Source organism: Hordeum vulgare, chromosome 1H, assembly GCF_904849725.1.
Source record: "Hordeum vulgare subsp. vulgare chromosome 1H, MorexV3_pseudomolecules_assembly, whole genome shotgun sequence".
Classification (NCBI taxonomy): Eukaryota; Viridiplantae; Streptophyta; class Magnoliopsida; order Poales; family Poaceae; genus Hordeum; species Hordeum vulgare.
The window spans coordinates 371,597,820-371,669,756 of NC_058518.1; the positions used below are offsets into that span (position 1 = coordinate 371,597,820).

Genomic DNA, 71,937 nt, shown 5'->3' on the forward strand with positions numbered 1-71,937 from the left:
TCGAGTTAAGGCAGAACATCAAAGGCCTGCTGGCACCCTTCAACCTTTAGCTATTCCTGAATGGAAATGGGATAAAGTCAGTATGGATTTCATCACTGGATTTCGCAAGACCAAGAAAGGAAATAATGCTATCTTTGTGTTCATTGACCGTCTTTCCAAAGTATCTCATTTTCTTCCAGTTCGTGAGAGTATAATAGCTAGCCAGCTAGCAGAGTTATATATCTCTCGAATAGTGTCTCTTCATGGTGTTCCTCTGGAGATTAACTCAGACCGTGGAAGTATCTTTAGTTCTCGCTTCTGGAAAGTTTTTAGAATGCCATGGGGACTCACTTATCTTTTAGCACTGCTTTCCATCCTCAATCAAATGGTCAAGTAGAAAGAGTGAATCAAATCCTAGAAGATATGCTCCGAGCTGTTGTTATATCGTTCGGTATGAATTGGGAGAAGTGCCTTTCATTCGCCGAATTTGCTTATAACAATAGTTATCAATCAAGCTTGGGCAAAGCTCCTTTTGAAGTTCTCTATGGACGAAGATGTCGAACACCTCTTAATTGGTCAGTAACCGGAGAGAGGCAACTCTTTGGTCCGGATATGATCCAGGATGCAGAAGAGCAAGTTCGCATTATTCGTGAGAAGTTGAAAACAGCTCAGTCTCGTCAAAAGAGCCAATATGATTGTCATCATAAAGCTGTGACCTTTGAAGTTGACGAGAAGGCTTACCTTCGGGTTACACCTCTGAAGGGTACCCATCGTTTCGGTATCAAGGGCAAGTTGGCCCCTCGTTACATCGGTCCTTTTCGCATTCTTGCCAAACGAGGAGAAGTTGCCTACCAATTGGAACTTCCTCCACATCTTTCCAAGGTTCATGATGTATTCCACGTCTCGCAACTCAGGCGTTGCTTTTCGGATCCTATCCGTGAAGTGGACCACGAAACGCTTGATCTCCAAGATAATCTTTCATACCGAGAGTACACTGTTCGTATTCTTGATCAAGCTAAGCGTACCACTCGACGTCGAAACCTCAAATTTCTTAAAGTTCAATGGTCAAATCATTCTGAAAAATAGGCAACATGGGAAAGAGAGGATCGTCTTCGACTTGAGTACCCCGCGCTATTCCCGACGACTTCCAAATCTCGGGATGAGATTCTTTTGAGTGGGAGTGAGTTGTCACATCCCTGATCCCTATTAGAGTATAGCAAGTTTGTGCTCATGTCTTCTTCATTGCATCCAAGAAAATGAAATGAAATCAAAATCAAAGCAAAGAAAACCAAAGCAAACCCTAGCAACTCTATATTCAAAAGCTTTTCAATTTTGGTGGCAAATTAAAAATTCCAAAATGGCCATTAGAAAAGTTCATCATTTCTGATAAATGTTGAAAACAAAATATCAGGGGTAAGATATATTTTCAAAGTGCTTTTGGCATTTTAAATTAAAGGTAAAAGCTATTGAAATCAACTATATAATTGATTTCAAATATTTCAAAGTTTTCAAAAATGCTGAAACTTTTATATATATTTGGAAATATTCCAAATAACATTTCAGCATGTTTCAAACTATTTTAGGAATAGTTTGGAGCCAAAAATAAAAAGAAACCATATCAGAAATGTTTTAACAGAAACATAAAAGAGGAAAAAATGGAAAAAGGGTTATTAGACGCTTACTTGGCCCAGGCCCATCTCATCCCCTTCTGTCGTCTTCCTCCTTCGCCAGCCGGAGCAGGAGGTGGCCACCGCTCCCTCCGGCGCGGCCACGCACCTGTGAGCGTGCCTGGCTCGCCCGGATGAGCTGGAGAGGTAGGATAAGCCTCCCCGAGCTCGTTTCCATCCTCTCCCCTTCCTCATTCGCCCGTGTGCCTCTTCCCCTCTCGGCCGCAATTGGAGCGAGCTCGAGCTTGAGCTCCCCGTCGCTCTAGTCCCCCTCCGACTTGTCTGAGCCTCGCAGAAGAACCGCCTCGACCCCCTGAAGCTTCCCAGTGAGCCACGCAAGCCCTCGAGCCCTGCATCGAGTTGTCGCCGTCGTCTTCCTCCTCAGATCCCCGGAGCTTGCCGCCGTCGTCCTCCCTCCTCAGACCATAACCGAGCATGCTCTTGTCGCCTCTGCACTCCCTGTGAGCTCAGGGTGCTTTCCACCTCATTTTCCCCTTCGATCTCGAGCTCTAGGCCCCTATTCCACCGGAGCCCGACAAGATCCGCCGCGGGACCTCGTCGCCGGTAGCCCTCCGGTGATCCGCTGGTCATTTTGAGACCATCGTTAGCTTCAGTGCATCGTGTAGGTGTTGTACGAGCCCAGCCCCGTGCGTGATAGGCCCCGTAGCTGTGATCCCGATGGTGCCCGAACTCCGGCAGCCGCTGGGCTCGTCGCCGGCGTCATCTCCGGTGGTTTCAACCCGTTTTCTTTGCAAAAATGGAGCTACGATCGAGTGGCCAATCGTCTGGTGCCCTCCGCGAAGCGTTTGGTCACCGGAATAGCAAACTCGAGGCCCTCCGCCATTCTGGTGGTAGCCGCAGCCTTGCCGCCGGAGGATTTGACCCCATCGCCGGTGGGGTTGACTCCCCTGAGCCTCTGGCAAGTGGGGCCAACCCACAGACTAATTAAGTTTTGTCAAAATGAAATAATAAATATATTAACAGTTAAATAGTCACTGACATGTGGGTCCAGCTCTGTTAATTAGCTATTTAAGTTTAAACTTAATCTAACACTGGCCAGAGTCACTGACCAGTGGGTCCCACTGGTCAGGTTTGACTTTCAACGGCCAGCTGACTTGCTGATGTCATGCTGATGCAATAAATCTAATTCTGATTTTAATATAATTCTAGAATAATTGCAAAACTTTGGAAATTCATAGAAAATTGAATATAACTCCAAATCAGACAAATAATATATGCAAATTGATCAGAAAAATCCAATGAACACAATGGTGCTACTTTCATGCATGAAAAACAAAGTTATGAAACAGCATCAGGTCAAATCAATTAAATAATTAAGATGAATATGCCATTTCAAATAATATTTGAATTTGGATTTCAAACGAGATGCAAACTAAGGTTTCACCAAGCATATTGAGTCTTATCACCTTTCTTTTCATGCCATGTTCTTGCACCATGATTGTTGCATATGATTGTTAATATTTGTATGTTGTTATTCGGTAGGCCCCGCACCTTCGGATACGACTAATTATCCAACTGACGGATATCACCCCTCTACTGAGCAACAAGGCAAGCAACCAGTTTGATCATCCCGATAAATCCCATGTTCTCGCTCCTGCTCTTACTTATTGCATTAGGTCAAAATGCTTTCAATGCTTTTACCACGTTAGTTGAACCCACTCCCTTTGCATGACCTGTCCTTGTCACAGTAATTAGCTGAACCTTGCAACCTAGCATACCTGGTAGATGCTTGAGCCATGATGTGCCTTATCCTGCTATGCATGCTATGCTTAGAGTTGTCTATGGTCTGTCATCTGGGTGATGAACATGATCGTGAGAATGTGTTCATTTAATAAAGGTTGTGTGTTGAACCTGATTTGGTAAAGGTACCGGTGAAAGGCTATGTAGGAGTACATGGTGGGTTGTTTCATTGGAACCGTCCTTAGGAACTGAGTTTCGTGTATGTAATCCAACACTAGATACTACCACACGTTGCGATACTTAATTGACCCTCTCGACTTATTAATCGCTTAGTACTGGTCCAGGAGTTGCAAGTAGTTTCTGGTGTTTATAGTCATGCTGGAAGCCGTGCATAGAGCTGACCTTAGAGGTGGGCTATGATGCGGTAGGCAGTGGCACGGTGTACCAAGTGGCACCCGGATGGTGGGCTTGGGAACCCTGCGCACATCGTTTGGGGCCGTGGCAGAAACCTCGGCCGGACTTCCGTGCGGGTTACCCTCAGATAGGCGATAAACCTGGACTGGGTATTAGCGTGGTTAACGGTCGTGACCGACTCCCTCGCTGGGATTCCGCTTGAAGGTTGCTGAGGTGCATGGCGTGCACATAGCGATAAGTGGCGAGAGCATGAGTGAAGAAGTACACCCCTGCAGGGTTACGATCTATTCGAATAGCCGTGTCCGCGGATATGGACTACTTGGAGACATATGTTGTTCATAGACAACTATAATGGGTACTCATAAAAATGTCAAGATAAGTGTGAGTGTCGTGGATGGCATTTCCGTAGGGTGACTGAATGATTCCATGATGGAGTATTTATGTGGAGTTAGTGGACTCGTGTGCGAGAAAACAAAGTTGTTGAAACTATTTAAAAATGTAGCTTTGTCTAGCCAAGAGTAAAATGATGGCTTTCTGCATGAAACCCCACAACTCCTTGTTGATATATTGCATGAGTAGATAGATTATTCTAAAGTCTTGGTGAGTACTTTTGTACTCACGTTTGCTTAATAAATTGTTGCAGAGGTTGTTAATGACCCTAATTGTGGGTTCTATCTAGACGTTGATGACGACGAGTAGCTGGTGTCCCAGCTACGATCTGGCCCTAGGTTGGGTCTGTAGATAGTCAGGCCATGTGCCTTTTACCTTTCCATCTGTTTGTACTCAGAAAGTTTTAAATCTTCCGCTGGCTTGTAAGACTTGTTTGAATGTCTTATCATGATGGGTCGTGAGACCCCTATCTGTGTAATTCTATGTGTGAGGCTCTTCCAAGCCCTCTAAACAAAGTTTGTATGTTTATGGTGATGTTGTGATGCCATCGACGTATCTATGCATATCGGGTATGCCATGCGTATGTGTGTTGTACTTGATATGTATGGGGTTCGAACACCTAGTCGTATGCCTTAGTAGCACTCCTTATAGGGAAATGCCCCTTTGTGTTTCCATCGAGCCATGGTAGTTCGCTACTGCTCCGGACACATTGGTGGACCGGCATGTGTCCTTCTTAGCTGATGTGTCTGTCCCTTTGGGGAAATGTCACGCGATGTAATGGAGTCCTTGTAGCTTGCTACGACTCATCTACACTCGCTGATGACCGACACCTGCTTCGTTGGGTCATGTATGCATGTCCCTGTACGAAACTGCCACTTAAGTTTATGGCTAGACATGTTGACCCAGGTTCTTTGACATCGGAATGCTAGCGACACAATTGCATACGCGAGTCAAAAGGCACAAACGGTCATGGCTAAGGTAAGGCTGCAGCCGTGGGGTTAACAGTGCGTGAGATCGCAAAGAGATGTGATGTGTTACAGGCTAGATTTCTATGGCTTAGGATCGGGGTCCCGACATCTACCCTCAAAACTTGTTGCGATCCCCTTTACTTGTGGGTTATCAAGACTATTTTTTGGCGCCGTTGCCGAGGAGGCATAGCTCTATTCTCTGAGTCACTTGGGATTTACATCTGCTCATCACTATGAGGAATCCGAGAGATCCAAGAACTAAAGATTTTCCCTCAACTACGAGGACAGGTAAGGAACTGCCATCTAGCTCTGCACTTGATTCACCTTCAGTTATGAGTAAGTTTGCGACACCACCTCCTGCTAGAAATTTTGATGTGTCGCCTCTGCTTGATGATGCTACTTCTGCTATCCCTGATGCTTGTGATGATGTTTTGCTTGATACTGTTTGGCCACTAGGTGCATTCCTTGATGCACAAATTGCTAGAGTTGCGGATGAATGTGATGATACTTCTGAAACTGTTGAGATATTGAAGTAGAACCTGCTATTTCACGTGTTAGAACTAGCTCTCCTAGATATGAATTGCGTGATATGCCTGAGGGTTATGTTATGGAGGGATAGATAGTTGAGGACTTTCTTGCTTGTAAGGATAGCTATGATCTTGAGAAATTACTGCGCAAGTGGAAAGAAAAATCTTTGAACGCTAGGATGAAATACGACCCAAAGTTTGCTACTTCGCCTATCTTTGTGACCGATAAGGATTATGAATTCTCTATCGACCCTGAGTCAATCACTTTGGTCGAATCTGATCCTTTTCATGGTTATGAGTCTGAAACGGTTGTAGCACATCTTACTAAGCTGCACGATATAGCCACCCTATTCACGAGTGAGGAAAAGATCCGCCACTACTATATCCTCAAGATGTTTCCTTTCTCACTAAAGGATGATGCTAAGACTTAGTTCACTTCTCTTGCTCCTGGTTGTGTGCATAGTCCATAGGATATGATCTACTACTTATCTAAGAAATATTTTCCTGCCCATAAGAAGCAAGCTACCCTGCAGCAAATATATAAATTTGTGCAAGTTGAACAAGAGAGTCTCCCACAAGCTTGGGGAAGGCTTGTCCAGCTATTGAATGCTTTGCCTGATCACCCTCTTGAGAAGAATGAAATACTTGATATCTTCTATAATGGACTAATCGATGCTTCTAGGGACCACCTAGATAGTTGTGTGATGACCCACAAGTATAGAGGATCAATCGTAGTCCTTTCGATAAGTAAGAGTGTCGAACCCAACGAGGAGCAGAAGGATCTCACAAGTGGTTTTCAACAAGGTAAATTCTGCAAGCACTGAAATTATCGGTAACAAGTGATTGTGTGGTGAGATGATTCGTAGCAAGCAACAAGTAACAAAAGTAGCAACGGTGCAGCAAAGTGGCCCAATCCCTTTTGTGGCAAGGGACACGCCTAGACAAAGTCTTATAGGAGGAAAAACGCTCCCGAGGACACACGGGAATTTCTGTCATGCTAGTTTTCATCATGTTCATATGATTCGTGTTCGTTACTTTGATAGTTTGATATGTGGGTGGACCGGTGCTTGGGTACTACCCTTACTTGGACAAGCATCCCACTTATGATTAACCCCTCTCGCAAGCATTCGCAACTACGAAAGAAGAATTAAGACAAAGTCTAACCATAGCATTAAACTAGTGGATCCAAATCAGCCCCTTACGAAGCAACGCATAAATTAGGGTTTAAGCTTCTGTCACTCTAGCAACCAATCATCTACTTACTACTTCCCAATGCCTTACTCTAGGCCTAAATAATGGTGATGTGTTATGTAGTCGACGTTCACATAACACCACTAGAGGAAAAACAACATACAACACATCAAATTACCGAACGAATACCAAATTCACATGACTACTATTAGCATGACTTATCCCATGTCCTCAAGAACCAAAGTAACTACTCACAAAGCATAATTATAATAATGACCAGAGAGGTAATGAGTAGCATCAAGGATCTGAACATAAACTCTTCCACCAAGTAATCCAACTAGCATCAACTACAAAGAGTAATCAACACTACTAGCAACCTTGTGGCGCCCTGGCAGCCCCCCTCTGGTACTTATTTCCCCCAGTATTTTTTATATAATCCCAAAAAATTCCGCGTAACTTTTCAGGGCATTTGGAGATGTGCAGAATAGTGGACTAAAATTTGCTCCCTTTCCAGTCCAGAATTCCTGCTGCCTGAATTCTCCCTCTTCAAATAAACCTTGCAAAATAAGAGAGAAAAGGCATAAATATGGTACCACAAAGTAATATAACATCCCGTAAAGCAATAAATATCAGCATGAAAGCATGATGCAAAATGGACGTATCAACTCCCCCAAGCTTAGACCTCGCTTGTCCTCAAGCGAAAACCAAGTTCCATAAACATGTCCACATGTTGAGGGATGAAGGTGTCGATAAAACATAATACGGACATGAGGGCATCATGATCACACATAGGACAGCAATACATCATAAAGATTATTATGGAAAAGTAACAATTTCTTCACAAAGCAAAGCATGAACCAAAAACCTTACCGAGAAGTAACCAACAACAGTCCAAAGTCATTGAAGCAATTGCAATTTATCACAACATCAGAAAGAGTCAAATAAGAGCTTGTAAGGCAAACCCACATAGTCAATCATCTCTTTTGTTTTCCACAATTGTTAAAACTCACGTGGTACTCATGGTATCAAAGTTTCAGCTGGACACACAGGAAGATAGGAGCTTATAGTTTTGCCTCCCAACGATTTACCTCAAGGGTAAAGTCAACAATAATAAAGCATAAGTACTCAACTCCAAGTTGATATATGAATATAGATCTTTCCCAAGCATGTGACGGTAGCCAAGTCAAAGGCAAAAATAGGGAATTGGTGAAGATCACCATGACTCTTACAAGGGCAAAAAGTAAAGGTACAAGATAGGCCCTTCGCAGAGGGAAGCAGAGGTTGTCATGCGCTTTTGAGGTTTGAATGTGTGTCCTCTTAGTGCGGAGGAACGACACTTTATATTGTCTCCTGTGATAAAGAACTTTATTATGCAGTCTGTCGCTTTTATGTCTTCCTCATCACAGGTTCGTACAAAGCTTATTTTCCACACTTGAAGGATCTTATTCAATCCATAGGTAGGTATGGTGGACTCTCATGGCAAAACTGGGTTGAAGGTTTATGGATGCACAAGTAGTATCTCTACTTGGTGCGGGAGTTTTGGCTAATATGAGGTGGAAGCAATCGTCACATGCTAAGGGATCTCTAATCATATAACATTGTTTGGAACCAAGCAAACACAATTCATTATGTTGTCTTCCTTGTCCAACATCTACTCCTAAGCATGTAATAGTTTGGTGAGTGCTCACAATTGTAACAAGTGTCTAAAATGATATATTTATATGTGAACCTCTCTTTCCTTATTACTTCCCTTGCAACGGCACGAGAAGAATGCTCCGAGCACTCTCCGGTAATCGAAACTAGAAGAATGTTGTTGACGGCCCACCAGCGCGTGGGATCGTAGCAGCTTTCGAGGGTAGAGTATTCGACCCAAATTTGTCGATACGCCTATAGGAGGTGAGAGGATACTCTCAAGTATTAGCAGCTGAATATGTCAGATTCAACCACACCTAAAAGATTAGTATCTGCAAGCAAAGTATCAGTAGAAAAGTAGTATGATAACAACGGTGTCAGAAACGGTCTGTTGACGGCAGACTATTCCTAATGATTGTATTAATGGCGCCAAGTTGCCTCGTTGACAGAAATTGTCAGTTCCCGTCAACGACAAGCGTACCAAGATTGTAGCAGGTAGCACAGTGTAACAAGTAATAGCAGTGGCAAGGAACAGCAGTAGTGACAGCAGTAGCAAGTAGCAACTGTAGCAAGCGACAGTAGTAGCGACAGTAGCAGCAGAGCAAGACAAGTAACAGCAGCAGAGCAAGACAAGTAACAGCAGTAGAGCAAGACAAGTAACAGCAGCAGTAGGACAAACTCGTAGGCAATTGGTCGGTGATTTGTTTGGATGATATTCATCATGCAACAGTTATAACACGGAGAGATATGTGGCTAGCTCCCGTTCGTCAATGTGATGTAGGCATGCATTCCGTGTGTCGTCATACGTGCTTAGGGAAAAGAACTTGCATGACATCTATTGTCCATCCCTCCCGTGACAGCGGGGTCCAAAAGGAAACTATGGGATATTAAGGTTCTCCTTCTAATAAAGAACCGGACCAACGCATTAGCACTTGGTGAACACATGAACTCCTCAAACTATGGTCATCACCGGGAGTGGTTTCGGTTATTGTCACTCCAGAGTTGCCGGATCATAACACATAGTAGGTAACTACAACTTGCAAGATCGAATCTAAAACACACATATATTGGTGAGAACATAATAATTTCAGATCTGAAATCATGGCACTCGGGCCCTAGTGACAAGCATTAAGCATGGCAAAGTAGTAGCAACATCAATCTCAGAACATATTGGATACTAGGGATCAATCCCCATCAAAACTAACTTGATTACATGATAGATCTCATCCTACTCATCACCGCACAGCGAGCCTACGAATAGATTACTCACGAACGACGAAGAGCTTCATGGAATTGGAGAGGGAAGAAGGTTGATGATGACGATGGCGACGATTTCCCCTCTCCGGAGCCCAAGACGGACTCCAGATCTGCCCTCCAGATGAAGAACAGGTTGTGGCGGTGCCTCCGTATCGCAAACGCGACGAAATCTTCTCTTTTTTATTTTTTCTGGGATGAAAGGAAACTTATAGAGCTGAGATTGGGGGCGACAGAGCCGTGTGGGCCCCACAAACTTGCCCACCGCCACCAGGGGGTGGCGGAGGCAGGGCTTGTGGCCCACTGGTCCACCCCCTCAGGTGGATCTTCGCGCAGGTATTTTTCATATTTTCCAAAAATGATCTCCGAAATTTTCAGGACGTTTGGAGAACTTTGATTTCTGCACAAAAATAACTGCTGAAAACAGCGTTAGTCCAGGTTAGTTCCATTCAAATCATGCAAATTAGAGTCCAAAACAAGGGCGAAAGAGTTAGGAAAAGTATATACGATGGAGACGTATCAACTCCCCCAAGCTTAAAACCTTGCTTGTCCTCAAGCAACTCAGTTGACAAACTGAGAGAGAAAGAAAAACTTTGACAAACTCTGTTTGATATTGTTGTTGCAACTATGTCTAACTCATAACCAGAATTTCAGCAAGATCACAAGTTAACCATATAAGCAAGTGACACAAAGGTCTCACGGTAAAATAATATCAATGGCATAATCAGCTAACAAGCAAATAATAATGATTTTCAAATACCAACACTTCAATCAAAACAAGCATGAAGGAATACAAATAGGTGATATCTCGCTAGCTCTTTCTGAGACCGCAAAACATAAATGCAGAGCACTTTCAAAGATCAAGGGCTGACTAAACATTGTAATTCATAGCAACGAAGATCCAGTCATAGTCATACTCAATATCAATCAAAAGTAAAGCATAAAAATGACAGAGGTGCTCTCTAATTGGTGCTTATGAAAGAAGAGGATGACTCGATAGGAAAATAAATAGACAGGCCCTTCGTAGAGGGAAGCATTGATTTGCAGAGGTGCCAGAGCTCAAGCTTTGAAAACGGAGATAATAATTTTGGGTGGCATGCTTTCATTATCAACGCAATGACCAAGAGTTCTCAATATCTTCCATGCTACTCATGCTATAGGCGGTTCCCAAACAGAAAAGTAAAGTTTTAACTCCCCCACCACCAATCAATCACACTCCACGGCTAGCCGAATCCTCGGGTACCGTCCATACTAACATCAATCTAGGGGGAGTCTTGTTTTACAGTTATGTTTTTGATTTAAGCGTGTAACTAGGCATTCCAATTACCGGCCCCTTTCTCGTGAATGACAGTGAATAAACACATGTCGAGGATAACACTCCTAGCATGGAAGATACCAATAGCCCCTTGTCACCACATGAGCGGTTCGGGCATGCAAAACAGATTATTTCTTGAAGGTTTAGAGAGTGGCACATGCAAATTTACTTGGAACGACAGGTAGATACCGCAAATAGGTAGGTATGGTGGACTCTCATGGAAAAACTTTTGGGTTTATAGAAGTGGATGCACAAGCAGTATTCCGCTTAGTACAAGTGAAGCTTGTTGGGCCCTTGATTCCGAAGTACCAGTACCGAAGGCAGACTTGAATGCATTAGGTTGGGAAGCGGCCTAGAAGGTGCTTAAAGATAGGTGACAGTTGTGAAAACCAAGTTTAGTCGACTTGTCGGCGGCAACTGACCTTTCTTTCATCAAAAGTAGGAATGAAAGCTGGCAGGAGAGAGCACTCATCTTGGGGTGGGCTTACTACTTATATGCTTTCAGCAGTTATCCTCTCCGCACTTGGCTACCCAGCGTTTACCGTAGGCACGATAACTGGTACACCAGAGGTGCGTCCTTCCCGGTCCTCTCGTACTAGGGAAAGGTCCTCTCAATTCTCTAACGCCCACACCGGATATGGACCGAACTATCTCACGACGTTCTGAACCCAGCTCACGTACCGCATTAATGGGCGAACAGCCCAACCCTTGGAACCACCTACAGCTCCAGGTGGCGAAGAGCCGGCTAGAAAAAGACTGGGAAGCGACCAACTAGAGAGCGACAACAGTCATCAAGATGCAATGAGTTTGACTAACATTGAATGCAAGCATGAACGGGATATAAATCATCATGAACACAAACATCATAGAGGCTATGTTGATTTTGTTTCAACTACATGCATGAACATGCGCCAAGTCAAGCCACTTCAAACATTCAAAGGAGAATAGCATCCTATCATACTACATCATAGTCATTTCAAAATCTATGTTGGCATTCAAGACAAACCATTATAAACCCTCAGCTAAATAAGCATGGCATCAGAAACTATGATCTCTAAGTTGTTATTGCAAACATGGTTCTCTCACAACAAAGCTAAATCCGGGTTGACAAGCTAGTCATATTTACAAAAACAAAATAGATAGAGTTCATACCAACTTTTCAGTCTCAGTCACTTCAGCATATATCATCATTATTGTCTTTCACTTGCACGATCGAACGATGTGAACAATAATAAGAGTGCTCGTGCATTGGACTAAGCTGAATCTGCAGGCAAATACAAAGGAGAAGATAAAGTAATATGGCTCTTTGAAAGCTAAACAGGTAAGCATGCAAGAACCACTAAACATTGAAACCAATATTTTCTACCTTGACCCAAGGGAAAAGAAAACTATTTACACTGGAAAGCTCCCAACAAGCAAAAGAAGAAAGAAAAATCTTTTTGGGTTTTCTCAAAAGGACACACAAAACAGGAAAACAAGAAAATGAAAGTAAACTAGCATGGATAATACAGTGGCAAAGTGTAAACACCGGCTAACAAAGTGAAAGCATAAGCATGAATGTAAAGTCCGTGAGAACACGTACTCCCCCAAGCTTAGGCTTTTGGCCTAGCTTGGTCTACTCCCATGGGTGGTCCTGGCGAAACCCAAAATCATAATGGGTGTTATACGGGAGTGCTGCAGCCACTGCCTGAATAGCTGCCTCACGAAGTCGAGCAGCCGTCGCCTCCCTCTCATACTCCTCTGCCTCTCCTATGGTTATGTAGTATCTTCGTTTTTCCTGAAAGTCAAAGAAAGCAGGAGCAGGAAGGGTAATATGGAAAACACGCTGCCGTTTAAATATCAAGCGGTATAGGAGGGATCCATGATCTCTCTCAAGGAACTGGTAGCGTGTTAGAGCGACACGATCAAGGTAGGCTGTACGGAGAGGAGGGTCTTCTGGACGGATGGATACTCCAAGAGAATTTGCTAAGCGTGTAGCATAAACTCCACCAAAGAAATCCCCCTCACTGGCATTTTTATTCAACCTCCTTGCTATTATAGCTCCCATATTGAAGCTCCTGTCACCTGTTACTGCGCTCTTAAGGATACTAAGGTCAGAAGCGCATAGGTGACAATGTGCACCCTTGTCGTTAATGCACCTACGTATGAAGAGGGCAAAGTAGTGCAAGGCAGGGAAATGGATGCTTCCTATGGTGGCTTGTGTGATATCTCTGGTTTCTCCAACAGTTATACTGGAGACAAAGTCTCTGACCGAAGACTTAGAAGGATCATTAATACTACCCCCATCGGGTATCTTACAAATCCTATTGAAATCCTCCAAATCCACGGTATAGGATTTATCATACATATCAAACAGTATGGATGAGTCACGGCCAACTGAAAATTTAAATCTGCGCACGAAAGAGGCAGTGAGCATAGCATACAGTTCACATTTATCTGAGAGGAACTCTTCTAACCCGGCATTGCGGACAAGTGTATTAAACTCATCCTTCAAACATGCTTCGATCATGAACTCATCGGAAGGCCATTCACATGGTTGTACCGGTGCGTCCCTTAGTTGAAAAGCTTCGGGCTACCGAAAAGAAAGACGAGGACCCTTCTTACTTGAGGAACCACCATGAAACTTCCTCCCGAACATAATTTCCTTTTGCTGAAATTTTTGAAGTTCAAGAGAAAAATGAATGAAGACCAACCATACCTTGTAGCAACTACTCCTACTAGTGCCTAGAGACCGTATCACGCGCTAAAACTACTTGGGACCAGCTAAAATCAACCTTTCTAGCTCAAGAACAGGGTCACCAAGGTAGCAAGAATACGCAAAAGATAAAGCACTAAAGCAAAAACTAATTGGACCAATGGGGGAGTCACTTACCAAGGAGTAATTTCCCCAAAACGGTTCGGAGAATGGTGCTTTGAGCAAGGAGATCGAAAATCACAGCCAAATGAGCAAGAACAGGGGTTTGAGCTGCGAAACATTTTTTCTGGAGGTGGAAGAAGAGGCTGGGAGCTGGAATGAGTGGAGGGGGTCCCTGTGGGCCCCACAAGCTTGCTCTCCGCCACCAGGGGGTGGCGGTGGCAGGGCTTGTGGCCCACTGGCCTGGCCCCTAGGCCATCTCTCAGGCCCAGTAATTTTCAAAAAATCCAGAAAAAATCATACTAAATTTTCAGGACCATCGAAGAACTTTTATTTTCGAGGTATTTTTCTCCGGGACACTAAAACAGAAAATAGGAAAAACTAAACTAAGTCCATCATTTTTCTTCTAAGCAACAGAAAATGAAAGCTCAAAACAGAGGTATGTGACTCTTTGATTCATCCATTTCATGGTCATCGAAAGAAATCCGTCAATGGGGTTGATCAAGTCCTCATGAAAAAACCTTCTCAAATCGCAAGAGAGAACGAAGAATTTTCGAATAGCCACTAAGTCACCTCAATGGGGATATGTATCTCCCCAACAAGCAAATCATACTTCATCTTGACACGAGGAATAGGGCATTCAAAGCTCCCAATAAGAATCGATGAAGTGTTTTCGATAACATTGATGCAATGTACTTGATATCGTTTCTTTGGAAAGTGCACTGTGTGCTCATTACCGTTGACATGGAAAGTGACATTGCCTTTGTTGCAATCTATAACAGCCCCTACAGTGTTTAAAAAGGGTCTTCCGAGGATGAGAGCCATGGCATCGTCCTCGGGAATATCCAAGATAACAAAGTCTGTTAAGATAGTGGTGTTAGCAACCACAACAGGCACATCCTCGCAAATGCCGATAGGGAAAGCAGTTGATTTGTCGGCCATTTGCAGAGAAATTTCAGTGGGTGTCAACTTATCCAATTCAAGTCTATGATAAAGAGAGAGCGGCATAACACTAACACCGGCTCCAAGGTCACATAAGGCAGTTCTTACGTAGTTTCCTTTAATAGAGCAAGGTATAGTGGGCACTCCGGGATCACCAAGTTTCTTAGGAGTTCCACCTTTGAAAGTGTAGTTGGCAAGCATGGTGGAGATCTCAAGATCCGGTATCTTCCGTTTATTAGTCACGATATCTTTCATGTACTTGGCATACGGAGACATTTTGAGCATATCAGTTAACCGCATCTGCAGAAAGATGGGTCTTATAATCTCAACGAAGCGCTCAAAATCCTCATCATCCTTTTTCTTGGATGGCTTAGGAGGAAAGGGCGTAGATCTCTGAACCCATGGCTCCCTTTCTTTACCATGCTTCCTAGCAGTAAAGTCATTCTTATCGTATTTCTTAGGTTGCGGGTTATCATGATTAACCGAAGGTTCAATCTCCACATCCTCATCATTGTTGGTTGAGAATTATTATGAACATCACTGTCCATATTGTCACCAGGTTCATGTTCATCACCAGATTGTGTTTCTGCATCAGACGCAGAAATATCATTAGGTTCTTCAGGTGTGACCGTATTTGGTGAACTGGCGTGTAGGTTTCTATCATCCTTCTTCTTCTTCTTAGGATGACTGGGTGTATCAGCATTGGTTCCTTGAGAATCTTGATCAATTCTCTTAGGATGACCTTCAGGATACAAAGGTTCCTGAGTCATTTTGCCTCCTCTAGTAATGACTCTGACAGAGTTGTCATTTAATTCATTGAGCAAGTCATTCTGAGCTTTAAGTACTTGTTCTACCTTAGTAGTAATCATAGAGGCATGTTTACTCAGAAGCTTCAGATCATTGACATTTCTGTCTACACAAGCACTTAAATGGCTAAGCATACGAGTACTTTGTTCCAAATGTCTGCTAACATAATCATTGAAACTCTGTTGTTTGGCAACAAAGTTGTCAAATTCATCAAAGCATAGGCTAGCAGGTTTGTCAAAAGGAATATCACTCTCATCAAACCTACGCAGAGAATTCACTTCTACTACCTGTATCGGGTTATCGAGACCATGGATCTCTTCGATAGGTGGTAGATTTTGGACATCTTCAGATAAAATGCCTTTCTATTGCATAGATTTCTTGGCTTCTTGCATATCTTCGGGACTGAGGAATAGAATACCTATTTTCTTCAGAGTTGGCTTAGGAGGTGTTTCGGGAATAGTCCAAGCATTATCGTTGATCAAGATGTTATTCGGTAGGGTCTCAGCTTGTTCTACAGTTCTTTCCCTAAAAACACAACCGACACAACTATCTAGGTGGTCTCTAGAAGCATCGGTAAGTCCATTATAGAGGATATCAAGTATCTCGTTCTTCTTAAGAGGGTGATCAGGCAAAGCATTCTGTAGCTGGACAAGCCTCCCCCAAGCTAGTGGGAGACTCTCTTCTTGGAGTTGAGCAAAGTTGTATATTTCCTGCAAGGCAGCTTGCTTTTTATGGGCAGGGAAATATTTCTCACAGAAGTAATAGACCATATCCTGGGGACTACTCACACATCCAGGAGCAAGAGAGGTGAACTAGGCTTTAGCGTCATCCTTTAGAGAGGAAGGAAACAGCTTAAGGATATAGTAGTGGCGGATCTTCTCCTCATTAGTGAAAAGGGTGGCTATATCGTGTAGTTTGGCAAGATGGGCTACGACCGTCTCAGACTCATAACCATGAAAAGGATCAGATTCGACTAGAGAGATTATCTCAGGATCGACAGAGAATTCATAATCCTTATCGGTGATAAAGATAGGTGAAGTGGAAAACTTCGGGTCATATTTCATCCTAGCTTTCATAGGATTTTCCTTCCACTTGAGAAGTAATTTCTCAGCGTCATAGGCATCCTTACACGCAAGAAAATCCTCAGCTATCTCTCCCTCCATAACGTAACCCTCAGGTATATCAGGCAATTCATATCTAGGAGAGCTAGATCTAACAGGAGCAAAAGCAGGTTCTATCTCAATAGTATTGGCAGTTTCAGAAGCATCACGAGCATTGGCAGTAACTCTAGCAATATGAGCATCAAGGAATACCCCTAGTGGAACATCAGGCAAAGTAGTATCTCTAGTAGTATCAAGCATAGCATCATCAGGCAAAATAGCATCTCTAGCATCATCAGGCATAGCATCTCTAGCAGTATCAGGCATAGTATCAAGCATAGTATCATCAGGCATAGTATCAAGCATAGCATCTCTAGCAGTAGCATCATAAGCATCATCAAGCACAGGTGACATATAAAGATTCCTAGTAGGAGGTGATGTCACAAACTTACTCATAACTGAAGGTGAATCAAGTGCAGAGCTAGATGGCAATTCCTTACCTCCCCTCGTAGTTGAGGGCAAGACTTTGGTCTTCAGATCCTTCAGATTCTTCATAGTGATCAGCAGATATAAATTCCAAGTGACTCAGAGAATATAGCAATACCTCCCCGACAACGGCGCTAGAAAAATGTTGACTCCGTAATAGCAGACCTTCCCTTGCAACGGCACCAGAAGAATGTTGCGAGCACTCACTGGCAATCGAAACTAGAAGAATGTTGTTGACGGCCCACCAGCGCGTGGGATCGTAGCAGTTTTCGGGGGTAGAGTATTCGACCCAAATTTGTTGATATGCCTATAGGAGGTGAGAGGATACTCTCAAGTATTAGCAGCTAAATATGTCAGATTCAACCACACCTGAAAGATTAGTATCTGCAAGCAAAGTATCAGTAGCAAAGTAGTATGATAACAACGGTGTCAGAAATGATCCGTTGACGGCAGAATATTCCTAATGATTGTATCAATGGCGCCAAGTTGCCTCATTGACGGAAATTGTCAGTTCCCGTCAACGACCAGCGTACCAAGATTGTAGCAGGTAGCACAGTGTAACGAGTAATAGCAGTGGCAAGGAACAGCAGTAGTGACAGCAGTAGCAAGTAGCAACAGTAGCAAGCGACAATAGTAGCAACAGTAGCAGCAGAGAAAGACAATTAACAGCAGCAGAGCAAGACAAGTAACAGCAGCAATAGGACAAACTCGTTGGCAATGAGTCGGTGATTTGTTTGGATGATATTCATCATGCAACAGTTATAACACAGAGATATGTGGCTAGTTCCCGTTCGTCAATGTGATGTAGGCATGCATTCCGTGTGTCGTCATACGTGCTTAGGGAAAAGAACTTGCATGACATCTACTGTCCATCCCTCCCGTGGCAGCGGGGTCCAAAAGGAAACTATGGGATATTAAGGTTCTCCTTTTAATAAAGAACCGGACCAACGCATTAGCACTTGGTGAACACATGAACTCGTCAAACTATGGTCATCACCGGGAGTGGTTCCGTTATTGTCACTCCGGGGTTGCCGAATCATAACACATAGTAGGTAACTACAACTTGCAAGATCGGATCTAAAACACACATATATTGGTGACAACATAATAATTTCAGATCTGAAATCATGTGACTCGAGCCCTAGTGACAAGCATTAAGCATGGCAAAGTAGTAGCAACATCAATCTCAGAACATAGTGGATACTAGGGATCAATCTCCATCAAAACTAACTCGATTACATGATAGATCTCATCCTACTCATCACCGCCCAGCGAGCCTACGAATAGATTAATCACGAACGACGAAGAGCTTCATGGAATTGGAGAGGGAAGAAGGTTGATGATGACGATGGCGACGATTTCCCCACTCCGGAGCCCAAGACGGACTCCAGATCTTCCCTCCAGATGAAGAACAGGTTGTGGCCGCGCCTCCGTATCGCAAACGCGACGAAATCTTCTCTTTTTTATTTTTTCTGGGACGAAAGGGAACTTATAGAGCTGAGATTGGGTGCGGCAGAGCCGTGTGGGCCCCACAAGCTTGCCCACCGCCACCAGGGGGTGGCGGAGGCAGGGCTTGTGGCCCACTGGCCCACCCCCTCTGGTGGATCTTCGCGCATGTATTTTTCATATTTTCCAAAAATGATCTCCGTAAATTTTCAGGACGTTTGGAGAACTTTGATTTCTGCACAAAAATAACACCAAGGCAATTCTGTTGAAAACAGCGTCAGTCCAGGTTAGTTCCATTCAAATCATGCAAATTAGAGTTCAAAACAAGATCAAAAGAGTTTGGAAAAGTAGATACGATGGAGACGTATCAGTAGGTTAGTCCAAATATGTGTAAAAAGGTATGAAAGTGTAGCAAAACATATAACAATGTCACCCAAAAGAGCATGGAACAAACAGAAATTATAGATACGTTTGGGATGTATCACCCCCCCTCTAGACATACTTCGAACCCTACACATGTACGATCAGATCCTACATTTTGTAGACGTTGAGCTACAACACCAGAACCAAGGAGACATGACACTGTACATGTCCCTATAGCATGCATCAGCTAGTCCATGTACTCCCTCGATACCTAGTTCTCCCTAACTATAATATTTAAGTACAGAGGGAGTATCATGCATCACCTAGGCTTGTTGTCAGCTAGGTACTGTAGGTACACATGCGAGTGCAGCGCAACAACATAAGAAATGAACTACACACATGCATGGGTGTTGACACTCAGTACTGACTCCTACCGCCACGGACTCTGGCGATAAGGTTTAATGACCTACCGCCAGGGACCTTGGCGGTAGGGTATTTTTCACGCTATAAGAGCAGCTCTAGTCGTTCTGGCCCCCCAATGGCCTGAAATAGCGTCGCTTGGGGGCGAACCGACGCTAAAATTGGTTTGGGGGGCTCAGGTTCCCAGCCGCCCCCAAGGTCGCCCCACACTTCGTTTTCCAAATTAAATTTGGATCAAATTTGAAGAAACTGACTCGATTTTGGACGAAATTTAGGCAATTTTATTCAAATTTGTACAAACTTAAAGAAGTACATAAAAACATAAAAAAAAACTACTACGCCGTCGTCGCCGTCGTGTTGCCCTAGCCTAGTTCATGCCGAGGAGCTGGTAGAAGGCGGTGTAGTCGTCTCCGTCATCGTCGCCGCCGTTGTCATCGCCGTCCTGCGCGTCGCGGCGTACTTCTTCGGCGGCATGGCGGGGGAGAAGATGGAGAGAATGGCGGGAATGGTGGGGTGTGGATGATGAGGAGGGAAAGGGAGGGAAAAGGAAGAAACGACGGGAAAATCGACCAGTGTCGCCGACAGTGCGGCTCCACGCGACTTTTCGCTTCAGTCGGCGCCCCCCGAGCTGGGTTCATCCTGGGTCCGACGGCGCCAATTTCGACCCAAACCGGCGAAAAACGAGGTCTTGGGACGCGAGTGGGCGATTTGTTAGCGCCAATCATAAAAAAGGGGCCTGGAAGGACCCGTTGGGGATGCGGATGGAGATGTTCTAACGTCTCGACGGTGCAATTAATTCCTACCATCCCGGGCCTTAGCTGTAGTAACAAGGTGAGATCCCATTCTTTTTCAAAACAAGGTCAGTTCTCGATTTACTTTGATAAAAAAGGGTTAAAACACAAAACTTAGCCACATTAGTCCATGCCAAGGGTCCTCACTGGAGCCTCGACTTCAATGCACTTGAGAAAGTACGAGGACACCTCTCGCATGGGAGGTATTGGCAAAATACTTGACAGTTGCGACTATTCATGACAGATTTCTCTTTTTTGTTTCTCGATGTATGTTTCAAATTTTGATATGTATTTTTTAGAGATTATCTTAATATGTGTTGTAAACATGCATGATTTTTTTTAGATTTTTTCGTAAGATTTAAATTTAAATTTAGGCCGCAAGGCACACAGTGACATGCAAACGTGCATGTCACCTGATCTCTGTCCATTTGGAAGTTTCGTTGTGCTGTCCATGGTGACTCGCGCGCTATCAGGTCGTGTATTCCTTCACAGAAATGTAAGATCGATGATCCACGTTGAAGTGGACCATTGCAGGGCCGGCCCCACAGTGGTTCCATATGTGCGGCCTGCATAGGCCTAAAATTCTGAGTAGCCCAAAATTTTCTATGCAGGTCTAATATCAAAAAAATACATAAGTGTTACTGGGCCGACTGGTACTTTTGTTGGGCTAGAATCGAGGCGAACTGGCGACGTCGCGAGGAGGCCCTGCCGCCATCGAGCGCACTCCTCGACTCCTCGTGAGTCGTGCCTCGTCAGATCCGATCGCTACAATCCCTTAGAAAGAAAAAAAGATCTGATCCGAGCGTCGGGCCGGTCGCTACAAGGAGCGCCGAGCGGATCGGAATTACTCCCTCGTTCCCTCATCGCTCGTGGCCTCGTGCCCTCGTCTCGTCGCTCGTCCGCCTCATCTGGTCGCCGCTCACCAAGGCAGGCCCTCCTGTTGCGCCCTCCCTCACGTCGTGGCCGCAACTAAATCTGAAAATGGTTTTATGGTTGAACCATATCCGTACATTATCTTTTAAAATCATATTTGTATCATACCCATTTAATGTCATTATAAGCTCAATCAAAACTTAACCAATTATTGTTTTCATCCAAACCAATTTAAACCCAATACATAATCGTGGGTTTAAGCCCACTACATAATTATGGGTTTGCTTCAATTTATATATGATAGGCAAAAAAAATGCCCACAACTGAAAAGCTCACTGCCAAGTGTATTAAAACCAAATTGCTTAGCCAAAACACAAGCAAACACTTTCAATTTTTATGTGGTGTTTCCTCATAATACATAATTACATAGTGCATTACAGTATGCATGCGGATCGAAGATATTCGTTCTTGGTCGTCATTGGTTATTGCACATAGCCAATGCCTAAAAATCGGTTTGAACCATAGTTTATAACCGTTAATAATTAAACTGTTTAAACCCATAACCAACTATCCCAAACTGGTTTCTCCATATACCCAAACCAAACTAAAAAAATCTCAGTCCAATAAAACCTAAACCAAACAAACCTAAAGTAAGAACCGAACCGTTACATCCGATTTTTTAATAACCATTCTCAGGTTTAACCGCAACATAGAGTACGTTCCTCCCTGCCTCCGCTGCTCTTCGACGTCTCGTCCGGTCATCCCTGGTGATTAACTTCGGTTCCTTCTTTTCAATTATGATAAACTTGGGTTCCTATTACTCATTACTATTTTTAATTAATTATTGGCCGGTATCATTATGTTGTTAGAGGTTGGTTCTTGCCTTCTTAATTAAAAATTATAGTGTAGCAGTTTTACTGGAAAAGAGCCGAAATTAGGTGAATCAGACGGTTCGTCTAATTTTCAAATATTGACGCATGGTCTTCAATTAATATACATGTTGGGAGAGTCGTCTTAAAAGTGTTTAAACTATTAGATTTAAACTATAACAAAATTCTGTAATAGTTCTTTTTTTTGTGAGATAGGGTTTCATTTTTTATTTTCGCACAGCGTCCCGGTTTTGCCGGCCCGCCCTATACCATTGTTTCCTACCACACTTCCGGTGGCGCTGCCGGATAAGAGCAACTCTAACAGACCCTATAAAATCTCGACCCGCAAAACGCGTTTGCGGGTCGAAAACATGCGCGGCCGAACAGAAACCGTAGATGAAACTGCATAATTTGAAAATATAGTTTTGTAGGAAGTTCATACTACATATACATATATTTTACATGATCAAGCACTTCAAACACTAGTTCATACTACATACTACATCAGTACTAGTACTAGGGGGTTGGGATCTCACGGCGGCAAGCTCGCGGCCATGGATGACGCCTTCGAGGAACTCAATCCTCCTCGTCGGAGCTGCAGAGATCGATGTACATCGCCCTCTGCTCCTCGCGGATGCGCCGCCACTCGTCGTCCTTCGCCTTGGCGGCGAGGTTGGCCTCGACCGCCTACTGTCACTGGAGGTCTTCGATCTTCTCGTCGTGGCGCCGGCGCTCCGACTCCTCGTGCACGCTACGCTTGGCAATGGCGACCGCAACCGCGTCCACGTCGGCGACGAAGTCCTCCGGACCGACGACTCCGCGGCGGCCAAGCTACTTGGGCTCCTCCTTGACGGGGACGAACTCGACGTCCTCCGGCTCCTCCGACCACTGCCTCTTCACCGCGCCGGAAGAGGAGGAGCTCCCGGCATAGATAAGCTCTCGCCGCCGAGGACGAGCCTGCGACCGAGGACGGCGTACGGCCATGCCGATGGTCGTACTCCTCCGTCTCCCGGACGAGGAAGCTCGGCGCTGGCGAGAGGCCGCGGTTGGTCCATCTCTTCGCCCCGCGCTTCCTCGTGGCGTCGGAGCGGACGCGTCGCTCGTGCTCGGGGTCGTTGCCGCCACCGGATCTGCTGCCGGAGCCGCGTCCGGAGCTCCACATGCGGCCCCACATGGCGGTTGGAGGCGGAAGGTAGTCGCCGGCGGCGAGAAATGTGGAGACGGGGGGTGGGGAATTGCATGGCTCGGGCGGCGGCGGGGATAGGGTCTCGACCAGCAAACACACCGCGGAACCGTAGATATAGTGGTCGGGGCATGCGGTTTGCTGGCCGCGGCAAATTCTTTTACGGACCGAACGAGTATGCGGGCTCTGTTCTATCAGGAAAAATGGGCCGAACCCGCATACTCAGCCGAAATTTTATGAATTTACCTCTTTTACGGGGTCTGCTAGAAGTTGCTCTAAGAAGCATAGGTAGGTTATCGAAGTGCATAAACAGATGAGAACTGTAAAGATTGTTGCATTCTGATTGGACAAACTACATGCATTTATTCCGTGTTAGCAAAGGATCCATCAAGACGGTTGGTTCAAGACTTCTAGACCAAAAATAATACCAAGAGAAATTGATAATTACAACTGACAGTAGCCATGCTCCTGTCTTGCTCTGAAGTAACTGAATGTAGAAGTAGCAGAAATTAGAGTGTACACGGAACAATCTATTTATCTGAAACCGGCATATCAAGAAGACACTACCTGCAAGCTGAAGTTCCACAGCTTCTTGGCCAACTCTGCATCTACAGCTTGCGAGCTTGGGTTTGCTATATTACAATTGCCGAAGTATTTACCAGTTATCCCCTGGACTTGAGGGTGCATCGCCACATAACATGTTGTTGCAGCACCCTGAATGAACGTAGCATGATGTTCTCTTCAGCCATTGAAATGCATAATATGTTCTACCAAGAAGGCAAAAACAACAGTGAATTATGAAACCGTGAGAGTATGTTCACCTGTTCGATGCTCCTGCTTATGATTCTTCCAACAGTATTCATCAGAGCTGCAATGGCATACATGCAGTAAGGTTATACTCCCTCCGTCCCAGAATAATAAGTGTCGCAAAATTTGTACTAAGTTAGTACAAATTTTATACTAGACCAACGACACTTATTTTGGGACGGAGGGAGTATATATCAGTTCAAGATGGTCGGCTCTGGATTTCTCGGAAGACCAAAAAATTCCAGTGATCTGAGAGTTACCGCTCACAATAGTCCTGTTCCTGAAAAGGCTTGTGGCGATGATCCCGGGATGTACCGTGTTCGCTGAAATGTTCACCCCTTCATCCTGTACACGAAATTATTTTGAATTTCTTCTCTTCAAGCATTCATTCAGGTGGCAAAGAATCAACGTTGTACCTTGAGAATCCGAGACAGCTCATTTGTGTGCAGAATGTTTGCAAGCTTCGACTGACCATAAGCAATGAAACTGTTGAAGCTGTAAGCATTGCAAACCTGTTACTTCCCCAATTTTGTGAGGGCTGGAGATGGTTCATTCATTCGGCTTTGTCTAGCTGACAACAGATTACCCTGAAGGATCAAGCACTTTGTCGAAGCATATCCCTTCGGCGTACGTCATGATATGCCCCGCCGATGATACGTTGACGATCCTTCCTTCGACGCCGCTGTCCCGGCACGTGATCTTCATGTTCTCCAGCAACAGGTTCGTCAGAAGGAAATGCCCTGCCATTGGAGTCAACAAGCTGCTCCACTGTGAGCATCAACCACATAACCCACAGACTGCTCGAACTGACACAAACGTCTAAGAACTAACCCTGAACTTTGAAACCGTCTAAATACAACCCTGAAATGCCAAAACCGGTTAAATTTCAACCCTGCCCTCGCCTCAAACCTGCTAAATACGAATTCCGGTCGAATGTTTTTGTCTGTTTGGCAAAAGGTTTAGAACTCTCCTAGATTGATCACCATGGTAGCGTTGATTTTACAGGTTTTCTTATTTATTTTCTGGACACTTACAATTTTCTTATCAAATTTTGACCAAACAATGGGCTGAATATGTATTTTGCTTGTATTTTCTAATTGGAAGGTTCCATATTACAACGCTGGAATGTCTCTAAAATTCTTAGACATTTGTAGACAGTTCAGGGTTGAAATATAAAAAACTTCTCCGAGGGAACAAATGCACACGAGTATCGAGTGGACAGCTCGAGCTGATTGTGAGTACCGATGTGGTTCGTCGCAAAGTGCAGCTCCAGGCCGTCGCAGGAACGGGTGCAGTCCCTCGCCATGACTCCAGCGTTGTTGCTGTCGAGAAGATGCAAGAAATTGAAATTAAGCTCCCGGTACGTGCAACCATTGGCGAGTTCTCTGTTCTAGAGCATTCTTGATGCAAATGGCAGAGGCGGATTGGATGGGATGTTGTTGTGGAGGATGTGTTCTTGGTTCTTACATTAGGATGTTGAGGGGCAGGTTCAGGGAGGCGAACTCTGCGGCGAATCTCCTCACGGAGGCCATGGAGCTAAGGTCCAGCTGCAGCACGTCCAGCTCCGCGCCGCCGCGGATCTCGGCCTGGATGGCCTCCTTGGCCCTGACCCCCGCGGAGACGTCGCGGACGGCCATGACGACGCGCACGCCCCGCAGCGCCAGCACGCGCGCCGTCTCCCGCCCGATGCCTCTCGACGCACCTGCGCCGAGAGCGACCTCGCCGGTGTCAGCTCACGAGGCTGCCATGGCTGCAGCCGCTTCCAAGATTCGACGAGGACAGCATGCTGACAGCTCACCGTGTAAGCGGAAAGTGGAAGGAGGTACCTGTGATGACGGCGACTAGGCCGCGGCCGTCGATGCCGGCGGTCACCTCCTCGGCCGTGGAGGCGCCGGCGAAGCCCGAGGGGCCCTTGCGGTAGAACCACCACATCAGTCGGTCAGCAGTCAGCACTCAGCAGGCAGCAGCAGCTCAACAGGTTCGGGATGGGCTAAAATGATTCGATTCCGACGTTGTAATGTTGTATGGACATGAAGACGAAATGCATGTGAGTTCAGTCAGCAGTGTCGAATTCTTTTTTTTTCTGGCAGAGGTACCCAACACAATGATGGGTTCGGAACTCTCTACTCGAATTTGGAAGTTTTCAGATGAACATTCAAATTCAAGATTTGCATGCAGTACAGGCTACAGGGTACCAGTTTCATTCGCTGACATCTAGTGAGAAATTTTACATTACATGGCCAAAATATTCGGGCAAGGGAGAAAAGCAACAAACTACTGGAGTAAAACAAGCAACGCGGCGTACGCAGCCATCACAGGAACGCGCTGTGAGACGGCATGTCATCTATCTACGAATCCTTCTTATCTTCACTGCCGTCGCCGTCGTGGTGGGTGCGCGCCGTGCGGTCGACGCCGTCGTCGCAGTAGTACCTCTGGAGCGCCCTGGGCAGGTAGAAGGGCAGCAGGAAGGCGAAGAGGTTGGCGCCCCAGAAGGCCATGTTGGCCAACGCGAGCACCCTCCCGGCCACCACGCGCCGCTGCGCCACGCCGGGGCCGCCGCGCTTCTCCTCCATCTCCTGCCGGAGCCACTCCCCGGCGGCGAACATCCTGCGCACGCTGTACATGACCGGGACAGCGGCCCTGACGGGGAGCGAGAACCGCCACGGGAAGGCGGCGGCGAGGCCCTCGGTGAAGACCTGCGCGGAGAGCAGGAACGCGTGCGGGGCGGCGGCGGCGATGCCCGTGGTGTCCCCCGACCGGAGGCCGTCGAGGATGTAGAGCGCCGGGAGCGCGGCGCCGACGAGGAAGCCGCCGACGGTGTGCGCGGCGAGGAGGAGGCGCGCGGGGCCGAGGAAGACGGGCGCGGACGGGTCGGGCTTCCCGGGGCGCTGCGGGAAGGCGAGGGACGCGAGGAGGAGGAGGTAGGGGAGGAGCAGGACGGCGAAGGCGACCTCCGAGAGCGGCACGGTGGTGGAGAAGGCCAGCACGGCGGCCGCGCCCAGCGTGTTGAGCTGCTTGATGGAGAAGAGGTAGTAGTGGTGGTGCGGGCGCGCCGTCGGCGAGGTGGGCGTAGGGTGCAGCGGCGGCGGCGGCTGCCCCATCGACGGCAGCGCGATGCCGCCCCCCGCCGTCGGGCCCACGCCGCCGGACATCGATCGGCGGTGACCGGAGAGCTGTCGCGGCGTTGGCCTGTCGGTCGGTCTGTTGCGGTACGAGGTGGCGGGCGGCAGCGTTGGCGGGTGAGAGAGTGAGGTGTCCCCGGTGCAGTGCGCGGGGGGAAAGGTTAAGGCGACGGGTGGATGGGGTGCGTGGCGCGCTCTGGTGCTCGGCTCGCCATGGCGCGCCGCGTGTGGAGGCTCTTCGGATTATCTTACTGGCCTCGGAGCCTGCGAGGAACAGCGCGGCTCGGGTCGGGCTACGTGTTCCCGGCGTGTCCTTCACGGACTTGCGCTCTCCACCGAAAAGTGCGTGCTCGGCGCAAGGAACTTTCTCGAAACAGGGTGATTCGAGGTTTAGAACCAAGTAGGCACTCCACTTGTACCGGAGCAGATGATAAACGATCCCGAAAGCAGAAAGAAGAGTAGATTACCCCACTGATGCATGCAGTATGCTGCTTGAGCTGGGATAAGAAGACTCTGACGCTTCTTTTTTTCTTTCCTTGCATGCAGTCTCAACTCCCAGCTCCTACCACTAGAGGGAAATGTTAGAAAGAAACTATGTTTACAACAACAAATACACTTCGCCAGAGCACCTCATGGGCTCATAGCAAAGAGGTCTACACGACACAAATTACGCTACAACTCCGTTAAACTGATTCTGCTACGTCCGTCTCAGCTACAAGACCGAGGCTACACGTACACAAGCTGCAGCAAGGCCTTCCAGTACCGGGAGCACGACGGGTTCTGGTGTATCGCCCTCAGAAGCCACGCCCCGGGACTCTGCATCGTCTCCACCAACTGCTGCTGCTTCTTCTGCTGAGGACCTGCCACCGCTGCAGTCGACTGGCTCGCCAGAAGATGCATTTGGAAGTAGAGCTCGGCAGGCCGCAGTTCTGCGCGAATCGAAACCAGGAAACGATCAGATAAAAATGAAATGAACGTTTTATCTGAGCAGTGCTCTTTGAAGCTCTGAGCTTCAGTTTCGGTTAAGACCTGGGGGCCAAGAGAACCACTCGAGGCGAAGGTTCTTCTCCCACTTGGCTTTGGAGCCGAGGCTGCCTTCTGCTTGGGCCAGCAGGAGTGACACGATGGGTACGGCAGCTTGAGACTTCTGCTGCGCCTTTCTGAGGCTCGAAGCTGCGCGGGTTATATACTGAGGAGCCGCATACCTCCGGGCAATCTCCATATGCATAGCTCCTGCCAGGGTGATTTTTGATTCAGTATACGGTGGGAACATAGAAAGAAGCAAACTCATCTAACTAATGTTAGTCTCACTTGCTATCACCCCTTTAGATGTAAAAAACGGCATAAAATTTGCAGGCGGTGAACAGAGGTAAAAAACTGAATGGTTGAACAGGATGTGCAGATTCTACCTCCTGGACTAACTAGCAAAGAAATGTGATACCTAAGCATCTACTCCCTCCGTCCCATAATATAAGAGTGGCTCTTATATTATGGGACAGAGGGAGTACTTGGTTACTGTAGCACATAGATGTGAAGAAGCAGAACCCATCAGCTGGTGTTATGTTATGGACAATGTTAAGCTAGGGCCGCAATGCTACTGTGAATGATCATGATCAGGAAACCAGGTGATAAACAAGTCACCCGCAGTGTTACTGTGAATGCTCACTGCCAGCAAACCAGGTGATAAGCAAGTAACTCACACAAGAAGATTCTTCTTTCTAAGTTTCTTAAGCGGATTGCAGGATACTGTGATCATGATGTCTACTGGAGTTTGGAGGTAACAGAACAATCGAGCACAGAATTCAACTCCATATAAGAAGTAACCAAAAAAGTTTCAGGGAAAACTGACAATTAAATAAGCTAACCAAAAAACAGAGAAAAACAACAAACTGGCTTACCATTCAGGAATAAGACACAGCTATCAGCATCCTTTTCAGCACATGCCTGTGCAAGAGCTTTTTCAGCACTTGCAAAGTCCTCATCCCGCATAAAACACTGAGCACATGCTAGGTTAAAAAGAGATGCCCATTTTGATGGGTTGCTACCGTTCCTTTCAATGCATTCTTTGAGATTTATCTCTATTTCATCAGAGCCACGGTTCACTGAACATAGAGATTCAAGTTGCTTGAGCATTACCCAGCCAACCTCAGTATTCGTGCGGTTCTGCAAGCATTTCATGTATTCCTTCCTGGAGTTCGAAAGATCGCCTTGCACCACATAAGCCCGACACAGTTGCAAGTGTGCAAAGAAAGTATCCACACTAGGAGGAGCAACTCCTAGAGCATCTGTAACTTGAGCAATGCCGTTTCCATGGTCATCAGATTGCAAACTAACCTCTGAAAACAAAAGAAGTAGCAAGTACTTCTCATAAAGGCTGTGTTTATGCTCTTGTGAATTGCTACTGCTGGACATAATTTGTAAAACCAGCCTCTTCAAAGTGGTACAAATATGTTTGGGGTACTTCTCTTCACGTGCTTTTTGGAAAATAGCAAGCACAAGCAAGTAGCGTGCATCTTGGTTCCATGGTTCTTGATGGACCAACCTTCAAATGAAGTTCCATGCTTAGTTTGCCGACCAAAGTCAAAAAAGTATGATGTTGTCAATGCCATAGGTTGGAAAAAAACATACCTTTGCAGGTTGCATATTGCATTGTATTGACTTAGGTACTGGTCTTCACATGTTGGGAATGAGAACTTTGGATAAGAAGTGCAGGTAGAATAGCAAGACATTGTTGCACATGCTTGAATTTGATGCGGAGACCTTAGACCACTATTGGATGTGTGCCCATGGGACAACGAAGTAACCCTTACTGCTTTGTGAGAAGCAGTCCAATCTCCACTCGACAGCAACAGAGCTCCAAGATGGTTTCTGCAGCATGCAACAAAGGCAACATTATGACCAATATAGTCAAGGTTTATTGTTCCAGGGAAGATCATTACCTTACTAAACTGCAGTCAGGATACATGTGTAGAACCTTTTTCAGGTAAGACAAACCACCCTCGACCCCTAAACAGTTGTTTACTTCCCCACCAATCTACAAAAAAAAAAATATATATATATATATATATTATTAGAACTAGCATACACCAAAAAAAGGAAAAAGAGAAAATCCACCAAGTACCCAAAAAAAAAAATTAGGCTACTTACTGCCTTCCCCAGAGCAATATTTGAGTGGACTTCACTCATCACGTCATAGGATGTAAGTCTAGGAGGCATGCTCAAGTGAGGTAACTGAAAACGCTTGCTTGGCTGCAAAGCATCTAATGCAGAGATGATGAATTTCAACTCTCTGTTATAACTGGGTTGACCAGGGAGTGTATGAATGACCAAAGCTGCAGAATCCTTCCCAGTTATGTTGTATGCTAAGGTGCATATGAATCCCAGTGCCCCAGTTGCACTCTCGTGCTTCATATTAGATAAGTTTTCAGCCAAGTTTCGTGATATGGAAAGAGCTTCATCATGCCGTCCAAGTTTCCACAATGCAAGAGCATATATTTGCAATCCATCAACGTTCAGCAGTCCTACAAATTTGAGATGATCTGTTGGTTTGTATGTTGTATATAACATGTGCAAAATAAATTGATGATAATAATATAATATGCTTGCCATGCATGTTTGTTCAATTCGTGAGAAAAAAATGAAATATAAGCCTTCTGTTGCTTGAACTGAAACAAAACAGACCTTGTGTTTTCAACTCTTCGCACTCGCGCACAGCATCAGTTGCAAGACCAGCCTGCGGTCAATGCAATGATTTTAATTAAGGAGTGCAAGTGCTTATGGGGGATTAAAAGGATAACCACCTAACTATAAGATTCATAAGCACCACACTAGGAACAGCAAGCTTATTACAGATCAAGTCACAGTAAACACCATTTTATTAGATTTATTACAGTAAACAGCATGAAAGCTTCTTGCTCTGAAATAAATAATTTTATCAAACCATATGATAGTATTCTTACCTTACATAGTGACCGGGCAAGATTCACTGAAACATCAACAAAAGGATATCTATTGTCTAACTTGGACCTGCGCATCATGTCCAAAGCAAACTTCGCATGTTGGTAAGACGCGATTGCAGAATGGAAATCTGATCGCACTTCAGAGACCAAGCCATTTATATTGTGTGATTCTGGGTAATGAGGCGCTCGCTGAACAGCCTGTCTTACAGCCATCAATACCTACACAACACAAAGCACCACATACACAGAGACTGACATGTCAAAGGAAAAGAGCTTGTAATAAGTGTGAACAACATAAGCATTGCTTAAGAAAGATTACATATACATAACCTGGTGCTCTAAATACCCAAACCCAGGCACTAACTTATATAGGCATGGCTATAAACATGTGCCTAGTGAAACCATCTGTAGCACTAACTTAGTGACAATGCCAAGAATTCAACAACACTATGATGTAAAGATGAGACCATACAATAACTGCCACCAGGTTAAACGGGCTGCTTTAGAAAAACAGCACTTCATTTTGAGCATGAAGTAGCCAATATTTACTTCGAAATTAACTTTCAACGACACCAGAAAAATGAAATTGAACATACCTGAGGTGACATAAGTTCACCAGAACGAGCTGCAATTGTCCCAAGGCCAATCTGGAACTCTGGCAGCTATGTAAATATGACATGAGAATGAGATAAAGTCATAAAACTAAAGTAAGGAAATAACTAAGCAAAGCACTAAATTACATTAATAGCAACAGATAACTCAGTAAATTGTACTTACAGGTAGTATCTGCACAGCTCTCAAGCAGCTTTCATAAGACTCATTTACTGCACCAGCCCTTTAAGATCATGCCAAAACCTAAATCAGTGTAAGCAAAAATTGAATGCAGCAGTATAGGGGCCTTTTTGGCTTTCAGCGAAAGATGTAGGGGGTAGTTACCTAGATTGGTGATCGTTTTCTGCCGACATTCCAGCCCATGGCAAGGCCAATGATGGATCAATGCTTCGAGCTCGATCAAATGCTTGTCTTGCCAATTGCTTGTGACCTGATTGTCTGTAAATCTGAAGGTCCTACTATTAGTTACCTTCCTGCTAGTGAAAAGAGGCAACCAACTACAGCATAAATAGCAGTACCTTTCCAAGGTATGCCCAAGCTTCAGAGAGAGACGTATCCAACTGCAGTGCCCTGATAAGAGAATGCTGCTTTAAAGCCTGATTAGTTGAGACTGAACTCAATGTAACCCAGAAATCCTTATTAACTGGTTCCAGCATCAAACCACCTAACGACATTTTCTCTGGAAGCTCCCTGTTGTACAGAAAACATAAGAGTGTCATCAGCAATCTCCTAAACGAAGCTAGCATCTGATGAACAAAGAAGTTTACCAAACAATGGGGTCTACAGAGTTATTCTCCTCCATGGTACAAATGAGATCAAGACAAATAGCAGTATCAACGTGAATATTAGCTTCCCAAGGAGTGAGGTGCAAAGCTCGTTGATATGAGAGTTTTGCACTATTTGCAGCTGACAAACATGTATTTCTCCACTGAAGGACAGAAGCTTTGAAATTTTGTTCATCCATGCCCCTCTTGATATGCCTATCCTCCCACGGAAAACACCTTGCAAGTGCGAGCTGACATAAAGTGTGAGACATGATTGAATAGAATACTTCAAGTTATAAGGTGCCAAATAAATTAAAGTGATCAACTAATGGTAATAGAGGTACCTGAGTATCTGCATGCAATTTCCAAACACAGGAAAGGTTTCCAGCCAAGGAAGTGCAAACTTTAGCAGTTTCTGATGCTTCCTGCATGAAACAACACTCGGGTGATATGTGGACATGAAATGCTATTGATACAGAATAAAGTATCATATACCAAAATACCTTCAACAGATTAGCTGCCCAGGTAAAGGCCCCAGTAGTTACACAATGCTTTGACCACGCAAGCAATGCCGAAGCAAGTCCAAAGTATGCAGAATGATTATGAGGAGCCATCTCCACGGCAGAACGAAACTGTTCGACTCCCTAATATTGTGTAAAGTACAATATCACAGAAATTATTACCGGTAGCAGTAGTAGAGTTCGCATAGATGCTTAAATTGGTCTTTGATAATAAAAACCGTAGGTATCCAACACAACTGAAAGTTTATTAGCTGAAAACACTTCCTACCTTTCTGAAATAACCAAGCATTAGCTGGATGTTTCCACTTTCAATCAAAGCAAAGACCTTGGAAGTATCAAGTTCAATAGCTCGCCCATATGACTGCCAACCAAAACTGAAGTAAGCATATTCAGAAGACTCGCTACAACATAAATTAGTTATGATGCTTGAAAGTGAAAACAGCACACCTTCACTGCTGCAGTAAACATGCCCAAACGGTGGTAAGCCAGACCAAGTGCCTAATACCAAATATGGAATGTTAAACTCAATACATTGTAAAGACAGAACGTACGTATGACTTGAGATTTTCATCAACTTTGACAAGGAAGTATAAGGAAATAAAACACGCACCTCCCATAAATCGGCACATGTTGGATAACCTCGTATTGAGTGTTGAAGGCTCTGTATAGCATCTGACCACTTATTTTGATGAACCTAAATTTGCCATATCATGTCAATACTTACTATGGATATGTTCCATTACGCAATTTACAGAAAAGATAATCACAAGAAAACTATTAACAAATTATACACACAAGCTTAACCTTGTCAGTTTAAAGTTAAAACAAAGAACACTAGTAGCTCCTTGATTCAAGAAAACAAAACAATGCAATTGTTAAAGCCTGGAAAGGGCTCTAAGCCTAGTCATTGAAGGATAGGCAGGCATAACAAGATCTGAACCAGCTCTAGGGTTGGAAGAAAAAAGGAGTTGAGCACCAGGAAGGAACAGTCACCCAAAGGACCAGACTGCCAAAGGACCTGGTGGGAACCCTCTAAACTGGTCAATTAAACCCAGCAGGTGACACATGTGAAGCAGGCTCCCAAAAGGCATCAGAACATTTGATATTTTTATGATAAGTGCATTTCAGACAACTGTGTTTTACTGCTGCTTAGGAACTTGTTTTGTTTTATACTTCTATTCAGGCAGCAACACAAAAACCTTTAGAAAAGGTGAAAAGGACAAGCCAGTATCTCCATGTTTTACTCTATGTACCTTGGCAAGCCAGTATGGAAGTATGCACTGCCCACATGTCTTTGCAGAGATGTACTGATGTCCACTAGAGGCACAATTGACTCTTCAACTTCATCTCTATCAGTATTGCACAGTTGGCACCAACTCTGAGCTCTGCCCTTTCTAGAATCAGCGACCTCAACTTTACAGCTTATACTGTGCCTCCAATTCACTTCAGAAAAACCAACTGTGTGCTAACTAGGTTCAATTGCCCCGTGGCAGTACTTAAGAGTTCAAACCAAACAATATAATTTGCTAGTCACTGGAAACTACATTCAAATATGAATCCAACAATATAATTTTGGTGACATGCATTAACATTTTTTTAGTAAAATATATGGTCAAAATTTGACACAAAATATGAAGGGAACTAATAAACCTAGACGGAGTTAGTATCTATACAGTGTACTGTGTATGAGTAACTATGGATACTATGCGTTGACAATGGCACGATGCTAGATCCAATGGTCAAGATCGGACAAATCCTGATGTTTAAAACCCTTAGAACAGACTCCTTGGTACACCAGATCATGTCACATTGTATTTCAGGATGGTAGTTACACAGAACATTCACCGGCAGCAAGCAATACTGGCACTGGAACCTTGCAGCATGTGGTGATGCCGATGGCCCAATTTTGACAGATAAACTATTTGGATTAAATATAATTGTATATATATATATATAATATACTGATGCATATTTGTTCTTACCATATTTCTACATCATAAAAACGTTGCATGAAGTCACGTGTATTTTGCCGTATAATATAATTGAGAAATATAACACACACAGCAACAAGTAATAACAAACATTACTTGTAGAGTTGTACATCACCTATTCAGCTATAAGTACCAAACTTAATCCTGAATGACCTATTGCTGGTAGATTTTACTTATCGGCAGTATGTACTCCGTATTCAATTATCCCTCACTGTACTTGAGATGAAAATCTGTACCATAAAAGGACATACTAGGGTCTAGCGGCCTTTCAAAATTAAACCAGCAGTACTGAGGAGTGATCCCTGGTCGAACAGGTGACTCGATGAACCAAGACCTTGAGCAGTTTGATGACCAGGCTGATTATACCTTAACTAACCTATACAGCATAGCTAAGAAACTACTGCGACAAGGTCATTCCGATGGTTCCTACTGATGTAGTTCCTGCTAAACATCTTCTAATATTATCAGATAATACCATTATGCTATCACACCTAAAAACCTATCGCCAATTTGTAGAAGTATTAACAGAGAAGAAGATATTGAAAATTCCTGCTTGCCTATCTAATCTCTACAGGACAAAGGCCTGAAGTCAAAACCATGTCCACAATCTAATCCCAGTGGTTCTATCTTGTGATCTGTAAGACCTGTAACTTAATGTTCTCCATCAAAACTTTTAAGATCATTGACGTTCTTAAAATAGCTTAAAATGTGTACTATCCAGATGTTAACTAGGTGCTGGTAAGGGAGTGACAACTATTCAACTGGGCCATGTTTCATGCAGCCCTCCAAGTTTCCTCACTCTGGTAATTCAAAAGATCATGAAAGAATTGTGAATGCACTGCCAGGGATTAACTCTGGATGACTTCAAAGTGGATCTAGAATAAAGGAGGGAGGAGGGGGGCGAATACCATGGGTGGACGAAATGTGAATGGACTACCAGGGATTAACTCTGGATGACTTCAGAGTGGATCTAAAATTCTAAATAGTTTTTAGCCTTCAATGGCCTAAATTGAGTCTGATTTCAATTCTTTCCTTCCGCAATCTAAATAATCCTTGAAACCAAAAGTTCTCTCTAACAAATGCCTATAGGCTTCATTTCCATAGGTTTAAAATTAGGAGGTTCCGACCCAATTCAAATGTATTCGCTCAACCGAAATGAACCCTTGAGATTTGCACATGATGTTGACATGATCACTCCATCAAGCAATATAAAGTGAGTAAAAGCAGCTGCCACCCAAGTATACACCTGCAAGTAGCCGAGTCTCCGGAAGGCCCAAAATGCGCGCGGCGACTTGCCGGCAGCCTCCTTGCACACGGCGAGCTCCAGGCTCTCCTTCCCGTCCGCATCAAGCAAATCGCAGAGCGCCTCCTGCACCCACCAGCCAGCAGACAGAAACAAGCCAACATTAAAACACCACCGCGAGCAAACCAGCCAACAAACGACTTCAATGCACACGCAACGCATGTGTGTGCATCCGCATTCAACCACACCCACCCCGGCCTCGGCGTCGTCGGGGTCAAGGGCCGCGGCCCGCTGGTAGCACCTGGCCGCGCGCTGCGCGTCGCCGGCGCGGGCGTAGTGGTGGCCGAGGGAGCGGAAGGGCCCGCCGTCGTTGGGGTTCAGCTTGGCGGCCGCGAGGAGGCGCTCGGCCTCCTCCTCCGCGCCCTGCTTCGCCGCGGGGGCGGACATGGGGGCTGAGCTGAACCCTCGGAATCTCGTGCTGCGGTGCTGCTAGTGCTCCGCCGAGCAGCAGAAGAATCAGCGGCAGACTGGGTGGGGTTGAAGGGTGGATGAATCCGAGTTGGGATGGATCTCCGCGCTCCCACTCTACGTCGGAGGAGGAGGAGGAGGCTGGGGGAGGGATTTTCTTCGGGGCGGTGGTGCTCTGGTGGAGTCCGGAGAGGGTTAGATGGATGGCCCCGCGAGGGAAAGTAAAAGCAATGTTGGAACTTGGGCCAGGAACAAGTGCATTTATGGGATTTTTTCACGATTTTGAGCCATGAGATGAAAGTATTTCATGGAATGAACTCTGACTGAAACTATTTCACGATCTGATCTTTTTTGAAACGCCAGAGCCCGTGGCGTTGCAGACGCACATAGAAACGTCAGTCTAATGTGGCGTTGCAGACGCACATAGAAACGCCAGTCTAATGTGGCGTTGCGGATCCACTCAAACGCCAGTCTAGTGTGGCGTTGCAGGCCACGAGTGAAACGCCATGGTCCATGGCGTTTCAGCAGTACACATGTTGCTGGCAGCATGCCGTGGGCTGTCTGGATGTCGTCGCTGCGTTCCATAGTGGGTCTGCAATGCCAGCACTGCTGGCGTTTCACAGTTGGCCTGCAACGCCACATTAGACTGGCGTTGCAAGAAAGATAAAACGCCACGGTAGACAGACATGTCATTGTAGGGCAGCAACGCCAGCACTGTTGGCGTTTTACAGTGGGTCTGCAACGCCACTGTAGACTAGCGTTGCAAAAAAGAAAAAACGCCACGGTAGAAAGGCGTATCACTGTAGGGCAGCAACGCCACGGTAGACAGGCGTTGCATAGTGGGGCAGCAACGCCACAGCTTGTGGCGTTTCTAAAAGGGTCAGATCGTGAAATGGTTTTAAATCTGGTTCATTTTGTGCTCATGTTTAGAAAAAAGGTTAAAACAGTGAAAAAATCCCATTTACGGATTACTGGGCAGGTATGCAGAAACGGAGATGGCAGATAATGTCAAGAAGGGAGCCCAGCTGCTGAAGAAGAGCGCAGCTCAAATGTTGCGTCTATGTGAACCGCCGAGGGCAGAAGCAAACGAGCAGGCTGAGGATGAAGAAATCTGGGATGAATGGTGATGCTGATTTGCGGTGGTGGTGCCCTGTTGTCCATGGTGGTGCTCGAGGTTTTATGTTCTGTTGGGCGTAAACTTTTTTCAGTTTGGTCTTTGTGCTTTTTTGGTGAGCCTGGTTTGGTGATAGATGTTGTGGGGTACCTGGTTGTGGTACTGACACTTGTGTTCCTTGTAGTGTAGTTTAGGATGATATCAGGTTTTCGTCCCGCAGTTCATGTTCCTGATGACAGGCGTGAATGGCGGGTTTCCTGATATTGCTCCGAACTCGCTTTTTTCCCTTTCCCTCTCTATTCTGGTCCTAGTCTCATAAACATTGTATTTCCGTTATGAAAGTAATGGAAAGGGGAGAAAGCCCGGTTCGAAAAACTTGGGCCAGGAACTTGAGGCCAGATTGACCGAACGATGGCCCGGTGGACATGTGATGTGTGGATATCTCTACCACTCAAAAAAAAACATGCTCTCTCAAAAAAAATTAAAGCAGAATCTAAGAACATCTACAACCTCACCCCTCAAATTTGACCCTAACACTGATCGGTCACGTCTCAAATAATGCAGTCTACATCCGGATACCATAAATTAGAAGCCTCAAATTCTTATTATTGCATGCAACTTAAATCTAATACTAAGCAGAGCTCGTCTGACTCCGTCATGCCCATGTCCGACGGCTGGTTGCGCCCCTCATAGTGTCAGTCTGGTCGCCGACGAGATAGAGTAGGACATGGGACACTAGTCGGGTCACGGGAGTCGAGCTTGTGTCGTGTCTCATGCCATATTCTTCTTCGTCAGAGCCCGGAACGCGGACGGTGCCAGTCGATGACGGATCCTTCCTCGAGGGAGCCGAACCATAGACTTATATAGACAAGATTTTGTCAATAAAGACTACCAGTTACAAAAAACATGTATATGTATATATTTAGACGAACTTCCAGGACTACGAGGATTTCCGATTCTATGTTGCCAATTTGTGTATTGTGTTCTTCTAAGGCTACAATTCAATCTATCTCATTGGTTCACTTGTTTCATAAACCAATATACATCCATCTCTCAAAATAAAGTCATATATGTAATATAATTTATAATCCTATGTATTACACATGTGTCCCTCTAAACAGTATGCATGTTTGTTCCATTACTGGTTACTCTTCTTGGTAATGTTCTGCACTGAGTTTTTAGTTGCCGAAAAAGGGTTTTCTCCGTTTTGAATTACAAAGCAACCAACTGAGACATTCAACGATGGTGCTGGGCAGAAGCAGCACAGTCACGTCCAAAAGAAACGACACAGAAAGTATAAAAGAAACAAATGCCGACAACGACAGATTGACAAAAACGAAGAAGCCCCGCAGCCGCTGCGCCCACCGGGGATCTCCCACCAATCTCCAAGACTCCTAAGCGTCGGTACCAATCAAAACCTTCAAGAATGACCACGATGATGTTGCCAAGGGTTTCCCCCGGTACGCGACGAGGCGAGAGGAAGGGTAGCCCCCGACGCCCTCCAGGAAGGTCCGCGGCACCCACAGGCGCCACCGCGTCGGTATCAGCCATGCTGACAGGGGTTTCCCTCGATCCCAACCAGGACCTTGGACGCTCCGGATCCTGCAACCAAACCAACCACCATGCGCCAACAACGGTCTTGAAGCCCCCGCATCGTCTCACCACGGCACCGCAAAATGAGGACTGCACAGCGACGAGTAGGAGCCAGGACTAGGGGCAGCAGCACCGTCGGCACAGGGCTCAACCTCCACCATCAACGACGACAGCCGTCCGAACGCAATAAAACGAGCACACCAGGCCCCGCCCGGGCCCTCATAGCATGTAAAGCTCCCGTCATCGCGCTGCTCCAGGCACGTCATCGGTGTCACCCCCCTCCCCTCGGTCCGAGCTGCTCCTGCTCCTCACCACGCAGCAGACATCGAAGCCGCACCGAGGGACCGGCCCGCTAGGACCCAGATGGAGCCCGCAGGGCCCGGATCTAGGCAGGGGCGCGTCGTCGGCCATCCCGCGCCACCACGCCATCCTGCCGCCAAGGAGAGACGTCGTCACCTTGCCCGCCTCCGGCCATCGTCGTCGGGTCGCCGGGTCGCCGCCTAGCTGAGCAGCACCGCCGCTGCCCTGCCTCGGGAAGGGAAGACGCGGGTGTGGGAACGGGATGGGGCCGTCGTTGCTGACACCACCCGGTCCAGGCCGAGGGCAGTCGGCGGCGGCGACGTGGGGGAGGAGAGGGTCGACGAGGAGTATGGGGTGGGCCGCCCCGGCCACCTCCCGGGGAGGCGGCACAGGGGCGGGACGGGGGAGGGGTGGGGGACGAGGAGCCGGGTGAGTGCGGCCGACGATGACGGGCAGGGAGAGGGGGAGGAACCCTAGCAGGAGATGTCGGGGTCGGGACGAGCCTGAGTTTTCAGTTCATAGACCAACATTCAGTTTGTACAAGGAAGTCAAGATATTCTAGAAATTTTATATAGATCTCACATGGTATGTCCCATATATTCTGGACTGCCGTTCTTTTGCTCATGGAGATGAACCTGATTAGTTTGTTTCATCGGTTTCAAGGTATATGTTTGTTGAATGAATTGTCTACAAGTCCGTTGAAAGGACGTGGAAGTCGCCTAGAGGGGGGTGAATAAGCGCTTTAAAATAATCACGGTTTAGGCTTGAACAAATGCGAAATAAAACTAACGTTTAATTTGTCAAGCACAAAACCTAAAACAACTAGGATCAACTATGTGCACCAACAACTTATGTTAAGCAAGATAAACAACTAAGTGATAGCAAGATATATGACAAGAAACAATATGGCTATCACAAAGTGAAGTGCATAAGTAAAGGGTTTGGGTAAGAGATAACCGAGGCACGCGGAGACGATGATGTATCCCGAAGTTCACACCCTTGCGGATGCTAATCTCCGTTGGAGCGGTGTGGAGGCACAATGCTCTCCAAGATGCCACTAAGGCCACCGTAATCTCCTCACGCCCTCGCACAATGCAAGATGTTGTGATTCTACTAAGGGACCCTTGAGGGCGGTCACCAAACCCGTACAAACAAGGTTGAGGCAATCTCCACAACTTAATTGGAGGCTCCCAACAACACCACGAAACTTCACCACAATGGCACATGGCTTCGAGGTGAACACAAATGCTCGGGGCAATCTCCACAACTTAATTGGAGACCCCGACGCTTGCCCGGAGCTTTACACCACAATGATTGAGCTCCGAGGCACCACCAAGCTTCTAGGGGTACCAAGTACCCAAGGGTAATAAGCTTCTCAACTTCTCATTCCACGTATTATCGTGGAGAACTCAAACCGATGCACCAAATGCAATGGCAAGGGCACACGAAGTGCCCAAGTCCTTCTCTCCCAAACCCCACCAAAGCAACTAATGCTAGGGAGGAAAATGAGAGGAAGAACGAAGAAGAATACGAAGAACTCCAAGATCTATACCCAAGGGGTTCCCCTCACTTAGAGGAGAAAGTGATTGGTGGAAATGTGGATCTAGATCTCCTCTCTCTTTTCCCTCAAGAACTAGCAAGAATCATTGGAGGGATTGAGAGTTAGCAAGCTCAAAGAAAGTCAACGATGGGGGAAGAACACGAGCTAAAGAGATAAGGTTCAATGGGGAAGAATACCCCCTTTTATAGGTGGGGAAAAACCAACTGTTATGCTTCATAGCCCGCACAGAGCGGTACTACTGCTCATGGGAGCGGTACTACCGCTCGGTAGGTTCACCAGCCATGCTGAGGCAAAAAGGATACGCAAAATAAAGCCTGAAGGAGCGGTACTACCACTCGTGGGAGCGGTACTACCGCTCGGTAGGTTCACCAACCATGCCGAGGCAAAAAGGACGCGCAAATAAAGTCCGACGGAGCGGTACTACCGCTCGGCACAAGCGGTACTACTGCTCGCTACAGAAACTGCCTTAACTTTCGCATACGGACTCTGAATTCAACGAAACCAAGTTTGTTGGAAAGCTAACGACATGGGCTAACACAATCTTGATATAAATATAAATAAGAAGCAAGTGAGAAAAGTCCCATAATAAAATGGTGAGAACACTTCTTCGAATAAGACCGGTAAAAACTCCCAACATCGAAAACATCATAGAAGATGCATATGGACTCCGTTTTCGATGAACTCGAGATTGTCGTGAAGATGACCATAAGCTCTAGAACTCACAAAGAAAAACACCAAACAAGAACCAAGAAGTATGATGCAAGGATGCAAATGGTTTGAGCTCTTAACGAACGATATGATCATGCTACTCACTTGAGAGCCCCCCTTGACAGTATGACAATCTATCCTAAAACAGAAAACCTATCAAGGGCAAACCTATACCTTGCACCTCGTCCTCTTGAGTTAGATGACGATGATCTTGGCTTCCTCAAGATGGACCACCTTTCTTGATTGCGTTGGCTTGATGAAGACTAGTTGATTGCTCCCCCATACACACTATGGGTGAGCCGCTCTTCAGCATATCTTCACAAGTCCATTGACACCATCCTCCACCACTTGACGTCATCCTCCATGGGTTGTATGAGATCTTCCTCTTGACTCAAGTCCATGGAAACACACCTAACCCCACATAGAACTCTCAGGAAGACCATGGGTTAGTACACAAACACATAATGGACAATGCTTACCATACCATGGGATCACTTGATCCCTCTCGGTACATCTTGTACGCTTTGTATGTTGATCATCTTGATTTACTCTTTGTCTGACGATCTTGATCAACCTTGTGTCTCTATGACCATTCTTTGGATAATACCTTGAATACCACCTTGGTCATCATATAAACTCCTTGAACCCAACAGATGGACTTCAAGAAGTGCCTATGGACAAATCCTATAAATATAACTTAAGGCAACCATTAGTCCATAGGAATTGTCATCAATTACCAAAACCACATATGGAGAGATATGCTCTAACAATCTCTCCCATTTTGGTAATTGATGACAAGCACTTCAAGAGAGTTTATATATGGAAATAAGCATAACCAAGCGCACACATACAAAGCAATAATGCATGCATGCAAGATGTAAATGCTTACGCGATAAAAGCAAAATCCTCTAAACATATCCAAAGTAAATTCTCTAAACTTCTCCCCATTGGCATCGATTGCCAAAATGGACGAAAAGTTTAGAAAGCCAATATAGTAGGTGGTCCTCGAAAAAGTGTGTACTTCTCAGCAAATGAGTGCAAAGAAATACACAAATACAATGATAAGTAGTTGGAGGAAAACAAACTATATTGAGGACTCAAAGATTGCAAATATAAGGATCGCATGGCACAAAGACATACTCCCTCCGTTCCTAAATATAAGTCTTTGTAGATATTTCACTAGTGGACCACATACGGATGTATATAGACATATTTTAGAGTGTACATTCAATCATTTTGCTCCGTATGTAGACACATAGTGAAATCGCTTAAAAGACTTATATTTAGGAACGGAGGGAGTACAAAATAGAAGCAAGCAATCAAAAGATACCATATGGAACAAACAATCAGATGGTCCTTCGAACCACATGAATAAAAGATATTATGATAAAGGCAAAGGAGTGTTTTATCAAAACTAGAGAAGCTCCCCATGTTTTGTGCACTAATAAGAGATTTTTGTATTTGATACAAGTGCACAAAATAGGATCGTTGCTCCCCCAAAATTAATAAAAACACAGAACGAGTGCAAGAAGATAGATGAGACAATAAGCATATCACTTGCACAAAATAAATGGCTGAGCAACATGTAAAAGAAGAAACTTAAGATAGGCTCAACCAAAATAATGTGTGTGAGTCATGGCAAAGCACTTGAGAAGACTAAGATAAGGATGAGCATTACTCATCAACATAGTCTTGATGAAATGAGAAACAAAGTGCAAGACATATCCTTCCCACACACACACTACTAGAAAATGGTTTCACAAGCTTACTAAAAAACAAATTGAGAACCAACGCTTGTGACAGCCCATGGGGAAGATAGGAAATAATAACCTTTTCAAGAGGAGGGATACCAATCGAAATGGCAAAACCCTCATCAAGACAAGAATGAAGAAAATAATCTTCACCCCAAAGAGTGCATCAAGATGCAAGAATATAAGATACGCACTCAAGACAATTCCTTTCACGAAGCCACCAAAAACTGAAAAAGGAAATGCAATGGTGGACGTGAAAGAAAAGAGGATATCAATTAGAGATGTAACTTCTCTCATGTGTAAAAGATTCTAGGAAGAAGACAATCATAATGATATATATCCACAAAGAAGGATGTACACACAAAATGGTTACAAGAAGGAACAAACAAGATATCCAAAAGGAAGTCATAAATATATCAATAAGGTCTTTGCTTGGAAGCATAGCACATGGCCTAATATTTTCTTATTGTACAATATGAACTTCCAACATACGAATATCAAAGACATCGCAACTAGCAATAAGACATCATCATTTGGATGCTTTGAGAAATGAAACAAGTACCACAAGAACGAATCAAGAGATTCATGCCAATATGCAACCTGGAGAGAGAGACATAACCAAGAGAGGAGGGTATAACCCCTCGCAGTCCCGATGGTGCGGTAGTACCGCACGTCATCACGGTAGTACCGCCTGGCCAGTGGTTGTACAATTTTACTCCCGCTCATTGGGCGGTAGTACCGTTCGTCCAGCGGCAGCAGAAAAATACTATCGTGCTGGATGCGATAGTACCGTGTCGGTGCTGCTACTGCATGAGTGCAGCACGAACACATCTCTAGCGGTAGTACCATGGCTACCCACGGTAGTACCGCTCAGCCAAGAGAAGACATGTTCGGGCCTTGCAAGGAATGTATGCATGAAGTAGATACTTGTTACCGAGACATCATTGGATTGATGTAGTAGATGGTTGTTCATTGATCATCCTAACTTGGCTCCATTAAGCACACGGTGTCAACACCTTCCTTGTAGGTTAGCCGAGCATCCAATGCATCTCCAATTGTTCCTAGAACAACAAACAAACAAAATGGTGCCCAAACTCATTGGGACCAAAGAGTTAGAAAACCAACAATACATAGGACAAACTCCACATAAATATGTGCATATAGATATGAAATTGAATTTCATGCACAGTTTAGCCAATTTATGACAAGGTGGAGTTTCCCCTATATATCGGGTCAAGGAAAGAAAGCATGCAAAAGAAGCTATATATAGTACATATGCATGCTCAAGGCTCTCAAGAATCAACTCAACACAAAGTTGATAAGTCACCAAAAGACAAGGTATCAAGTGATAATAAGATCCCAAACGAAAAACTATCACTTGAAGGATATCAATTAAAAGATACCTTGGGGAATGAGATAGCCATTGACACATGCCAAATAAAAGGAAATAAGATACCAATTGAAGGAAAACAAACACGAGGTATCTAGTTTCAAAAAGAGAGCTAGGTTCCAAACAAACCAAACCTTCGACAAATTTTCATGATGGCACAAAGCATCATAAAGATCAAGATTTTCCTTCCATCAACACACTTGATGGGGATCAAAATATTTTATGATGGACGAATAAAGAGAGTGTTCTAAAGAAAATAGGATAGCTCCCCCAAAGGATGTGCATTATATAGAATTTGCATTTAAATACAAAATGCACAAGATGGGATCATCACTTTCTCTATACCTATAAAAATACTAGACATGTTAAAATAGATCCACAAGAGGCAAGGAAGACAAATGAAACACAAAATCCAATGTAAAGACGATTAGCAATTTCTACCACATGATGGGAATACCAATTGTCAAGGACAAGAAGTATTTTGGAATTAATACTCATTGGTAGATCACAAATATATCCAACATCATATTTTACCCCTAAAACGCAAGCAAATGACACTTGTAGAGATAACATGCCACCTAGGAACAAGATAATTTACAATATCAACACTAAGTGGCAATACCTAAAATGTACATATTTTCTAGGCTTGTAATATGCACATAGCATATTACTCCCCCATAAGGTGATAACCCAACAATATTAATGTGATAGCCTGGCTTATTAGGGATGATAGACTACTCATATCAATAAGGAATTCCTTCTTTTCTGGGAGCCCATTCAAACAGAACTCTCAAGTTAAGCGTGCTTGGCTTGGAGTAGTTCTAGGATGGGTGACCGACCGGGAAGTTCATCCCGGGTGCGCATGAGTGAGGACAAAGTGCGCAGAAAAGACTAGTATTGATATGTGGGGCCAGTCTAGATCCCGTCGGCGGGTGTGTCCGGGGCGTTACAATTAACAAGTGACAAATTAAAACCAACAAGAGATAATTAATGCACCATATAGAATTTGAATACTAAGTGGTATTCCCCATGTATACACATTTATAGGATTGCGAGGTGTGCAAAGCACATCACTCCCCCACAATGGGATAGTTTATTAATATCTCTCAAGAGCCAACAAAGATACAAACAAGATGCAAAAAGGCTCAATACAAGACTCACATGTACATGATGTGCAAAACAACATACACATACTCGATTACTCAAGATAAGCAAGTTGGAAGCACAACATATACAAACACATGCAAGGTACAAAACCACAACATGCAAAGGGGCAAGTAACTAATAATGTAAACAGTTTAAGTACAAGTTACCGTAAGGAGGCACATTGGATATAAGATAGAAACTCGATAATCCAAATGACTTGGCTTGAGATAATATGAATGATGAATACCCCTTAATTCTTGATTATGTATCAAAGTCTCCAATGTCCTCCAGAATCACCTATTGATCAAATTTGAGCTTGTTGGTCCCCAACCACGTTGTTGGGTCCTAAGAGGTTAGTCACAATAGGCTTGGCAGCCCAAATGGTACTTTTCTTGACACCACTTTGAGTACCAACAAACTTGGCAAAGACATTGCCAACCTTATCCTTCCCAAGAGAATAGATATCATCAATAATGATTGGGTTGGATAAATTACCTCTCGTGCAAGAAGAAGCGAAGTGACCCTTCTCACGACATAAGTAGCAACATCTACCCTTTAATTTCTTCCCTATTGATTTCTCAACATGAGGAGTGTTGGCTTGGGTCTTCTTGGGAAGAGGCCTTTCTTCAACTTGTAGTTGAGTATGTGATTAAACTTGTGGTCGCTTCCCTTGTTGCTTGTGACTTTGGGGCTTCTTCTTTAGCGGGCAAGATCTAACATGGTGCCCTTTAATTTTGAACTTGAAGCAAATAATCTTGGCCGAATTCTTGACTTGTTCTTAGCCCTTCTTCTTGAAGTTTTTGGACTTCTTCTTCTTGTTCGAGTTGAATCCAAGTCCATCTTTGTCATTCGGGGATTTTTTCCCACACAAGACATTGTTGAGTGTGGACATACCTTCATGACACTTTTCCAAGTCTTTCTTTAAAGAAGTGACTTGGGCCTTGAGCTCTTCGATTTCCTCTACATGGTTAGTATCAACACAAGTACTAGAGGAAGTATAAGCTTAATTATTAGAGCAAGAAGGCAAGTAAAGTAATTCATCACAAGAGGTAGCAACATTGTGAGTAGAAGAATTGTGAGGACTAGCACATGGCAATATAGCATTTTGACTAGAAGTAGTGCCATTGTCCACATGAGGCTCACTTGATGTTACCTTGGTAGTAATAACCTCACGAGCTAATTTTAGCGCATTATGAGATGCTAGAAGATCATCATGAGAGCTTGTGAGCATTACATGACTTTCTTACAATTTCCCATAATTGCTAGATAGCAACTCAAGTTGAGCCCTTAGTTCAACATTCTCCTTTAAAATGGATGCTTCACAAGAAGTAGAGTTAGTAGCACAAGCATAATCGTTAGCAATAAGAGGATAAGGCAACTTGGCAAGCTCTTTAGCATACGAAGCTTCAAGTTGAGCATGAGACTCGGTGAGTTCGATGAGCGAACTCTTAATAGCCCTTGAACCATTTTTGAGGTGCTCATAGTCCTCATGGAGTTTAGCATGTGCAACTATAACGACTAAGATGCGGCCCTTTCCTTATTTGGGGGCGAGGCCTCAAAAGGAAAAAGGGGCGCATCTAAACGTTTCGCAAGCGAGATAATCATAACTTTACATAACTGAAAGAGTGACAAGTAGGGCATACACTTGCCATCTGATAAGAATATAGCATATAGCTTACAGACACACATTATTCAGAGCATGGTTTAGTCCAGCTACGAACAACATGAAAATAGATAAAGCTATGAAATCCCGCATGCTGGCCCCACGATCACGACGAAGGCCTCTAGTCCTCCGGATAAGTCACGTACAGTCTGCCAGAGTCCTCATCGAACTCCCACCTCAGTTGGCTGTCATCATGATCTCCTGCTTCAGGCGTACCTGTACTTGTGGTTGTTGGTAGTAAATCGTGAGCCACGAGGACTCATCATCGAATGACCTTGGTATCGAATCTAGCCGAGTTAATGGGTGAGGAAGGTTAAGTGTATGGGTTTTGCTGCAACCTAAGCATATATGGTGGCTATCTTACGATGATTAGAGTAAACATATGGTGGTCTATGCAAGTCGGTCGAACACTAGATTGATCACTAAGTGATCCTAAACACCTACTTACGTCAGACATAACCCCACCGTGTTCTCGATCGGAGAAGGATCCTCGAAAGAGACAGTCACGGTTACGCACTCTGTTGGCAGATTTATTAGAATTACTTTAAGTTGTCTAGAACCGGATGTTAACAAAATATCCATATTTGCCACATAACCGTGGGCACGACTTTCCGAAAGATTAAACCCTGCAGGGGTGCTCCAACTAGTCCATTACAAATTACCACATGCTGCATAGTAATCCTCTATCGCGAAACTCGTGATTTCGTCGGATTCATAGGAGAAAAACCTCAACTTTGAGGAGACCCAAAGTTTCACCGGAATTCCAGTGCGCAAGATATCTTGTAGAAGGTAAAACTAATCCAGCAAGGCCGCCCGTCGTGTCGACGAACCCGATAAGAGCCGCGTATCTCGTTTTCAGGACACGACGGATGGGCAGGACGTCGGGTTGGCTAAACCCTGGGTGACCAGGGGGCTGATACGTCTCCAACGTATCTATAATTTTTGATGGTTTCATGCTATTAACTTGTCAAACTTTGGATGTTACGCATGGCTTTTATATATTTTTTGGGACTAACTTATTAACTCAGAGTCAAGTGTGAGTTCCTGTTTTTTCCATGTTTTTGACCCTTTCACACGAGATTTTGAAATGGAGTCCAAACGGAAGAAAATCCCCGAAAAGATTTTTTATGTAACGGAAGAAGATCAGGAAGCTTGAGAGACAAGGCAGGGGGGCCCCACGGGCCCCACAAGCCCTCACCCCGCGGTTAGGGGGAGGCCGCGACCCACATGCTTGTGGGCCCCCTCGACGCCCTCTTCCCTAGGAGTTGCGCCTATATATTCCCTAAAAATCCCAAAAAAATCACGAGATCATCGAAAGTACTTTTGTGCCGCCGCAAGCTTCTGTCTCTGCAAGATCCCATCTAGGGCACGTTCGGGTGCCCTGCCGGAGGGGGGATTCGAATACGGAGGGCTTCTTCATCAACACCATGACCTCTCCGATGATGCGTGAGTAGTTCACCATAGACCTACGGGTCCATAGTTAGTATCTAGATGGCTTCTTCTCTCTCTTGGATCTTCAATACAAAGTTCTCCATGATCTTCATGGAGATCTATCCGATGTAATCTTCTTTTGCGGTGTGTTTGTCGAGATCTGATGAATTGTGGATTTATGATCAGATTATCTATGAATCTTGTTTGAGTTTCTTCTGATCTCTGTTATGCATGATTTCATATCCTTGTAATTCTCTTCGAGTTGTGGGTTTTGTCTGGCCAACTAGATCTATGATTCTTGCAATGGGAGAAGTGTTTGGTTTTGGGTTCATACTATGCGGTGACCTCACCCAGTGACAGAAGGGGTAGCGAGGCACGCATCGTGTTGTTGCCATCAAGGGTAAAAAGATGGGGTTTTCATCATTAGTTTGAGATTATCCCTTTACATCATGTCATCTTGCTTAAGGCGTTACTCTGTTCGTCATGAACTCAATACACTAGATGCATGCTCGATAGCGGTCGATGTGTGGAGTAATAGTAGTAGATGCAGAAAGTATCGGTCTACTTGTCTCGGACGTGATGCCTATATGTATGATCATTGCCTTAGATATCGTCATGACTTTGCGCGGTTCTATCAATTGCTCGACAGTAATTTGTTCACCCACCGTGATATTTTCTATTTTGAGAGAAGCCTCTAGTGAACACTATGGACCCCGGGTCTACTCCACACCATATTTTCAGACTTACACTTTTTACTTCGTTGCACTTTCCGCCTTCAGATCTCACTTTGCAAACAATCTTGAAGGGATTGACAACCCCTTTGAAGCGTTGGGTGCAAGCTTGTTTGTGTTTGCGCAGGTACTCTGCACTTGATGAGACCCTCCTTCTGGATCGATACCTTGGTTCTCAAACTGAGGGAAATACTTACTGCTCCTGTGCTGCATCACCCTTTCCTCTTCAAGGGAAAAACCAACGCAAGCCCAGTTTCCGTCAACGTGTCAATTTCTGGCGCTGTTGTTTGAGAAGTAGCAGAAGGATTTCTGGCGCCGTTGCCGGGGAGGAAGATCAAGTCAAGAACTCATCCAAGTAGGTGTCGCAAACTCATCTCTTGCATTTACTTTGTTTGCCAGTTGCTTCTCGTTTTCCTCTCCCCCACTTCACCAATTTGCCTTTTCCGTTTGCCTTTTCATTCGCCCTTTTCTCTCGCTTACTTTCTGTTCGTCTGTGTGGGATAGTCTATCCTGATGGCTAGATCCACCACTTCGAACGATACTCCTGAGAGTGAAGTCCTCAATTTCAAATAAATTGAGGAAGAAAACTTAAAGGACGCTTGGTATAGGATTTGCAATGCTCAGAGTAGAACCACTCATAAGCAATCCACTACCGTCCTGCTTCGCAGTTTTCATGTGGGTGTTTCTCCTTGGAATAGGTATATTCTTGACACCATCGTAGGTGGAAACTTCTTGGGTAGCCATACCGTTGATTCTTACGGAGCTGTAATAAATTTGGTAGGCTCACCCCCACTCATGGTTAATGGAACTACGTTAACTCTGGAACATGTGATGCGTAGGTTGGATGTCATTGAAAATAAAGTTGCTACGATCGAACTCATTGAGAATTTGGATAAAAAGATCCACAATCAAATCACTCAGTATGGATCCAAGGTGGGAATGGTTTTGAAAAATTTAAAGGATAAGGAACCCACAGTTAACGAAAAACTAGGTCATGATTCCGCTAGGATTGGCAAACTAGAGGATGTTATAACCAACTTGGGTTCCGCTTTTGCCGCTGTGCAGAATACTCCAAACTTTGCCCACAATAAAGTCACCAAATCTGTTTTTGTTCCCAAAAATAGTGGTGAATCATCTAGCAAGAAAGATGAAAACCTTAAGATGATTAGTGATCACTCCACTTATGGGCTGAGCACCAAAGACGACGATACGTGATTCTATCGCTTTATGCCTAGCTAAGGGCGTTAAACAATAGCGCTTGTTGGGAGGCAACCCAATGAATTTATCTTTTTCTTTCTGTTTTGTTGCGTCCACACCATCACAATTCTGTTGTAGTTGTGTTTTTTGTGTTTCCTTTTGTGTTTGAGCCAAGCAAAACCTTTATGACTAGTCTTGGTAATGGTTGTTTGATCCTGCTGGAAAAAGACAGAAACTTTTCGCTCACGAGATGATTTTTCATTTTTATTCAGAAAGAGCTTTTGAGTTGATTCTTTTTGCTGCTGGTTGATATGCTTTTTGCCCAGGCCGTCGTAATATTTCAGATGTTTTGAGGTACCAGAAGTATACGAAGTATACAGATTGCTACAGACTGGTCTGTTTTTGACTGATTCTGTTTTTGTTGAGTTGGTTGCTTGTTTTGATGAAACTATGGTTAGTATCGGGAGGTACTAGCCATGGAAAAGTGAGAATACAGTAGCCCAACACCAATATAGACAGAATTCAAGTTTTCTATAGTACCAAAAGAAGTGGTAGTTTGTTTTCTTGTGCTAATGTTATCACGAGTTTCTGTTTAAGTTTTGTGTTGTGAAGTTTTCAAGTTTTGGGTGATGTTCTCATGGACAAAGAGATAAGGAGTGGAAAGAGCTCAAGCTTGGGGATGCCCAAGGTATCCCAAGCCAAATTCAAGGACACCAAAAAGCCTAACCTTGGGGATGCCCCGGGAAGGCATCCCCTCTTTCGTTTTCAATCCATCGGTAACATTACTTGGAGCTATATTTTTATTCACCACATGATATGTGTTTTGCTTGGAGCGTCTTGTATCTTAGGAGTATTTTCTTTTTGTTGTGTCACAATCATCCTTGCTGCACACCTTTTTGAGAGAGAGACATGCACTCATCGTGATTTTGCTAGAATGCTCACAGTGCTTCACTTATATCTTTTGAGCTAGATACTTTTGCTCTATGTGCTTCACTTATATCTTTTAGAGCACGGCGATGCGTGACTTGGTAGTTGGCTTATGCTATGAAAGTACTCCCAAAGGTGATAGATACCCAAAGAGGATGCAAAAACCTCCATCTTCATGTGCATTGAATAGAAAGAGAAGTTTTGATTCCTCTCAAATAGTTTTGAGACGTGGATTTGGTAATATTAAGAGCTACGTTAGTAGGGTGTTGTTAATCTAGAAATACTTGTGTTGAAGTTAGTGATTCTTGTAGCATGCACGTATGGTGAACCGCTATGTTAGGAAGTCGGAGCATAACTGATCTAGTGATTGTCATCCTTTGTGTTGAGGTCGGGATCGCGCGATGGTTAACACCTACCAACCCTTCCCCTAGGAGTATGCGTTTAGCACTTTGTTTCGATTACTAATAAAAAACTTTCGCAACAAGTATGTGAGTTCTTCATGACTAATGTGAGTCCATGGTATAGATGCACTTTCACCTTCCACCATTGCTAGCCTCTCTAGTGCCGCGCAATTCTCGGCGGTGCACAAACCCACCATATTCCTTCCTCAAAACAGCCACCACACCTACCTACTATGGCATTTTCATAGCCATTCCGAGATATATTGCCATGCAACTCCCACCGTTCCGTATCATGACTTGTGCCATCACTCTCATATTGCCATTGCATGATCGTAAGATAGCTAGCGAGATGTTTCAATGTCATACGCCATGCTAGATCGTTGCACATCCCGATACACTGCCGGTGGCATTTCCTATGGAGTCATCATCATTGTGAGCTTTGAGTTGTGAGTAAATAAAAGTGTGATGATCATCATTATTAGAGCATTGTCCCATGTGAGGAAATAAAAAAAGAGGCCAAAGAGCCCAAAAACAAAAAAAAGAAAAAAAGAGAGAAAAAGAGAGAAGGGACAATTCTACTATCTTTTTCCACACTTGTGCTTCATAATAGCACCATGTTCTTCATGATTGAGAGCTTCTTGCTTTGTCACTACCATATGCTAGTGGGAATCTTCATTATATAACTTGGCTTGTATATTCCAATGATGGGCTTCCTCAAAATTGCCCTAGGTCTTCATGAGCAAGCAAGTTGGATGCACACCCACTAGTTTTCATTTTGAGCTTTCACATATTTATAGCTCTAGTGCATATCTTGTATGGCAATCCCTACTCATTCACATTGATATCTATTAATGGGCATCTCCATAGCCTTTTGATACGTCGAGTCAATGTGACTATCTCCTCCTTTTTGTCTCACCACCACCACCACACTCTATTCCACTTATAGTGCTATATCCATGGCTCGCGCTCATGTATTGCGTGATAGTTATAAAAAAGTTTGAGAAAGTAAGAGTGCGAAAATAATTACTTGGCCAATACGGAGGTTGTGCATGATTTACATTAGTTGTGTGAGGATGATGGAGCATAGCCAGACTATATGATTTTGTAGGGATAACTTTCCTTAGCCTTGTTATTTTGAAAGTTCATGATTAACTTGCTAGTTTGCTTGAAGTATTATTGTTTTCATGTCAATAGCAAACTATTGTTTTGAATCTTATGGATCTGAACATTCATGTCATGTGAAACAAGTTGCAAAGGACAACTATGCTAGGTAGCATTCCACATCAAAAATTCATTCTTTATCACTTCCCTACTCGAGGACGAGCAGGAGTTAAGCTTGGGGATGCTTGATACGTCTCCAACGTATCTATAAATTTTTGATGGTTTCATGCTATTAACTTGTCAAACTTTGGATGTTATGCATGCCTTTTATATTATTTTTGGGACTAACTTATTAACTCAGTGCCAGGTGTCAGTTCCTGTTTTTTCCATGTTTTTGACCCCTTCCAGAGGAGATTTTGAAACGGAGTCCAAACGGAAGAAAATCCCCAAAAAGATTTTTTCCATAATGGAAGAAGATTAGGAAGCTTGAGAGCCAAGACAGGGGGCCCCAGGGGCCCCACAAGCCCTCACCCCGCGACCAGGGGGGAGGCTGCGGCCAACAGGCTTGTGGGACCCCTCGACGCCCTCTGCCCTAGGAGTTGTGCCTATATATTCCCTAAAAATCCCCAAAAAATCATGAGATCATCGAAAGTACTTTTCCGCCGCCGCAAGCTTCTGTCTCCGCAAGATCCCATCCGGGGCACGTTCTGGTGCCCTGCGGGAGGGGGGATTCGGATGCGGAGGGCTTCTTCATCAACACCATGACCTCTCCGATGATGCGTGAGTAGTTCACCATAGACCTACGGGTCCATATTTAGTATCTAGATGGCTTCTTCTCTCTCTTGGATCTTCAATACAAAGTTCTCCATGATCTTCATGGAGATCTATCCGATGTAATCTTCTTTTGCGGTGTGTTTGTCGAGATCTGATGAATTGTGGATTTATGATCAGATTACCTATGAATCTTATTTGAGTTTCTTCTGATCTCTCTTATGCATGATTTCATATCCTTGTAATTCTCTTGGAGTTGTGGGTTTTGTCTGGCCAACTAGATTTATGATTCTTGCAATGGGAGAAGTGCTTGGTTTTGGGTTCATACCGTGCGGTGACCTCACCCAGTGACAGAAGGGGTAGCGAGGCACGCATCATGTTGTTGCCATCAAGGGTAAAAATATGGGGTTTTCATCATTGGTTTGAGATTATCCCTCTACATCATGTCATCTTGCTTAAGGCGTTACTCTATTCGTCATGAACTCAATACACTAGGTGCATGCTGGATAGCGGTCGATGTGTGGAGTAATAATAGTAGATGCAGAAAGTATCGGTCTACTTGTCTCAGACGTGATGCCTATATGTATGATCATTGCCTTAGATATCGTCATGACTTTGCGCGGTTCTATCAATTGCTCGACAGTAATTTGTTCACCCACCGTGATATTTGCTATTTTGAGAGAAGCCTCTAGTGAACACTATGGCCCCCGGGTCTACTCCACACCATATTTTCAGCCTTACACTTTTTACTTCGTTGCACTTTCCGCCTTCAGATCTCACTTTGCAAACAATCTTGAAGGGATTGACAACCCCTTTGAAGCGTTGTGTCCAAGCTTGTTTGTATTTGCACGGGTACTATGGACTTGACGAGACTCTCCTTCTGGATCGATACCTTGGTTCTCAAACTGAGGGAAATACTTACTGCTCCTGTGCTGCATCACCCTTTCCTCTTCAAGGGAAAAACCAACGCAAGCCTAGTATCCTTCAACGTGTCAATTTCTGGCGCTGTTGTTTGAGAAGTAGAGGGGCGCCGGACATCGCCCAGTTTGGACCAACACTCATGAGGAGCACTGGCCCGTGTTGTTGATTGGATCCTTGGGGTAGCTATTCCTATGCATTTTTATTAAGTTATTAGCAGATTAAAACCAAAGTTGGGCCTGGCTGGAAAAGCTTTAATCTGAAACGAATCATCAAGGGGGTCCCCATAACAACCCCGAACGTGTTAGGAGCGCTCAGTTATGGAATAAAACACAGGTAGCTAAAACTAAGGCGACAACAACGGAACAAATCACCCGCAAAAGGCTAGGCCTTCTGTTATTTACCAAGTGTATAGGTGCATTAATTAAATAGCATTTTAAACATAATGATACCAAAGTGCCCATGTTATCACATGGACCAGCTGGCACCTGCAACTAGCAAAGCTATCCATTAGAGGTTGAGCAAGCCTACTTAGCCAAACAATATTTGCTAGGACAGGGAAGTGTTTGAGGTTTCATGGCAAAGGCAGATGTCATATATATCAAGTGGTAGGCAACGAGCATGTAACGAAGGAAACGTGATTCTAAGCATAACAAAACTAGAAACGATGTCAAGGTCACGGTCATCTTGCGTGTGATTTCTTCATCCCGGAACTGCTCTTGTTCTTCCTACACGAACTCTCCAGAATCCACGTACTCACTCTCCGTTCCCGATGCTACCCAAGATAATATAACAGCAAATAAACACCGGCAAAACATAATGCAACAACCAATATGATGCATGTGTGAAGAAGGAAGCATGCACCACTATTCTAGTCACTTTCACATGCATTAGTTGAGTTGATTATATTCTGGACAGAACCTCATGTTAATTTATCTTGACATGCATGAACATGGCATAATGATATGCATCACGAGAAAATGATACAAAAACATATGAAGAACGTCGTGAACGGATTCTCGGATCAACCGGAAACTACAAAACAAGTTACGAAGGTCTACGGGTTCAAAACAAACACAAACTCACTTAAATGGGCACTCACTGGTGTAATCAGGATGCCAAGTGATCAAGCACCACAATACAAGTGGAATGGTGCTTAAGAACATACCACACCATCAACCAATGCTCACACAAACTCTAAAACCATATAAGCACACAATCTGTTTTTAACAGCAACATAGCATTTTGACTACAAGATCTACAACAGCTAGAGACCTCTAAATAAATCAAACAATACATGAAACTCAAGCCATCCAACTGACTTACAACCTCTAACAAAAAGCTAAGGAAAAGGAATCACCCCTGAGCATATCTACAACCTATAACTTTGACAAAAATATCACAGATTGGGACTTAGTGAAAATTACAGATTTTCACCAGCTGCTCATGCTTAGAAGCATTTTGGGAGCATCCAAAATGATATCTACATGAGGTGTCTAAGCATGAAATTTGACAGGGAGCTAGACAAACATAACAGCAAACAAACACTAGTTTGTTTCTTGGGCTAATTCCCAACAGAGGAGCAAATACACACAAAACAATAGGGGAAGAAAATAACTCCTGGTTTCCAGACTTAGTGAAATTCTCAGGTTTTCACGAATCTGCCAGATTCAGTCAAGTGCCCACTTTGATAGGGTGCAATAGTTACATGCCAAAACCTAAGAACAAAATGAATGCCCCAAGTTGTAGAGGGGTTCACCCTCTACCATTCCATCAAAGAAACTGCAACAGAAGATCAATGCACCACCTGATATTAAGCTCTAAACAGGGCATGAAAATATACACAACAACACATAGAGAAAGAAATATAAATGAAGAGGGGTCCATTTGTCAATGTGTCTCTCCTAGGGTGATATGTGGGTCCTATGGGCCCACTGTCACACACACAACAGCCACACACCCACACACATACACAGGCACACATGTCCAAGGCATATGTGCTCTCACATGCACATGTATAGGTGGTCTCACACACCACACACAAGTATTCCTACATCTACACATGCTCATCACACATCAAAATCTACACACACACATGTATATAAATATGCCTACATGCACAAGTGCATATGTGCACATACACATGCACACATACACCCACACACACCTACACTCTCAAGCACACACACACACTTATGCCTAAGAGCAACCAAAAAGGCAAGAAATAACTAAGCATGCATATATATATATATATATATATATCATTTTAGTGCAACACAGGAGGGAAAGTCACAAAAGAAAACAAATCAGTAAACTAAATAAAAAAGGGGGGTGAGGGAATCGAACCCACGACCTGCTGGTTGACACCCCATCGCCCACGCCACTGCGCTAGCTACTTGGATATGCACTGGAGGAGGTAAGCAACCTCTGTCGATGCTGCACAGGGAAAAAACAAACAGAAGAATAAAAGGGGGGGGTCGCCAGGGGGATTCAAACCCGAGACCACAGGCGCACGAGCTCACACTCTAAACCAGTCAGACTTCGATCGGATACTTGACAGAGAGGGGTTGCTTGCTCTTTTGAGCAGGCCCCTCTGCGCTACACTGAATCTGCAGCGATCGGAACAGAGGCGATCGCCGGCGAGCTCTCCGGTGACGAAACGACTACGGCGGCTACAACGCGAAACCGGCGGGGAAAGAGGGAATCCCAGGGAATCCATTCCCGCAACTAGCACATAAAGAGGGCCACGCGCCGAGCACCTCTTCTCTACGACGGAGCTGCGGCAGAAGCGAGCACGGATCGTCGGAAACGCGACTACGGCATGCATATGCGCTACGGGAAACGGCTACATCATGACTGCTCACCACGGGGTCGACAGAGCCAACGAAGGGGAAGAATAGGTCGGAGACAAAGCCGGAGTTGAAGCAGAGAAGATCTGCATCGGAGCAGAACGATGACGACGTAGACAATGAAGGGCTCGTCGACGTGGAGGCTCCTCGGGGCTCCTAGCGCCGGGAATGAACACGGGGAGCAGCCCCGAGCTCCTGGACATCTTCGTCGACGCTGGGGACGATGATGACGCGGCGTGGACGTCGGCGAACTTCACCCACTCTGTGAACTACTCTCTGATCTCCTACAGAAGCTCACCTTGGGGAAGGAAATGGAGGAGAAGGAGGAGGTGAGGGTGGCGGCGCGATGGAGGAACCCTAGGCACAAACGCCAAGGGGGTTTAAAAAGGAGGAGGAGGGAGGAATGGACGTGCGTCGTCCATGTGCGTGCACGAGCAGAGGAGTAACGCGTCGAGAAGAAAGGTGGAGGAGGAAGAGCCACTGACGCGTGGGGTCTTAGCGCCTCGCTGGAAAGGAGGAGAAGAAGCGGGCTCTAGCGCACCGAGGGGAGCAATGGGCGAGGACCACTAATCCAAACAGGTTTGAAAAATAAAGAGAGAAGTAAAAACAGAATACAAGAAGAAAGGAAAAATCATTACAACTCTCTAAAATGCTGCTCCTATTTGTAAAAATAGAAGTGGCATATTTGAGCAAAGAAAATTAATTGATTTTGTTATAAATCAGCCCCTGTTTTAAATAAAACAAACAGAAAATTAACTTCAATTCATAGAGTTTTGACATCCACAAATAGTTGAAAGAATTAACAAGAAAGATGAACATTTTGTACCACCCCAAAACAACAACTAAACTATACATCAAAACAATATGAAGGAGAGGGGGGTTTTGGCTATGGTGCAACTTAATCTTAGAAATCATTGTTGCACCCACACCACACTCCACAACACCACACAAGCCACAAGATTTTACCATACCAAAGTAGACAAGAAGAAGACAAACACAAAATGATGATATGATGCATGAGATGCACATGAAATGACAACACATGAAATGATAACCACTTCATCACTTCCATAACATAGGTTCAACAATGTGCCACAAAAGTAAAGGGGTTACAAATAAGGAAAGAAAACATCTGGGCTGTTACAGCAACTTCAAGCTTGTCATTTTTAGTTCTAAAATCATTAGCCACCTCGAGAGCTCTATCATGAGATTCCTTTAATCTAGATAGTTCGAGAGCAAAGGTCTCCTCAAGAGATTCGTTGGTTGTTTGTTCATTTTTAAGAGCTTGAGATAGCTCCGCGATCTCATTAGCATAATCACGCTCAGGACCTTCCATTCTCTCAATGGTGGCCTCATGCAAATCAAGATGAGCTTCCAACTCCTCAATATATTTCTTGCTCTCAGTGGCAATAGACATGATTTCCATGAAGTTGGAACAAGCAAGTTTATTCTTATAAAGAGATCTAAAAATCATTTCACCCTTAATTTTTAAGGATGTAATATCGTCACTCTGTTCATCTTTATCCTCATCCTCATTATCATCAACATCATCATCATGAGATTTATTGGGATTCAAAGTAGGAGATACCTTTGAAGCCTTAGCCATAAGGCAAAAGTGAAAAACAATAGATGATGATGTGGGATCCCTTGAAGCATCATTTAAGGCCACATCTTGTTCCACGGAGTGATAGATTTCCTCTACATTGTTAGCACAACAACTCGAGGAAATAGATACATTTTTATCATGGCAACAAGATATAGAAAGCATATCATCATGAGATTTAGTCAAGCAGTTTTTACATGATATGCACGGACTATCAACACAAGCATGTAAAACATTTAGAGTGCTCAAAGTGTTAATGCCCAAATATGAAGCATTGCAATGATATCCACTACTCACAATATCATTACCTTGTGGAAATTCACATGTAGGTGAAGTAGATGAAGTTGACAAGACCACACGATCGGAGGTGGAGGGAGAACAATCATTCCCACAAATCTTGGACGTACCATATTTATCTTGAAGCTTTGTCCACAACTCATGAGCATCCTAGAATGGCATGAGTTGAAATATAACTACATTGCTCAAAGCATCAAAAAGCACATTAGAAGCTTGAGCATCGAAATAAGAGTTTTTATCATCCTCTAAAGATATATTTTGAGAATCATTTGGAGGCGAAAAACCCATATCTACAATTCGCTCTAAATTTGGGTCCAAGACCCAAAAGTGATTAAGCATGCGAATTAACCAAACATCAAAATTTGTGCCATCGAAACTAAGAGTGTCAGTGAATCCTAAACCCCTAGTCGATATCCTTGCTCTCTAGGTGGTTAAACCTAATAAAGAGAGACCTAGCTCTGATACCACTTGAAAGGACGTCATGTCGCCTAGAGGGGGGGGGGGTAAGTAGGCGCTTTAAAATAATTACGGTTTAGGCTTGAACAAATGCGGAATAAAACTAACATTTAATTTGTCAAGCACAAAACCTAAAAGAACTAGGATCAACTATGTGCACCAACAAATTATGCTAAGCAAGATAAACAACTAAGTGATAGCAAGATATATGACAAGAAACAATATGGATATCACAAAGTAAAGTGCATAAGTAAAGGGTTTGGGTAATAGATAACCGAGGCACGCAGAGACGATGATGTATCCCGAAGTTCACACCCTTGCGGATGCTAATCTCCGTTAGAGCGGTGTGGAGGCACAATGCTCCCCAAGATGCCACTAAGGCCATGGTAATCTCCTCACGCCCTCGCACAATGCAAGATGCCGTGATTCCACTAAGGGATTGATACGTCTCAAACGTATCTATAATTTTTTATGGTTTCATGCTGTTATCTTGTCAACTTTGGATGTTTTATGTACCTTTTATATCTTTTTTGGGACCAACTTATTAATTCAGTGTCAAGTGCCAGTTCCTGTTTTTTCTGTGTTTTTGACTCTTTTCAGATCTGATTTTGGAACGGAGTCCAAATGGAATAAAATCCCCGAAATAAATTTTTCTAGAACATAAGAAGATCGGGGGACTTGAGGGCCAAGGCAGGAGCGCCACAGGGGGCCCACAAGCCCTGTAGCTGCCACCAGGGGGGCCGGCGGCTACCAGCCTTGTGGCCCCCCTAGAGCTCCCCTGCCCTAGCTCTTTCGCCTATATATTCCCTAAAATCCAGAAAAAACCAGGGCATCCACCAAAACACTTTTCCGCCGCCGCAAGCTTCCGTTTCCGCGAGATCTCATCTGGAGACCCTTCCCGGTGCCCTGCCGGAGGGGACTTTGGAGTTGGAGGGCTTCTACGTCAACATCAACGCCCCTCCAATGACTCGTGAGTAGTTCACTTCAGACCTACGGGTCCGTAGTTAGTAGCCAGATGGCTTCTTCTCTCTCTTGGATCTTCAATACAAAGTTCTCCATGATCTTCATGGAGATCTATCCGATGTAATCCTCTTTGGCGGTGTGTTTGTCGAGATCCGATGAATTGTGGATTTGTGATCAGATTATCTATGATATATATTTGAGTCTTTGCTGATTTCTTATATGCATGATTTGATATCCTTGTAAGTCTCTCTGAGTCTTGGGTTTTGTTTGGCCAACTAGATCTATGATTCTTGCAATGGGAGAAGTGCTTGGTTTTGGGTTCATACCGTATGGTGACCTTTCCCAGTGACAGAAAGGGCAGCAAGGCACTCAGCGTGTTGTTGCCATCAAGGGTAACAAGATGGGCTTTTATCATAGATATGATATTGTCCATCTACATCATGTCATCTTGTTTAAGGCGTTACTCTGTTCTTATGAACTTAATACACTAGATGCATGCTGGATAGCGGTCGACGTGTGGAGTAATAGTAGTAGATGCAGAAAGTATCGGTCTACTTGTTTTGGACGTGATGCCTATAGATATAATCATTGCCATATATAATGTCACGACTTTGCGCGGTTCTATCAATTGCTCGATAGTAATTCGTTCACCCACCGTCTACTTGCTTTCATGAGAGAAGCCACTAGTGAACACTACGGCCCCCGGGTCTATTCACAACTATCGTCTCCACTTTAGATTTTACTTTGCTTTGTTTACTTTTTTGCTTTCAAGTCTCACTTTGCAAACAATCTATAAGGGATTGACAACCCCTTCATAGTGTTGGGTGCAAGCTCTTTGTGTTTGTGCAGGTACTTGTGACTTGACGCGATCCTCCCACTGGATCGATACCTTGGTTCTCAAAACTGAGGGAAATACTTACCGCCGCTGTGCTACATCACCCTTTCCGCTTCGAGGGAACACCAACGCAAGGCTCCAAGTCCACGGGGGAATCCTTTGCATATTTTCCAAGGAAGTCCCTAAAGGCGTAGCCCGTAGCAGAAGGATTCCTGACGCCGTTGGAGGGTGGGATCGCTTGAATAGTCTCCCGTCAACACGCTTATTTCTGGCGCCGTTGGAAGGACTTATGTTGCCGCGGCAGAAGTATTTCTGGCGCCGTTGCCGGGGAGGAGAGATCAAGTCAAGATCTATCCAAGTAGGTGTGAAAAACTCATCTCTTGCATTTACCTTTTTTGCCACTTGCCTCTCGTTTTCCTCTCCCCCACTTCACATTTGCCATTTTCATTTGCCTTTCTCCTTTGCCATTTTCTTTTGCCTTTTGCCATTTTCCTTTGCCAGTTTTCTTGCTTCCTTGTGTTATTGTTGGTTTGTTGAAGTCATCATGGCTGCAAACACCAAACTTTGCGACTTCTCGAGTACTAATAATAATGATTTTATTAGTACTACGATTGCTCCCGCCACTAGTGCGGAATCGTATGAAATCAACGCTGCCTTGTTGAATCTTGTTATGAAAGAGCAATTCTCTGGCCTTCCTAGTGAAGATGCCGGATCCCATCTCAATACCTTCATTGAACTTTGTGATATGCAAAAGAAAAGAGATGTGGATAATGACGTGATTAAGTTGAAGCTTTTTTCCTTTCTCGTTGCGAGATCGCGCAAAAACTTGGTTTTCTTCTTTGCCTAAAAATAGTATCGATTCTTCGGATAAGTGCAAAGATGCTTACATATCCAAGTATTTTCCGTCGGCTAAGATTATCTCTCTACGTAACGATATCATGAATTTCAAGCAACTTGATCATGAACACGTTGCATAATCTTGGGAGTGGATGAAGTTAATGATTAGAAATTGTCCCGCTCATGGCTTGAGTTTGTGGATGATTATACAATTTTTTTACGCTGGTTTGAATTTTGCTTCTTGCAATATCTTGGACTCCGCCTCAGGTGGAACGTTCATGGAAATCACGTTAGGAGACGCTACAAAACTCCTAGACAATATCATGACCAACTACTCTCAGTGGCACACTGAAAGGTCACCTGCTAGCAAAAAGGTACACGCTATAGAAGAAATTAACTCGCTTAGTGCTAAGATGGACGAGTTGATGAATTTGGTTGCTAGTAGAAATGCTCCTTTAGATCCTAATGACATGCCACTGTCTTCCTTGATTGAGAGTAGCAACGCTAGTTTGGACGTTAATTTTGTTGGTAGGAACAATTTTGGCAACAACAATGCTTTTAGAGGAAACTATGTTCCTAGGCCTTTTCCTAGTAACTCCTCTAACAATTATGGCAATTCCTACAGCAACACTTATGGAAATCACAACAAATTACCCTCTGATTTAGAGAGTAATATCAAAGAGTTCATCAACTCTCAAAAGATTTTCAATGCGTCCATAGAGGAAAAACTACTCAAAATAGACGATTTGGCTAAGAGCGTTGATAGGATGTCTTGTCATATTGATGCTTTCAAAGTTAGATGTGCTCCTCCCAAAGTCAACTTGGAGGAAACTTTAAAAGCTATGCGTGTCTCCATGAATGAGAGCAAAGAAAGAACCGCCCAAATTCGCGCTAGGCATGAATGGTTTAAAAGGGTGCGTTCTAGTGATGCAAATCACGAAGATCTTAAAGTGCTTGGTGTGACTCCTCTTGAATCTTTGTTTTCGCGTGTCAAACCTATTGATGAAGGGGCTGGATATGAATCCACTTTGGTTGAAAAACGCCCCAATGATTCGGAGTCCCCCTATCTTGATGATAAAGGTGTGGAGAGTGGAGTAGAAGAAATCAAAATATTGGGTAGTAATGAAACTCCCACTTTAGATTTCAAGGAATTCAATTATGATAGTTGCTCCTTGTTTTAATGCATTTCTTTGATGCAATCCATTGCAAACTCTCCACATGCTTATAGCCAAAGCAAAGCCTTTACCGCTCATATCGTAGATGCTATGATGAAATCTCTTGAAGAGAAGCTCGAATTAGAAGTCTCTATACCTAGAAAACTTCGTGATGAGCGGGAACCTACTATCAAAATCAAAATAAAAAACTATGAATGCAATGCTTTGTGTGATTTGGGTGCTAGTGTTTCCGCGATTCCAAAGTCTTTATGTGATATTCTTGGTTTTCATGAGATTGAAGAGTGTTCTCTTAATTTGCATCTTGCGGATTCTACTGTCAAGAAACCCATGGGAAGGATCGATGATGTTCTTATTGTTGCAAATAAGAACTATGTACCCGTGGATTTCATTGTACTTGACATAGATTGCAATCCTTCATGTCCCATTATTCTTGGTAGACCTTTCCTAAGGACTATTGGTGCTATCATCGATATGAAGGAAGGGAATATTAGATTTCAATTTCCCTTAAAGAAGGGCATGGAGCATTTTCCTAGAAAGAAAATAAGACTGCCTTATGAATCTATGATGAGGGATACTTATGGTTTGAGCACCAAAGATGACTACACCTGATTACACCACCTTATGCCTAGCTAAGGGCGTTACACAATAGCGCTTGTTGGGAGGCAACCCAATGAATCTATCCTTTTTGTTTCTGTTTTGTGTTTTCCACACTTTCATAATTCTGTTCTGATTGTGTTTTTTGTGTTTCTTTTGCGTTTGTGCCAAGTAAAACCGTTATGATTAGTCTTGGGGATGATCGTTTGGTCATGTTGGAAAAGACATAAACTTTCTGCTCACGAAAAGAATTTTCATTTTTTTCTGTAAGAGCTTTTGAGTTGATTCTATTTGCTGCTGATTGCTACGCAAATTCTTCAGACTATCGTAATTGTTCAGAATTTTTGAAGTACCAGAAGTATACGAAGTATACAGATTGCTACAGACTGGTCTGCTGTTAACATATTCTATTTTTGTTGAGTTCGTTGCTTATTTTGATGAAACTATGGATAGTATCGGGGGGTGTTAGCCATGGAAGATTGAAAATACAGTAACTCAACATCCACATAAGTAGAATTTAAGTTTGCTACAGTACCTAAGGAAGTGGTGGTTTGCTTTCTTATACTAATGTTATCATGAGTTTCTGTTTAAGTTTCGTGTTGTGAAGTTTTCAAGTTTTGGGTGAAGTTCTTATGGACAAAGAGATAAAGAGTGCAAGAGCTCAAGCTTGGGGATTACCAAGGCACCCCAAGTTGATTCAAGGTTGCCTTAAAAGCCTAAGCTTGGGGATGCCCCGGGAAGGCATCCCGTGTTTCGTCTTCAATCCATCGGTAATGTTACTTGGGGCTATATTTTTATTCACCACATGTTATGTGTTTTGCTTGGAGCGTCCTGTATCGTAGGAGTCTTTTATTTTTGTTGTGTCACAATCTTCCTTCCTGCACACCTAGAGAGAGAGACATGCAGTCACCGTGATTTTGTCGAGCTTCACTTATATCCTTTGGTTAGACAATTCAGCTCACATGTGCTTCACTTATATCTTTTAGAGCACGGAAGCACGTGGCTTGGTAGTTGATCTATGCTATGATAGTAGTCTCAAAAGGGGTAGTTATCCAAAGGGATATGAAAACTTCCATCTCCATGTGCATTGAATCCTTAGAGAAGTTTGATTCCTCTCAATTAGTTTTGAGATGTGGTTGTGGTAATATTTAAGTTATGTTAGTATGGTGTTGTGGATCTAGAAATACTTGTGTTGAAGTTAGTGATTCCTGTAGCATGCACGTATGGTGAACCGCTATGTGATGAAGTCTGAGCATGATTTGTCTATTGATTGTCATCCTTTGTGTGGCGGTCCGGATCGCGCGATGGTTTATACCTACCAACCCTTCCGCTAGGAGTATGCGTTGAATGCTTTGTTTCGATTACTACTAAAACTTTCGCAACAAGTATATGAGTTCTTCATGACTAATGTTGAGTCCATGATTTAGATGCACTTTCACCTTCCACCATCACAATCTTCTTTAGTGCCATGCAACTTTCGCCGGTGCACAAAACCCACCATATAGCCTCCCTCAAAACAGCCACCATACCTACCTACTATGGCTTTTTCAAAGCCATTCTGAGATATATTGCCATGCAACTACCACCATGACATGTGCCACAGCTTCTACATCGCCATTGCATGATCATAAGATAGCTAGCATGATGTTTCCATTGATGTCTATGCGATGCTAGATCATTGTCACGGTACACTACCGAAGGCATTCCATATAGAGTTATCATTGCTCTAAGTTTTGAGTTGTAAGTGTGATGATCATCATTGATGGAGCATTGTCCCATGTGAGGAAATAAAAGAGGCCAAAGATGCCCACCAAAAAAGGAGATACATAAAAAAAGGCCAAAGAGCCCACCAAAAAAATGAGAGAAAAAGAGAGAAGGGACAATGCTACTATACTTCCACACCTGTGCTTATTAAGCACCATGATCTTCATGATTGAGAGTCTCTTGTTTTGTCACCACCATATAGCTAGTGGGAAATTTTCATTATATAACTTGGCTTGTATATTCCAGTGATAGGCTTCCTCAAATTTGCCTTAGGTCTTCGTGAGCAAGCAAGTTGGATGCACGCCCACTAGTTTTCTTTAAGAGATTTCACATACTATTAGCTCTAGTGCATCATTTGTATGGCAATCCCTACTCATTCAAATTGATATCTATTGATGAGCATCTCCATAGCTCATTGATATGCCTAGTTAATGTGACCATCTTCTCCTTGTTTGTCTTGCAACCTCCACCACATTCCATTCCACTTATAGTGCTAAAACCATGGCTCACACTCATGTATTGCGTGAGAGTTGAAAAGGTTTGAGAAAGTAAAGGTGTGAAAACAATTACTTGGCCAATACCGGGGTTGTGCATGATTTAAATTCATTGTGCAAGGATAATAAAGCATAGCGAGACTATATGATTTTGTAGGGATAACTTTCTTTTGGCCTAGTTATTTTGAAAGTTCATGACTACCTTGGTAGTTTGCTTGAAGTATTATTGTCTCCACATCAATAGCAAACTATTGTTTTGAATCTAATGGATCTGAACAATCACGTCACATAAGAGGAGTTACAAAGGAAATCTATGCTAGGTAGCATGAAAGCATCAAAAATTCATTCTTTATCACTTCCCTACTTGAGGACGAGCAGGAGTTAAACTTGGGGATGCTTGATACGTCTCAAACGTATCTATAATTTTTGATGGTTTCATGCTGTTATCTTGTCAACTTTGGATGTTTTATGTACCTTTTATATCTTTTTTGGGACTAACTTATTAATTCAGTGCCAAGTGCTAGTTCCTGTTTTTTCTGTGTTTTTGACTCTTTTCAGATCTGATTTTGGAACGGAGTCCAAACGGAATAAAATCCCCGAAATAATTTTTTCCAGAACAGAAGAAGATCGGGGGACTTGAGGGCCAAGGCAGGAGTGCCACAGGGGCCCCACAAGCCGTGTAGCCGCCACCAGGGGGGCCGGCGGCTACCAGGCTTGTACCCCCCTGGAACTGCCCTGCCCTAGCTCTTTTGCCTATATATTCCCTAAAATCCAGAAAAAACCAGGGCATCCACGAAAACACTTTTCCACCGCCGCAAGCTTCCGTTTCCGCGAGATCTCATCTGGAGACCCTTCCCGGTGCCCTGCCGGAGGGGACTTTGGAGTTGGAGGGCTTCTACATCAACATCATCGCCCCTCCAATGACTCGTGAGTAGTTTGCTTCAGACCTACGGGTCCGTAGTTAGTAGCTAGATGGCTTCTTCTCTCTCTTGGATCTTCAATACAAAGTTCTCCATGATCTTCATGGAGATCTATCCGATGTAATCCTCTTTGGCGGTGTGTTTGTCGAGATCCGATGAATTGTTGATTTGTGATCAGATTATCTATGATATATATTTGAAACATTGCTGATTTCTTATATGCATGATTTGATATCCTTGTAAGTCTCTCCGAGTCTTGGGTTTTGTTTGGCCAACTAGATCTATGATTCTTGCAATGGGAGAAGTGCTTGGTTTTGGGTTCATACCGTGTGGTGACCTTTCCGAGTGACAGAAGGGGCAGCAAGGCACGCATCATGTTGTTGCCATGAAGGGTAACAAGATGAGATTTTATCATAGATATGAGATTGTCCATCTACATCATGTCATCTTGCTTAAGGCGTTACTCTGTTCTTATGAACTTAATACACTAGATGCATGTTGGATAGCGGTCGACGTGTGGAGTAATAGTAGTAGATGCAGAAAGTAACGGTCTACTTGTTTTGGACGTGATGCCTATAGATATAATCATTGCCTTTGATAACGTCACGACTTTGCGCGGTTCTATCAATTGCTCGACAGTAATTCGTTCACCCACCGTCTACTTGCTTTTGTGAGAGAAGCCACTAGTGAACACTACGGCCCCCGGGTCTATTCGCAACTATCGTGTGCACTTTCGCTTTTACTTTGCTTTGTTTACCTTTTTGCTTTCAGTTTTCACTTTGCAAAAAATCTATAAGGGATTGAAAACCCCTTCATAGCATTGGGTGCAAGCTCTTTGTGTTTGTGCAGGTACTTGTGACTTGACGCGATCCTCCCACTGGATCGATACCTTGGTTCCCAAAACTGAGGGAAATACTTACCGCCGCTGTGCTACATCACCCTTTCCGCTTCGAGGGAACACCAACGCAAGGCTCCAAGGCCACGGGGGAATCCTTTGCATATTTGCCAAGGAAGTTCCTAAAGGCGTAGCCCGTAGCAGAAGGATTACTGGCGCCGTTGCCGGGTGGGATCGCTTGAATAGTCTCCCGTCAACACGCTTATTTCTGGCGCCGTTGGAAGGACTTTTGTTGCCGTAGCAGGGACCCTTGAGGGCGGTCACCGGACCCGTACAAACAAGGTTGGGGCAATCTCCACAACTTAATTGGAGGCTCCCAACAACAGCACGAAGCTTCACCATAATGGCATTTGGCTTCGAGGTGACCACAAATGCTCGGGGCAATCTCCACAACTTAACTGGAGACCCCGACGCTTGCCCGGAGCTTTACACCACAATGATTGAGCTCTGAGGCACCACCAAGCTTCTAGGGGTACCAAGTACCCAAGGGTAATAAGCTTCTCAGCTTCTCACTTCCACGTATTACCGTGGAGAACTCAAACCGATGCACCAAATGCAATGGCAAGGGCACACGGAGTGCCCAAGTCCTTCTCTCCCACATCCCACCAAAGCAACTAATGCTAGGTAGGAAAACGAGAGGAATAAGGAAGAAGAATACGAAGAACTCCAATATCTAGACCCAAGGGGTTCCCCTCACTTAGAGGAGAAAGTGATTGGTGGAAATGTGGATCTAGATCTTCTCTCTCTTTTCCCTCAAGAACTAGCAAGAATCAATGGAGGGATTGGGAGTTTGCAAGCTCGAAGAAGGTAAACAATGGGGGAAGAACACGAGCTAAAGATATAAGGTTCAATGAGGAAGAAGACCCCCTTTTATAGGTGGCGAAAAAACCAACCGTTATGCTTCATGATACGTCTCCAACGTATCTATAATTTTTGATGGTTCCATGCTATTATCTTGTCAACTTTGGATGTTTTGTATGCATGAATATGCTATTTTATATCTTTTTGGGACTAACCTATTAACTCAGTGCCAAGTGCCAGTTTCTGTTTTTTCCGTGTTTTTGAACTTTTTTAGAGGAGAATATTAAATGGAGTCCAAATGGAATAAAACCTGCGGAATGATTTTTTCCATAACAAAAGATACAGAGGGAACTTGAGAACCAAGGCAAAGGACCCCGGGGGAGGTCACAAGCCTCCTAGGCGCGGCCTGGGGGCGCGCCTAGCAGGCTTGTCGGCACCCCGTGGCTCCTTTGCCCTACTTCTTCCGCCTATAAATTCTCCAAAAATCTGAAACTGCCAGAGAGAGCCATGAAAATACTTTTTCGCCGCCGCAAGCTTCTGTCTCCGCAAGATCCCATCTAGGGCACGTTCTGGTGCCCTGCCGGAGGGGGATTCGGACACGGAGGGCTTATTCATCAACACCATTGCCTCTCCAATGATGCGTGAGTTGTTCACCACAGACCTTCGGGTCCATAGCTAGTAGCTAGATGGCTTCTTCTCTCTCTTGGATCTTCAATACAAAGTTATCCATGATCTTCATGGAGATCTATCCGATGTAATCTCCTTTTGCAGTGTGTTTGTCGAGATCCGATGAATTGTTGATTTATGATCAGATCATCTATGAATATTATTTGAGTCTCTTGTGATCTCTTATATGCATGATTTCGTATCCTTGTAATTCTCTTCGAGATGTGGGTTTCGTTTGGCCAACTTGATCTATAATTCTTGCAATGGGAGAAGTGCTTTGTTTCGGGTTCATACCGTGCGGTGTCCTCACCCAGTGACAAAAGGGGTAGCGAGGCACACATCGTGTTGTTGCCATCAAGGGTAAAAAGATGGGGTTTATATCTATTGCATGAATTTACCCCTCTACATCATGTCATCTTGCTTAAGGCGTTACTCTGTTTGTTATGAACTCAATACACTAGATGCATGCTGGATAGCGGTCGATGTGTGGAGTAATAGTAGTAGATGCAGAAAGTATCGTTCTACTTGTCTCGGACGTGATGCCTATATGTATGATCATTTCCTTAGATGTCATCATGACTTTGCGCGGTTCTATCAATTGCTCGAGAGTAAGTCGTTCACCCACCGTAATACTTGCTATCATGAGAGAAGCCTCTAGTGAACACTATGGCCCCCGGGTCTACTTCACATCATATTTTCAGCTCTGCACTTTTACTTTGTTGCACTTTCCACCTTCAGATCTCACGTTGCAATTAATCGTGAAGGGATTGACAACCCCTTTATAGCGTTGGGTGCAATTTTGTTTGTTTTTTGCATAGGTACTTTGGATACTTGTCTTGATACTCCTACTGGATTGATACCTTGGTTCTCAAACTGAGGGAAATACTTACTGCTAGTGTGCTGCATCACCCTTTCCTCTTCAAGGGAAAAACCAACGCAAGCTCAAGAGGTAGCAAGAAGCATTTCTGGCGCCGTTGCCGGGGAGGATCAAGTCAAGAATAGTGTCCCATCAACGTGCCAATTTCTGGCACCGTTGTCGGGGAGTATCAAGTCAAGAATAGTCTTCCTTCAACGTGTCAATTTCTGGCACCGGGGACTATTCTAAGTGAAGCTTATCCAAGTAACTATCGCAAACTCAGCTCTTGCATTTACTTTTTTGCCTTCGCCTCTCGTTTTCCTCTCCCCCACTTCCGAAAAACAAAAATTACAAAAATATTTGCCTTTTTCGTTTGCCTTTCCTTTGCTTGTGTGCTATGTGCCTTCAATATGCTTGCATCTTCACTTGCTGAAAATCTATTGATATGTATCCTCATCCACTTGCTAATCTCTTTAAGAGATCCAATTGCTAGTGAGTTTTGTGCACTAGATTATATTTATGAAGTTTTGCTTGATATGCGTGAATCTGAAAATTGTGATGAAGAAATTT

The 71,937-nt window shown here is 44.2% G+C and overlaps 3 protein-coding genes across 6 annotated transcripts; all 3 read right to left on the reverse strand.

Moving 5' to 3' along the window:
• Positions 1-20,599: 20,599 nt before the first annotated feature.
• LOC123438134 (short-chain dehydrogenase TIC 32, chloroplastic-like) lies at positions 20,600-25,991 on the reverse strand. 3 transcript variants are annotated; one of them, XM_045115757.1, is made up of 9 exons: positions 25,806-25,986; positions 25,447-25,681; positions 25,222-25,301; positions 24,566-24,719; positions 24,396-24,474; positions 24,240-24,324; positions 23,994-24,040; positions 23,740-23,886; positions 20,600-21,222 (listed from the first exon to the last, which is right to left on the reverse strand). In XM_045115757.1, exons 1-9 carry the CDS (start codon positions 25,909-25,911, stop codon positions 21,217-21,219), a joined length of 939 nt encoding a protein of 312 aa, XP_044971692.1. In that variant the 5' UTR covers positions 25,912-25,986; the 3' UTR covers positions 20,600-21,216. The 3 variants fall into 3 exon arrangements, 2 of the variants coding, with proteins under 2 accessions (XP_044971692.1, XP_044971691.1); XM_045115756.1 differs by lacking the exon at positions 20,600-21,222 and adding an exon at positions 23,516-23,659; XR_006629318.1 differs by lacking the exon at positions 20,600-21,222 and having other exon boundaries at positions 23,834-23,886; positions 23,994-24,146; positions 25,806-25,991.
• Positions 25,992-26,119: 128 nt separating this feature from the next.
• On the reverse strand, positions 26,120-27,502 carry LOC123438165. The gene has a single exon (XM_045115758.1). It carries the CDS (start codon positions 27,129-27,131, stop codon positions 26,328-26,330), a length of 804 nt encoding a protein of 267 aa, XP_044971693.1. The 5' UTR covers positions 27,132-27,502; the 3' UTR covers positions 26,120-26,327.
• A 97-nt stretch (positions 27,503-27,599) lies between these two features.
• Positions 27,600-36,889, reverse strand: LOC123438108 (tetratricopeptide repeat protein SKI3). Of its 2 annotated transcripts, XM_045115754.1 has the most exons (20): positions 36,444-36,889; positions 36,195-36,317; positions 33,568-33,651; positions 33,405-33,455; positions 33,226-33,318; positions 32,940-33,080; positions 32,781-32,861; positions 32,440-32,687; positions 32,191-32,362; positions 31,997-32,118; positions 31,838-31,895; positions 31,657-31,722; positions 31,061-31,279; positions 30,783-30,834; positions 30,249-30,622; positions 30,041-30,135; positions 29,730-29,969; positions 29,000-29,643; positions 28,131-28,334; positions 27,600-28,030 (listed from the first exon to the last, which is right to left on the reverse strand). In XM_045115754.1, the coding sequence occupies exons 1-20, from the start codon at positions 36,636-36,638 to the stop codon at positions 27,828-27,830; spliced, it is 3,465 nt and encodes a 1,154-aa protein (XP_044971689.1). In that variant the 5' UTR covers positions 36,639-36,889; the 3' UTR covers positions 27,600-27,827. The 2 variants fall into 2 exon arrangements, with proteins under 2 accessions (XP_044971689.1, XP_044971690.1); XM_045115755.1 differs by lacking the exons at positions 36,195-36,317; positions 36,444-36,889 and adding an exon at positions 34,211-34,286.
• Positions 36,890-71,937: the final 35,048 nt, after the last annotated feature.

Bases quoted from the DNA above. Each gene is read 5' to 3' on its own strand.
- LOC123438165 (XM_045115758.1), bottom strand. From the start codon at position 27,131: ATGTCCGGCGGCGTGGGCCCGACGGCGGGGGGCGGCATCGCGCTGCCG.
- LOC123438108 (XM_045115754.1), bottom strand. From the start codon at position 36,638: ATGTCCGCCCCCGCGGCGAAGCAGGGCGCGGAGGAGGAGGCCGAGCGC. The intron at 33,652-36,194 runs GTGTATACTTGG...TGGCAAATTTAG, and splicing joins GGAGACTCGGCTACTTGCAG to GTTCATCAAAATAAGTGGTC. The intron at 29,644-29,729 runs GTATGTTTTTTT...CTTCATTTGAAG, and splicing joins GCAATATGCAACCTGCAAAG to GTTGGTCCATCAAGAACCAT.
- LOC123438134 (XM_045115756.1), bottom strand. From the start codon at position 25,911: ATGTGGTGGTTCTACCGCAAGGGCCCCTCGGGCTTCGCCGGCGCCTCC. The intron at 24,325-24,395 runs GTACAACGTTGA...TTTCGTGTACAG, and splicing joins AGCTGTCTCGGATTCTCAAG to GATGAAGGGGTGAACATTTC. The intron at 24,041-24,239 runs GTAACTCTCAGA...ATGCCATTGCAG, and splicing joins GAACAGGACTATTGTGAGCG to CTCTGATGAATACTGTTGGA.